The 72,089-nt window shown below is 35.4% G+C and overlaps 4 protein-coding genes across 4 annotated transcripts; 1 reads left to right on the top strand and 3 right to left on the bottom strand.

Moving 5' to 3' along the window:
• Positions 1-25,204: 25,204 nt before the first annotated feature.
• On the bottom strand, positions 25,205-30,991 carry LOC120073081 (cell division cycle protein 48 homolog). Its single transcript, XM_039025691.2, has 9 exons — positions 30,754-30,991; positions 30,413-30,578; positions 28,892-29,120; positions 27,194-27,960; positions 26,872-27,093; positions 26,716-26,787; positions 26,331-26,612; positions 25,847-26,206; positions 25,205-25,756 (listed from the first exon to the last, which is right to left on the bottom strand). The coding sequence occupies exons 1-9, from the start codon at positions 30,780-30,782 to the stop codon at positions 25,460-25,462; spliced, it is 2,424 nt and encodes an 807-aa protein (XP_038881619.2). The 5' UTR covers positions 30,783-30,991; the 3' UTR covers positions 25,205-25,459.
• A 13,292-nt stretch (positions 30,992-44,283) lies between these two features.
• TAF8 (TBP-associated factor 8) lies at positions 44,284-46,194 on the bottom strand. The gene is made up of 2 exons (XM_039026149.2): positions 44,445-46,194; positions 44,284-44,338 (listed from the first exon to the last, which is right to left on the bottom strand). Exon 1 carries the CDS (start codon positions 45,558-45,560, stop codon positions 44,481-44,483), a length of 1,080 nt encoding a protein of 359 aa, XP_038882077.1. The 5' UTR covers positions 45,561-46,194; the 3' UTR covers positions 44,284-44,338; positions 44,445-44,480.
• A 1,227-nt stretch (positions 46,195-47,421) lies between these two features.
• On the top strand, positions 47,422-49,230 carry LOC120072785 (thylakoid lumen 15.0 kDa protein). The gene is made up of 6 exons (XM_039025280.2): positions 47,422-47,864; positions 48,065-48,168; positions 48,260-48,350; positions 48,579-48,647; positions 48,717-48,826; positions 48,949-49,230. Exons 1-6 carry the CDS (start codon positions 47,645-47,647, stop codon positions 49,039-49,041), a joined length of 687 nt encoding a protein of 228 aa, XP_038881208.1. The 5' UTR covers positions 47,422-47,644; the 3' UTR covers positions 49,042-49,230.
• On the bottom strand, positions 49,231-49,793 carry LOC120072786 (protein SMALL AUXIN UP-REGULATED RNA 16-like). Its single transcript, XM_039025281.2, has one exon. It carries the CDS (start codon positions 49,687-49,689, stop codon positions 49,312-49,314), a length of 378 nt encoding a protein of 125 aa, XP_038881209.1. The 5' UTR covers positions 49,690-49,793; the 3' UTR covers positions 49,231-49,311.
• Between the last annotated feature and the right edge of the window lie 22,296 nt (positions 49,794-72,089).

Genomic DNA, 72,089 nt, shown 5'->3' with positions numbered 1-72,089 from the left:
GACCTAAGATCATTTTTCTAATGAGATTAGAAATTTTGAATTTAATCTTTTAATCAGTTTAATGGGATTAAATTGATTCTTAATTAAAAGATTAACATTGTTACAAATGTATCTAATACATTCTAACATTTGTGAAAATTACAGCACGCTTTCTTAACTTAAATACAAAGGGAATCGAGTGACATACCTTTGAAGAACCCTTCTTCACATATTCCCTCGATCTACACTGGTCAAGCATCCCAGCAAAGTCTAAAGATCACGAACGCAACGAACAACCAGTGAATTCTTCGAACTACTAGATCCCTGAACGACAACCCTCGACACTACCACTCGGTTACCTTGGTATTCTCGGAGTGAAAATCCAAGAGGTGTGGGCTTTGTGTGAATTTGGTAGAGGAAAGGAGGATGTATACGATCAAGTTAAGCGATCAAGCTTGAAGATAGCTCCGAAGCAAAGACTCTTGCTCTGAAACCGTCTGTGAAGTCAGGTCTACGGTTGCTCCTTAACCAAAACCAAACTTCATGTCGACGGTCACCCTACCATACCGAACGCTTCCCGTCCACTTTCCTGAGTCTGGTCTTCAAAGCCTTGTGTTCATTCTCAGCCCTTCAGTCAGGGAATTCGCGTTCGACTCTTGCCACAAGGAATGAGCTCAGCTGGGCGAAGCTCCTAATGGAAAGAGTACTCTCATTAAAGCAGGGTGACATATTACCGTTGACCTCAGACCTCACACCTGATTTCCTCTTCCCGATCCCCCGAAAAAAGGCAGATGCTCCTGTAGGTAGGAGCAACTTCACTTCCGGTGTTCGACGTAAGTGAGAGAAAGTGTTAGTCTATCACATAGACACTGGGTACTTGATCGTCTTGTAACGAGGAGCAATTGTCTTGCAAACTCGCTTGGTCACCTCTCAAAAGGGCTATCATATAGCTTGCTTTCACTCGATCAATTGATATGCGATAATGCGATTCTTCAAAAAATGAAAACTCTTTTCATTTTATTCTTCAGTTATTAAAACTGAAAATAACCTCCCACTTGCACGGTTAATGGAGAAAATAAAATAACCAACTAACAATTTTCTCATAATTGTTTTAATTATAAATAAATATAATACCTTATTTATCATATTATATTTATAACGTATAGTTTTAATATCACATCATATGTAATATTTAAACCATAGTTCTTTTATCCTTTATTTAATATAAATCATATTTATATTAATTTCTCCAATTAATGTATCTAACACATCAAATCAATTATATCACATATAATTGAACCAATTTAATTATATCATATATAATCAAATTCCCTCTTGTTAATTTGAACACTTCAAACTAACCCAAAAACTGATTCTCAACTTGAATCCATTGAGCTACTAAAGGGACCTTATGGACCTGTAGCTTGAAGCTCCAACAATACGTGAATAACGGACTAAACTCTGTAATCATGATATCCACCATACGTTGAATGTGGGCACTCCACTAAAGATCGATAGCTGCACTATTCTCACTATAGATATATTTCTGTGTCCATTGGATATAACTAATCAATAGTACGATAACCCTTCACAGATCGCTCGTAAGTACAGTTGGGCCAATTTACCGTTTTGCCCCTGTAGTTACATCTAACTCCCTAAGTACCACTGATTTCTCTAATGAGCAATATATCATAGTTCTACTAGGAGTGAACACTTACTACATTGTTCAAGTCTCGGAATCAACCCTTAAGGGAGTAATCTATCTATTTACCCCTACTTCAGGGAAGGAGTGAATTCCGTCTTGTGTAGCTGAGTTTCCAGCTCCCAATCAGACGAATCCCCAAAGTGGTAGGTTTGAGTCGGGGATCTGGCCACTCGCACCCATGCAAATCAAATGACCGCTCTCATAGGCAGGAGTTCCCAATTCACTCAGGATTAAGGTCATGTTACCTATGGTTATCCTAGTGAAATGAAATCTCTGTCATGAACATCATTATATAACGAGACTAAACATTTCATGGTCCAGCCTTATACAAATTCCTTTGTATAGGATACCTCCACTCACATGTCTCCACAAGAATGATCAGGATCATACCACCTGTAGCACTTTACAACACTTGTAACATCTACAAAGCGGGTCGTATCCGTAGTGTCAACAGGATAAGGTTTCCCTCGTTTATCCATATACTATAGACCATTTAGGTTATCACTTAAGACATGATCCATTTCTAAGTCTCCACATACATGCTTAAGTTATAACGATAACCATGGATCTTAGTTTATTAGTTTGTGGTTAATGCAACCAAAATATCTCATATTTCATAGAAAATAGTGAAAAAAATATCATATTATTATATCACAAATGTTTGTTCATACACGTGTTTGCAAACTACATGACCCCACAAGATTTAGGGATCAACCCCAATATAAGGGACCTTTTTTCTAAGGCTGGTATTTAAGTTGACGGAAACATAACACTCCTAGCTAGGAACTTACCTAGAAAGGTGAATTAGATAGATTACAAGTATGCAATGTTTGATTAAAGTTTGTTAAAGTGTTTAATAGACCTTAATAAAAATTGTTTAACTATCCAAAGAAAAGTGTTGTTTTTGGAAAAATTAAAAATTCACTTAGTTAAAATCAGTAGCTGGATTTTCCTAAGTTAATTAATCCTAGGTAAAACACTCAGTGGAAAGAAAACGGGGTATATAATACTTCATTTTTCCTCTTCACTTTTTCCTTAAAAGTTCACACCGTGAGATCTATACTCAGTATCGAGGCAACTTGAGTGTTCCCCTACGGATGACATTTGTATAGATCAATATGAAAGTGAATGGGGAGAATATTTATAGTAAGTGGAAGTGGGACGTGTGATAACATATCCCTCGATCTCTCTCATTCGTTTGAGGTAAAGTTCCATGCACGGCCTCGTGGCACCTTGGGTGTCCCCCGACGGATGATATTTTTGCCTGACTCTTTATTCAAACTCCAGTAATTGACAAGAGAAAATTTAATTATATATGATATAATCGGTGTGATGTATGAGATACATCAAGTGGAGGTTTAATGTAAATATGATTTACATTAAGTACCAAAAAATAGAAAAAGAACTATGGTTTGTATGTTTCATGAGATGAAATATTAAAACTATAGTTTATAAATATAATATGGTAATTATCATATATATTTATAATAATATTAATTATTTGACAACCATTGAGTGTGAGGTTTTTGGTGGTTTATGGTAACCGTGAGATAAAAGGAAAAAAATTTCTTAAATTTAGGAGAGTTACTTGATTCGGAAAGAAACTCACGGAATGCTATCAAGTAAAATAGTTTCCCTAAACGATAGCTGATAGAGAGACTAAACGATCATGAAGTGTCACTATAAGATAGTTCACTCAGTTGATTGTAGCTAAATGATCACAGGGCGTTTTCTATACGATAGGCTACGTTCTTCTACACGATTGAGCATTCGTCTATACAATAGACACTTCTCATCTCCCACTTGCTCAATCGTCTCCACGATTATTGTTCCTTCAGTATCTTCCTTTAACCAAGTCCATACAGAGCCCGCACTTCTGGATTCTTATACCGAGAATACTAAGGTAACCATTGTGGTGGTGTCTTCACTCAACTCATTTGAGTTCGAGGTTTTGAAGGGCATTCGTTGTGTGTTCGCGTTGTTCGTGTGGTGGTTGTCGTTGATCGTGCTGTGTTGCAGCCGTTGTGTTTGAGCATTTGTGGATTGTTATCTTGGAGACTGAACGAGCGTTTGTGATCGAGGGATTTCGAAGAATGAGTCTTCAAAGGTATGTATACTTTATCCCTGGATCTCATCTGTAAGCATGTTGTAATTTTGTATTGTGCATGACTTGTTAGTTTCCGTTTCTTGACTGTAATTGTGTATGTTCAATATTGAATGAAATTTGGAACAATCATTCCGCTACTCATGGAAATCCTCATATCTGATTTCCTTTAATTGGTATCTGAGCCAGGTTGTTCTGATATTCCATTTCTGTTTTAACTTCTTTTACAGTTGTGGTGGATTTTTCTGTATTGTGTTTAAGTGTTAAATGCATTTGTAGATGGTGTTGATGAATGTTTACGGGTTTAATTGCCTCTGTTTAAAGCTTTCTTTCAATTACAAAGTGTTAATTTGTAAGGGCCCCTGTGTTTTGGGGCATAATTAACAAGCAATCGAATCTATAATTCAAAGTGATTGAGTTTGTTGAGTCGTTTGTGATGAAGTTTTGAAGCATGGAGATGCGATTCTTAGCGAGGAAGAAGACCAAGTGTTGGTCGTATCGTGTAGCCTCAAGTAAATGATCGTTGGGATTTGGCTAAACGATCGTGCAGATTTTTCTACGCGATTGTGTAGTATTTACTAAACGATCATTTAGCTAATGTTAAACAATGGGGTAAAGTGTTTGCTCTATCGCATAGTGTTGGTTGCCCGATCGCGTGGACGTTGGAGGTAAACGATCGAGTGGGAGCATTCAATGCTCATCGTTTAATAAAAGGCGCACGCACTAAACGATCGTATAGTTAGCATGCCTCATCGCATAGTCTTCAACATTTGTTATGAAGTAGGGATTGTCAGTCATTATCAGTCCAATCTAGGATTAGATCACTAGACGGCGATCAAAACGATCCTCAAGTATCTTCGGAGAATGAGGGACTACATGCTCGTGTATGGAGATAAGGATTTGATTCTTACAGGATACACAAACTTTGACTTTTAAGCTAATCGAGATTCTCATAAATCGACATCAAGGTCAGTGTTCACTCTAAATGGAGGGGTTGTAGTGTGGCGAAGCATCAAGTAAGGATGCATCGCAGACTTCATAATGGAAGCCGAATATGTAGCCGCTTGTGAAGCAGCTAAGGAGGCTGTTTGGCTGAGGAAATTCCTTACAGATTTGGAAGTTATTCCAAATATGAATTTGTCGATCACTCTTTATTGTGATAATAGCGGGGCTATGAAAATTTTGAAGGAACCTCGAAGTCATCATAAAGGCAAGCATATCGAATAGAAATATCATTTGATCAGGGAGATTATGCATCGCGGTGATGTGATAGTCAAGAAGATCGCGTCGAAGTACAATGTTGCTGATCCGTTTACAAAGGTTCTCACGACTAAAGTGTTCGAGGGTCATCTGGAGAGTCTGGGTCTACGGGACATGCGACATCTTGTATAGGGCAAGTGGGAGATGATACTGGAGTATAGAGTATGCCCTAGTTTATTGTATATTGTACTTGTATTTTTCATGTATTGTACATTAGTCTCTCAAGACATTAGAACAAGTGGGAGATTGTTGGGATTGTGTCCTAATTCTCCCAGAGTCTCGTAGTTTGTAAACATTGTACACATTGTTATGAATAAAATAAGAGTTATTTTATTTTGTATTTACTCATATCCAATAAACAACACTCCATGGTTATTGCATGAAAACTTAAGCATGTATTTGAGATATACAAGTGAATCATGTCTTAAGTGATAACCCAAAAAGGTCTGTAGTATAAGGATTGAGGAGGGATACCTGATCCTAGTGACACTACGGATACGACCCACTTTGTAGAGGTTTACAAGTGTTGTGAACTACATGTGGAGACATGCGAGCGGGGGTGTCCTATACAAAGAGTTTGTATAAGACCGGACCACAAGATGATTTGTCTCTTTATATAACGTCGTTAATACTTGAGACTTACATCTCACTTAAACGACCATAGGTGACATGACCTTAATCCTGAGTGTTTTGGGAACTCCTGCCTTTGAGGGTGATCCTTTGATTAGTATGGGTGAGAGTGGCTAGATTGCCAACTCAGTAAGCCTACCTTTTTGAGGATTTGTCTGATTGGGGAGCTGGGAACTCAGTTACACAAGATGGAATTCACTCTTTCCCCAAAGCAGGGGTAATTAGATAGATTACTCTCTTAAGTGCTGATTCCGGGTCTTCAACATAGTAGCCACAACTTCTTTTTGGAAGAGAGAACTCAGTCATAGTAGGACTATGAATTATGTTCACTAGAAGAATCAATGGTACTTAAGGAGTTAGATGTAACTACAGGGGCAAAATGGTTAATTGGTCCAGTTGTACTTACAAGCGATATATGAAGGGTTATCGCATTGTTGATTGATTGATATGGACACAAAATATATCTGTAGTAAGTAGAGTGCAACTATTAGTCTTTAGTAGAGTGTCCAACAGTTAACGGATGGTGGATCTCGTGACTAAAGAGTTTAGTCAGTTATTCATGTACTGTTGGAGCTTCAAGCTACAGGTCCATAAGGTCCCCTTGGTAGCTCAATGAATTCAAGTTGAGAATCAGTTCTTGGAGTTGGTTTGAAATGTTCAAATTGACAAGAGAAAATTCAATTATATATGATATAATTGATGTGATGTATGAGATACATCAAGTGGAGGTTTAATGTAAATAGGATTTACATTAAGTACCATAAAATAGAAAAAGAATTATGGTTTATATGTTTCATGAGATGAAATATTAAAACTATATGTTATAAATATTATATGGTAAGTTAGTTATCATATATATTTATAATTAATTATTTGATAATTATCTCTTTTTCTCTAATAACCAATTAAGTGGGAGGTTATTGGTGGTTTTATGGTAACCATGAGATAAAAGAAAAAAGGTTTTCTTAAATTTAGGAGAGTTACTTGATTCAGAAAGAAACTCACGGAATGCTATCAAGTAAAATAGTTTCCCTCAACGATAGCTGATAGAGAGACTAAACGATCGTGAAGTGTCACTATAAGATAGTTCACTCAGCTGATTGTAGCTAAACGATCACAGAGCGTTGTCTATACGATAGGCTACGTTCTTCTACACGATTGAACATTCGTCTATACGATAGACACTTCTCATCTCCCACTTGCGCAATCGTCTCCACGATTGTTGTTCCTTCAGTATCTTCCTCTAACCAAGTCCATACAGAGCCCACACTTCTGGATTCTTACACCGAGAATACCAAGGTAACCATTATGGTGGTGTCCTCACTCAACTCATTTGAGTTCGAGGCCATTCGTTGTGTGTTCGCGTTGTTCGTGTGGTGGTTGTTGTTGATCGTGCTATGTTGCAGCCGTTGTGTTTGAGCATTTGTGGATTGTTATCTTGGAGACTGAACGAGCGTTTGTGATCGAGGGATTTCGAAGAATGAGTCTTCAAAGGTATGTATACTTTATCCCTGGATCTCATCTGTAAGCATGTTGTAATTTTGTATTGTGCATGACTTGTTAGTTTCCGTTTCTTGACTGTAATTGTGTATGATCAATATTGAATTAAATTTGGAACGATCATTCCACTGCTCATGGAAATCCTCATGTCTAATTTCCTTCATGGCGCTCTCAAACACATCTTCAATGCTCGTATGCAAGAGGGGACATCTTGCTCAACGAGCTACAAACCTTCTAGTCCTTGACAAAAACCAAGGAACAGAAAGGTGAAGCAAATGTTTCTTCATCCTCTAAGAAGTTCCACAATGGTTAACCTCTGGGAAAAAGTCTATACCTTCTTTTTCCGACACCAAAAAGTGGAAGAAGAAGAAAAGTGGAAAGGGGAAAGCTAACCCACCAGATGCTGCCCAAAAGGGCAAGAAAGCTAAGGTTGCAAAGAGAATTTGTTTCCATTGCAACCAGAAGGGACATTGGAAGAGGAACTATCCCAAATACTTGGCGGAAAAGAAGAAGGTCAAGCAAGGTAAATATGATTTACTTGTTTTGGAAACCTGCTTAGTAGAGAATGATGATTCTGTTGGGGTTGATGCCCTAAATCTTATAAGGTCCTATAGTTTGTAAGCATTTGTATGAACAAACATTTTGTGATTTATAATATATGATATTTTATTCACTTCAGTCTATGAAATATGAGATATTTTAGTTTCATTAACCACAAACCAATAAACTAAGATCCATGGTTATTGTTGTAACTTAAACATGTATATGGGGACATACAAGTGGATCGTGTTTTAAGTGATAACCTAAATGGTCTGTAGTATATGGATAAGGAAGGTTACCTTATCCTGGTGACACTACGGGTGTGACCCGCTTTGTAGGTGTTACAAATGTTGTAAAGTGCTACAAATGATCTGATCCTGATCATTCATGTATTAGACATGCGAGCAAGGATATTCTATACAAAGAAGTTTGTATAAGACCGGACCACGAAATGTTCAGTCTCGTTATATAACATCGTTCATAATAGAGACTTTCATATCACTAGGATGACCATAGGTAACATGACCTTAATCCTGAGTAAGTTGTGAACTCCTGCCTATGAGGGTGGTTCCTTGATTTTCATGGGTGAGAGTGGCCAGATCGCTGACTCAACAAGCCTACCACTCTGGGGATTCATCTGATTAGGGAATTGGGAACTCCTACAAAAGATGGAATTCATTTCTTCTCTGAAGCAGGGGTAAGTAGATAAATTGCTCCCTTAAGGGCTGATTCCGAGGCTTGCACAATGTAGCGCCATACCTTCTCTTGGCCCAACAAGGGTTTAGTCATAGTGGGACTATGATCTATTGTTCATTAGAAAGATCAGTGGTACTTAAGAAGTTGGATGTAACTATAAAGGCAAAACGATAATTTGGCCCAGTTGTACTTATGAGCGATTTGTGAAGGGTCATTTTACAGTTGATTGGTTATATCGAATGGACATAGAAATATATCTGTAGTGCAAAGTGTGCAACGGTCGGTCTTTAGTGAAGTGCCCGGAAGTTATCGGATGGTGGATATCGTGATTAAAGAGTTTAGTCAGTTATTCACGTACCATTAGAGCTTTAAGCTACAGGTCCATAAGGTCCCCTTGGTAGCTCAATGGATTCAAGTTGAGAATTAGTTTTTGGGTTAGTTTGAAATGTTCAAATTAACAAGAGGAAACTTGATTATATAATTAAATTAATTAAATTATATATGATATATTTGATACATTATTTGTTTGGAGGAATTAATATAAATATGATTTATATTAAATGCCATAAAATTGAAAAAGAACTATGGTTTATATGTTACATATGATGCAATATTAAAAATATAGGTTATAAATATAATATGATAATTAGTTATTGTATTTATTTATAATTTATTAATTATATGATAATTGATATTTCTTTTTCTCAATAACCGACCTTAGTGGGTGGTTATACACGGTTTTATAGCAACTGTGGGATAAAAGGAAATTGGATTTCAAAATCTCAGAAGGACGTGCGACTTACATTATTCACTATCGAGTGACTAAACGATCACATCGAGTTTACTATAAGTAAACTTTTCTAAACGACCGAGTATCGAGTCTATACGATAGACTTCCATTTGCTACATGATACTGTTATCGCCTACTTGATTATTTCCTCTTTCACTTCCTCCTTTCCTCAATCCAAAATAAGCCAGAACCCACAACTCCTAGATTCTCACACCAAGAATACCAAGGTAATCTTGTGGTGGTGTCTAGTTCTGTTCGAGGATCGAGTTTACTCGTTGCTAGTGTTCGAGGGAGTTCGAGTTCGAGTTGATCGTTGCGTTCGAGTTTGATCGAGGGAAATACGTGATGAAAGGGTTCTTCAAAGGTATTATTTCTCTCATCCTTTGTATTTAATTCAAAGCATGTTGTAATTTATTGATTAATGTATAATCTATTTAGTATGATTGTAAATATTTGAGTTCTTTGACAATGGAGTTTGGAACGATCCGCTTCCGCTCAAAGGTCCTCTATATTTCGAGTTCCTTCAGATTTGGCCTGGATAATTGATTCGGGTGTCACTAACCACGTTTGTTCTTCATTTCAGGGAGTTAATTTCCGGTGGAAACTGGAAGCTGGGGAGATGACAATGCGGGTTAGAACTGAACACGTCGTCTCGGCTGTGGCAATGGGAGGTCTCCTATTAACTTTACAGAATAAATATATTTTGCTAAAAAAAATGTATATGTAGTTCCTGGTTTGAAGAGGAACTTAATTTCTGTAAAGTGTTTATTAGAATAAAGTTATTGCATATATTTATCTGTAAATAAAGTGTTTATTTCAAATAATGATATTTGTTTTGCTGAACTAGAAAACAATCTTTATGTGCTAAGACCGTTAGCAACTAAAGCCCTCCATAACACTAAAATGTTAAAAACTATGGTAACTCAACATAAAAGACTTAGAATTTTTCCTAAAGAAAAAGTCCAACTTTAGCACCTGAGATTAAGACACATCAATCTCAATAGGATTGAGAGGTTGGTAAAGAATGGACTTCTAAGCGAGTTAGAAGAAAATTCTTTACTTGTGTGTGAGTCATGCCTTGAAGGAAAAATGACTAAAAGACCTTTTACGAGAAAAAAGTCACAGCACCAAAGAACCCTTAGAGCTAGTACATTCAGACCTTTGTGGTTTGATGAATGTAAAAGCAAGATGAGGATTTGAATGTTTCATCACCTTTACTGATGATTATTCAAGATATGGGTATGTTTATTTGATGCAACATAAGTATGAATCTTTTGAAAAGTTCAAAGAATTTAAGGATGAAGTAGAAAATACATTAAATAGAACAATTAAAACATTTTGATCTGATTAAGGTGGAGAATTTTTAGATCTAACATTCCAGAACTATTTGATAGAGCATGGAATTGTATCCCAACTTTCAGTGCCTAGTATACCTCAACGGAATGGTGTATCAAAGAGGAGAAATCGAACCTTGTTGGACATGGTTTGGTCTATAATGAGTTACGTCAGGCTTTCGCCCATTGCGAAAAATTCCCCACACGCTTCCTTACCTGATTCGTTTCGGGGTTTTGCAATACAAACTGCAACGTACATTTTGAAATGTGTTCCATCCAAAAGTGTTACCAAAACACCTTTCGAATTATAGAATAGTCGTAAAGCTAGTTACGTCATTTCAGAATTTGGAGTTGCCCAGTACACGTGCTTGAGGCAAATCCTAAGAAACTGGAACCTCATTCAAAACTGTGCCTATTTGTAGGCTACCTCAAAGGAACGAGAGGTAGTTACTTCTTCGACCCCAAAGAAAATAAAGTGTTTGTGTCGACAAATGCTACTTTTCTGGAAGAAGACCACATGGAGATGATTTTCCGTAGAGTTGTGGTGCTAGGGCACAGCGCCTCAGCGTTCCAAGACGGAAACTTTACGAGATTCACGAGCAGTTCATGATGTCTGGTGGTTTAACGATCGGTTTATGAGCGATTTGAGTTTTAGGCGGTCTGATTCATGTGGTTCAAAATTCGGTTCACCTGTTTTGAATCCATTCAGCTATTATTTTATGTAATAGTTAGTTTTTTCATAAATTAAATTAATATAAAGGTTATATTAATTTAATTAGTGGTTTAGAAGTGCAATCTCGATCCATAAATTGTTCTTTAAATTATGCATTTGATGTACGGTTTAATTTTATTGTTTTATATGTCACAATGTATGTCATATAGTAAAATCCCATCATAAGTTATACATTAATCATGCATCATGAATATTATAAATGTTATACTACAGTTGCATGATTTATTTTATAGTATGCTCATGCATCATATATAAATGTTATAATATATGTTTGCATGCATAATAACATTGTCATGTATCATTTATATTATAAGAGTTATAATATATAGTTGGATGTATGTATGAATGTTATTATTTTTATTTCATGACTTTAGTATATAATACTACTTTAAATAATTTTATAGATGTTATAATTTTACTAAGTATGTCAATAAATGCAATGTATGATTTTTATTTGTTTCATTTATTTTATAACAATTATAACTAAATGCAATTAGACATTAAAAATTCATAATTGCATGCAAATTTAGGGTGAAATCATTTTTTAAATAGTTTAAAATATGATTCACATAGACCTAAGTTCACAACATTTCTAATGAGATTAGAAATTAGTTTAATCTTTTTAATCAGTTTAATAGGATTAAAGTGGTTTTAATAAAAGATTAAAATTGTAGCACATGTATGTATAAAGGACCTTTACCTAATGTCAATTTTGTCTAGGCTGGGGTATTTAAGCTGACGGAAACAGAACATCTCTACCTGAGAATTGACCTGGAAGGTGAATTAGATAGATTTTCTGCAAGCATCCAATTGTTGATTAAAGTTTGTTAGAATGTTTAATAAACGTTAATCAAAATTGTTTTACTATCCAAAGTAAGAGTTACTTTTGGGCAAATTTAAACAATCATTGAATAAAAATAATTAGCCATTTTTTCTAAGTTAAAATAACCATAGGTAAAACACTCAGTGGGAGAAAAATGGGGTATATGATACTTTATTTTTCCTTTTCACGTTTCTCTTTCATAGTTCACACCGTGAGATCTATACCTTACCTCGAGGCACCTTTGCTTGCGTCCCCCTATGGGTGGTGTTTGTGTACCAAGGTAAATGGAGAGAGTGTTTATAGTAAGTGGGAGTGAAACGTGTGTTAACACATCCCATGGTCTCTCATATTACTTTGTAGTAAATTTTCATCATCAGCCTCGAGGCACCTTTGCTTGTGTCCCCCTACAGATGACATTTTCATGACTATTTACTCAAACTCTAGAAATGGATGGGGTTGCTTTAGTTTTTGCCCCAATCAATTTTTCCCTACAGTTGACTCATTGGGGTGGAAGTCTAGAATCTAAAATGAAAGGTTACACTTACAAGAAAAATGTTAAGCTAGTTAACAATTTCTAGATCGAACTGTTGGGGTTGATGCCCTAAATCTCATAGGGTCTTATAGTTTGTAAACATTATCGAACAAACTCATTGAGTATTTAATAAAATATATGATATTTCATTGCGTATTTAATAAAATATATGATATTTTATTCATTATCTATAAAATATATGATACTTTAGTTGCATTGACCACAAACCAATAAACTAACATCCAAGGTTATCTTTGTAACTTAAACATGTATATAGGGACATACGGGTGGATCATGTTTAAGTGATAACCTAAATGGTCTGTAGTAGATAGATAAGGTTGGGTACCTTATCCTAGTGACACTACAAGTATGACCCGCTTTGTAGGTGTTACAATTGTTAAAAGTGCTACAAATGATCTAATCTTAATCATTCATATATAGACATGTGAGCGGGGATATTCTATACAAAGGAGTTTGTATAAGACCGAACCATGAAATGTTTGGTCTCATTATATAATGTCGTTCACAATAGAGACTTAAATTTCACCAAGATGATCATAGGTAACATGACCTGAATCCTGAGTGAGTTGTGAACTCCTGCTTATGAGAGCGGTCCTTTGATTTGTATGGGTGAGAGTAGCTAGATCGTCGACTCAACAAACCTACCATTTTGGGGATTCATTTGATTGGGGAGCTGTGAACACAACTATACAAGATGGAATTCACTTCTTTCCCGAGGCAGGGGTAAGTAGATAAATTGCTCCTTTAAGGGCAGATTCCAGGTCTTGAACAATGTGGCACCACACACTCTCCTGGCCCGAGAGGGGTTTAATCATAGTTGGGCTATGACCTATTGTTCATTAGAGGGGTCAATGGTATTTAAGGAGTTGGATATAACTATAGGGGCAAAACAGTAATTTGACCTAGTTGTACTTACAAGCAATTTGTGAAGGATCATCGTACTGTTGATTGGTTATATTCAATGGACACAGAAATATATTTGTAGTGCGAAGAGTGCAGCTATCAATCTTTAGTGGAGTGCCCGACAGTTAACGGATGGTGAATAATGTAATTAAAGATTTTAATTAATTATTCATGTACCGTTAGAGCTTCAAGCTACAAGTCCATGAGGTCCCCTTGATAGTTCAATAGGATTAATTGAGAATCAGTTTTTGGATTAATTTGAATTGTTCAAATTAATAGAGGATTTAATTATATATGATATAACTAAGTTGATTCAATTATATGTGATATAATTGTTATAACGTATTTGATACATTATAGCTTAATGAGAGGAAATAAATATTTGAATGAGATTCAAATATAGTTTCTATGAAAGAGATTCATAGTTGTTAAATTTAATATAAATATGATTTATATTAAATATCACATAATAGAGAAAAGAAACTATAGTTTACATTGTATGTGATACAATATTAAAACTATAGGTTATATGTTATATTTGATATAACATATAATTTAATATATATAATATGATAAGTTAGATATCATATTATGTATATATTAATTATTATTTTAATAATAAGAAAGGGAGTTACAACTCTCTTCCCCTTCTTTTCTCTCCACCCACGTAAGTGGTAGGTGGTTATTTTTTGCAAGTAGAAAAAAATTCTTCTTCTTCTTCTTGTGAAGTCGGTTGATCGATTGAGATAGTGACTAAATGATAGAAGAATTCTGTGTGTTTGAGTTTTTTAGAGAGTTCTCAATCTTTCTTCTTTATCATTAAGTTTTCCCTAAAATCCAAAATAGTCAGAGCCCACCACCCCTGGGTTCTCACCCTGAGAATACCGAGGAAACATTTGTGGTCATGTTCGTTCTTGTTTGAGGTTATTCTTGAAGAAAGTCTTAGAGGTTCTTGGTGTTATTTGAGGGAAATCGTGAAGAAAAGTCTTCAAAGGTGAGGTTTTTGAAACCTTTTCATTAGCATGCTGTAATTTATAATTAAATGCATATGATAAAACCTTTTCATTAGCATGTTGTAATTTATAATTAAATGCATATCTTGTTTCATGTTTACTATAAAATTTATATTCAATAAAAAATGGAATTTAATCGATCTACTTCTGCTCAAGGTTCTCTCCCCACAGAGTTCCTTCATGAACAATGGTGACTAATATTTATAGGAACAAGGAGACGTTCCGTATATTGGTTGAGATGGTCTTATTTCAGTGAAGGGGTACCTGATCACCATATGGTTGCTTTTACCCTGACTCACTGAAACATCATTGCATAATAAATGTCATATATGGTGCATTAAATTATTTTGTTAAATTTGATTGATTTTTCAAACTGGGTAATGCATTGATTACTAATATTAATAAATTGTATGTTTCAACATTTTTTTCAATATAACTTACGCAACGTTAAACATGCTCACCACCGATAGATTAACTGGCGATAATTACATCACTTGAAAGACACTATTAATATAGTTCTGATCATTGATGATTTGAGATTTGTCCTGGTGGAGGAATGTCCTCCAGTCCTAGCTCAAAATGCTGCTCGAAATGTTTAGGAGGCATACGAACGCTAAGTAAGGGCAAATGAAAAGGCTCGAGCATATATCTTGGAAAGCCTTTCTGAAGTCTTAACCAAAAAGCATGAGCCTATGCTCACTACCCATGAGATCATGGAGTCCCTGCAAGGAATGTTCGAACAACCGTCCGCACAACTCAGACATGATGCTCTTATTCATCTTCAATGCACATATGCAAGAACAGCATTTGTTTGAGAACATGTTCTCAACATGATGGTCCACTTTAACATAACTGAGATGAATGGGTCTATCATTGATAAGGTCAGTCAGGTTAGGTTCATCCTGAAAACTTTACCTGAAAGTGTCCTACAACTTCGTAGCAATGTTGTTATGAACAGGATTGACTACAACCTGACCACCTTGATCAACGAGCTTCAGACTTTGCAATCCTTCATGAAAGTCAAGGAACATGAGGGTGAGGCAAATGTTGCCTCTTCCTCTAAAAAGTTCTTCAGAGGTTCAACCTCTGGAACTAAGTATATGTCTTCCTCTTTTAACACCAAAAAATGGAAGAAGAATAAAGGTATAAAGGAGAAAGTTAACCCACTAACTACTACCCAAAAGGGCAAGAAGGCTAAGGCTACAAAGGAAATTTATTTCCATTGCAACTAGGAGAGATATTGGAAGAGGAATTGTCCCAAGTACTTAGCAGAAAAGAAGAAGGTCAGGTAAGGTAAATACGATTTACTTGTGTTAGAGACTTGTTTAGTGGAGAATGATGATTCGATTTGGATAATAGATTCAAGTGCCATTAACCACGTTTGTTCTTCATTTAAGGGAATTAGTTCCTAACGGCAACTGGAGGCTAGAGAGATGACAATGTGTGTAGGAATTAGGCACATCGTCTCAACTACGGTAGTGGGAAAACTTCGACTTTGTTTATAGAAATCATATATTTTATTAGATAATGTATATGTGGTTCCAAGTTTGAAAAGGAACCTTATTTATGTACAAAGTTTGCTTGAACAGAAATACTCTTTAAATTTTATTGTAAATAAAGTGTTTGTTTACAAGAATGGAGTACATGTTTATTCTGTAAATCTCAAAGATAATCCTTATGTGCTAAGACTGTTAGCAACTAAAGCTCTCCTCAATATTGAATTGTTTAAGACTGCGGTAACTCAGAATAAAAGACAGAAAATTTCTCCCAAAGAAGATGCCTATCTTTGGCACCTAAGATTAGGACACGTAAATCTCAATAGAATTGAGAGATTGATCAAGAATGGACTTCTAAATGAGTCAGAAGAAAATTATTTACCTGTATGTGAGTCATGCCTTGAAGATAAAATAACTAAAAGATCTTTTATTGGAAAAGGTCACAGGGCTAAAGAACCCTTAGAACTTGTACATTTAAACCTCTGTGGTCCGATGAATGTTAAGACAAGAGGAGGGTTTGAATATTTTATCACTTTTATTGATGATTATTCTAGATATGAGTATGTTTATTTAATGCAACATAAGTCTGAAGCCCTTGAAAAGTTCAAGGAATACAAGGCTCAAATTGAAAATGCATTAAATAAAACAATTAAAATATTTCAATATGATCGAGATGAAGAGTATATGGATCTAAAATTCTAAGACTATTTGATAGAACATGAAATTGTATCCCAACTCTTAGCACCTGGTACATCTCATCAGAATGGTGTATCAGAAAGGAGAAATTGAACCTCATTGAACATGGTTCGGTCTATGATGAGTTATGTTTCCTTACTTGACTCGTTTTGGGCTATGTCATACAGACTACAGCTTACATTTTGAATTGCGTTCCATCCAAAAGTATTACTGAAACACCTTTGGAATTATGGAATGGTCGTAAAGGTAGTTTACGCCATTTCAGAATTTGGAGTTGCCAACACACGTGCTTGAGATAAATCCTAAGAAATTGGAACCTCGTTTAAAACTGTGGCTAATTGTAGGTTACCCTAAAGGAATGAGGGGTGGTTACTTCTATGATCCTAAAGATAATAAAGTGTTTGTGTCAACAAATGCTACCTTTTTAGAAGAGAACCACATAAGGAAGCATAAGCTCCGCAGTAAGATAGTGTTAAATGAACTTTCCAGTGAAACTATTGAATCTTCAACAAAAGTTGTTGAAGAACCCTATACCTCAACAAAAGTTGTTGAAGTTGGTTTATCTAGTAGATCACATCTACCTCAAACGTGAGGAAGCCTTGATGTAGTGGGAGGGTTTCGAATCTACCTATTTTTTACATGGGTTTAATAGAAACCCTAGTTATCATAGTTGATGCACATATTAAAGATCCATTGTCTTACAAGAAGGCAATGGAGGATGTTGACAAAGATGAATAGATTAAAGTTATGGATCTCGAAATGGAGTACCGAAGGCAATGAGAATATTATGTTAATTAAATGATAAGTGAAATTATGATTTAATATAGGGAATTACGGAGAAGATAAGAGAGAAAAAAAAGAGATTAAAAGATTAATTAATTAATTCTAGCTGAAATGTACTTAATCATTACTAGGTGAGGTGGTGGTTGATATTCATACATGGGAGGCAGTCGGAAGTATAAAAAAAGAAGATGAATTTCAGAAGCTTGGTTTTGGAAAATGATTTGAGAAAATTAAGAAAGATTGGTGCCATTTGAAAGCTGGGAGAGTCTAGTTTTTGTGGTTGAGTTGCTGGAGAAAGATCTCAAAGGAAAAAGGTCGAAAAGTGAAGAAATTTGCAAAAGGGCCAGGTTCTCGGATTAATTAGGGCTAGTGGTAAAGATTGGAAGCTCTAGGCCAAACCGCAAGAAATTTAAGGCTGAAATTTTAAGGTAATAAAATTAACTCAATTGTAAATAATTTTGTAGAAGGAAGTTTCTTGAAAAGAGTTCTAGAGTTTGAGTTATGAATTTTTTTAAGTTGAAACAAGAATTCGGTGTGTAAACAGGAAGCTAAGCATCTCACCGAGGGAGCGAGAGCGAGACAAGAATTGTGAAAATCTCACTCAAGATGATAATCTCGCTAGTTTTTGTGCTGAATCTCGCTGTGTTGATATAAGTCTCGCTAATGTGATGTTTGATCTCGCTCATAAGGATGATCTTGCTCATGAGGAAGGTCTCGCTCATGATGACAATCTCGTTAGTATTGATGATCTTGTTGATGAAGGTTTCACTAGTAAACAAACTATTTGAAGCATCTTGATGGGAATTCTAAGGAATCAAATAAGGAATTATGTCGTTTCAGGCCAAGAGGAGCTAAGAGAAGCCTACAAACCGTTAAGAGCCCAGAGAGTTGTGAGTGACTAAAATAACTTAATGTTTTCAATGTTTATGCATAGAAGACCATGTGATTTCAATAATGTTTGATCATAAGTTTATACGTTTTCAAGCAACCAAGTTTTTATGAATTGCATAACATTTCTTCTCCAGCATGTATATGTTTTATACATGCCAAGGTTATATGTTAATTCATTACAAAAGCTAAGTTGCTATGATGAGGCATGCGTTTTTCAGATAAAGGCTATGATTGAATAATTCTTAATGTAAATGTTTTACTTTTAAAACTTGATTTGATTCTAGAGAAGAGCCTGATACTAAAGGAATCGAAGGCCGAAGTATGGGTCTCTTATGCCATATACCAGCAAAGAGAGACCGAAGTATGGATCTCTTGGCCAGATACAGACGTTGGGAGCTAGAGCGATGTATGCTCGTTCTCAACTAAGATTTAATGATGTTTAATGAGTTATCTTCTCAGAAGCTTGATGTTAAGATCATGTTTATGTTTTAAAGGAAGTTGCTTGAAATGTTTCCCAGTATATTTACATGTTTTATAATAATGTGAAGCATGGCATAATATGATTTCTATAGTCACTCACTGAGCAACTAGCTCATAGTTTCCTATGTTTTCCTTTCTCAGGTAGCGGTCAGATTCCTCAAGGTTGATCCTGCTGCTGCTTGCCAGTGAAAGGCCTGGCTAGTTTAAAGAATTTAGGTTAATGTTCTATATTGATGTACACATGTTTTGAAGGAATCAGGGTTTTTGTTAGTAAAGTTTGGGTTCAGATGTAAATATTTTGTCTGTAGATATTGTGTCATGGTTGTTAAGCATGTGATCATATAAAATTATGTAGAGCTTTCGGGATGTGAGCTAATTGCATAAGTTAATAATGTTTATCAAGTTGGCACTTCAGGAGTGAAGTAAAAAGGTAAAGGTGGAAGTGTTGGCGACAGAGCTAGTATTGTTATTGTCACATCTTATTCCAGGTTAAGAGGGTAATCTGGGAGGGGGTGTGACAATATATATGGAGCAACCTGAGGGATTCATAACCCAAAGTCAAGAGCAAAAAGTTTGCAGGCTTAATTCATCCATTTATGGATTGAAACAAGCTTCTCGATCTTGGAATATAAGATTTGATACTGCGATCAAATCTTATGGCTTTGATTAGAATGTTGAAGAGCCTTGTGTTTACAAGAGAATCATCAACAGTTCAGTAGTTTTTCTTTTGTTGTATATAGACGATATCCTACCCATTGAGAATGATGCAGGTCTATAAATTAAAAATTGGCTAGCGACCCAATTCCAAATGAAATAGTAGGGAGAGCCGCAATTTATTTTGAGCATTCAGATTTTTAGAGATTGAAAGAACAAAATGTTGGCCTTATCTCAGGCATCGTACATTGACAAGATGCTTGTCAAGTTTTCGATGCAGAACTCCAAAAGAAGCTTGCTCCCTTTCAGGTATGGAGTTATTTTGTCTAAGGAACAATGTCTAAGACACCTCAAGAGGTTGAGAAAATGAGATGGATCCTCTATGCATCGACTGTTGGTAGCCTGATGTATGTGATGTTATGTACTAGACCTGACATCTGCTATGCAACGGAATAGTCAGTAAATATCAGTTTAATCAAGAATTTGATCAATGGACCGTCGTTAAGAACATCTTCAAGTATATTTGGAGAACAAGGGACTACATGCTTGTGTGTGGTTCTAAGAATTTGATCCTTATAGGATACATGGATTTTGATTTCCAAATTAATAAGGATTCTAGGAAATCCACTTCATGATCAGTGTTCATTTTTAACGGAAGGGTTGTAGTTTGGAGAAGTACCAAGCAGGGGTGCATAGCTGACTCCACTGTGGAGGTTGAGTATGTAGTAGTTTGTGAAGCTACTAAGGAAGTTGTGTGGCTCAGGAAGTTTTTGACTGATCTGGAAGTGGTTCCAGACATGTCTAAGCTCATCACCTTTTATTGTGATAATAGTGGTTTTGTGGCTAATTCCCGAGGGCCTAGGAGTCACAAATGCAAGAAGACATAGAGCGGAAGTATCATCTCATTCGAGAGGTTTTGCATCTAGGAGTTGTAATCGTTATGCAGATAGCTTTGGTGCATAACGTTGGTGATCCATTTACAAAGGCCCTCACGGCTAAAGTGCTTGAGGGTCATCTATAGAGTATGGGTCTACGGGATATGCCACATCTAGTCTAAGGCAAATGGAAGATTTTGTACTGGGCGTGTTTTATGCCCTAGTTTCTTGTTTTGTGTACTTTTATATTGTACACCCCACTAGCTTTAGGATAAGTAGATGATTGTTGGGGTTGATGCCCTAAATCTCATGGGTCATGTAGATTTATTTAATAAAATCTGAGGTACTTTATTTGGCATTTAGTAGCATTAACCCACAAAACCAATAAACAAACATCCAAGGTTATCTTCTGTAACTTAAACATGTATGTAGAGACATACAGATGGATCTTGTTTAAGTGATAACCTAAATAGTCTGTAGTAGATGGATAAGGCTGGGTACCTTATGTTGGTGACACTACGAATACGGCCCGCTTTGTAGTTGTTACAATTGTTGTAAAGTGCTACAGATAATCTGGTCTTGGTCATTCATGTAGAGACATGTGAGCAGGGGTGTTCTATACAAAGAGGCTTGTATAAGACCGGACCATGAAATGAATAGTCTCATTATATAACGCCGTTAATAATATGGACTTACATTTCACCAGGATGACCATAAGTGACATGATCTGAATCCTAAGTGAGGGGTGAACTCATGCCTATGAAGGTGGTCCTTTGATTTGTATGGGTGAGAGTGGTCAGATCTTCAATTCAATAGCCTACCATTTTGGGGATTCGTCTGATTGGGGAGTTGGGAACACAGCTACAAAAGACAAAATTCACTCATTCCTTAATGTCAAGGTAAGTAGATAGATTGCTCCCTTAAGGATTGATTTCGAGGCTTGAACAATGTGGTGTCACACCCTCTCTTGGCCTGAGAAAGGTTTGGTCATAGTTTGACTATGATTTATTGTTCATTAGAGAGATCAATGATACTTAAGGAGTTAGATGTAACTACAAAGGCAAAACGATAATTTTGGCCTAGTTGTACTTACAAGCAATTTGTGAAGAGTCATCGCACTGTTGACTAGTTATATCCAATAGACACAGAAAGATATTTGTAGTGCAAAGAATGCAGGTGTCGGTCTTTAGTGGAGTAACTGACAATTAATGGATGTTAGATAATTTAATTAAAGAAGTTTAATTAGTTATCCATATACCATTGGAGCTTCAATCTACGATCCATTAGGTCCTCTCTGTAGCTCACCTGGGATTATTGAGAATTAATTTTGGATTAATTTGAATTGTTCAAAGTAATTGAGAGAATTAATTATATATAATATAATTAGTTTAAATTAATTATATTTAGTATAATTAATATAATGTATTTGATACATTATAATGTAAAGTTTATTTTGAGAGGAATTAAATATTTGAATACGATTCAAGTACTAATTATATGAATTGGATTCAAATAATTAAATTTAGTATAAATGTGATTTATATTAAATACCACAGATAATTGAGAGAATTCAAACTATAGTTATATTGTATTTGATACAATATAAAAACTATAGGTTATGTGATATATTTGATATAACATATAATTTAATATATACTATATTATAAGGTAGTTATCATATATTAAATATTTTATTAAATTATTTTTTAATTTTATTAAGGAGGGTGTTATAACTCCCTCCCCTTGTTTTCTCTCGTGATGAACGTGTGGTATAGGGAGTTATTATTTATCTATTTATTTTGGTTTTCTTCATCTTCTTCACTAAAGATGACAGGGTGTTTTTTCGTAGGGTGAAATCTTTTTCAGAAAAAACATAAATTCTCCTAAGAAAAATTCCCCTCTACAAAATCTTCCTCCCTCCCCAAAAATCAACAGAGCCCACACCTTCTATTTCATTCTCTATCCAAAGGAGAATACAGAAGGTTCAACTTGTGGTGCTGTTCCTTTTGCTTGTTCTTCGATGCTTGGTTCAATAGCTCGAGCCAGAAGATAAGAGGATTTTCGTAAAGAATTATTGGCTTCAAGGATAAGTGTGACTGAACCCTAATTTATTATCTGATCTTTTGCTTAACATGCTGTGAATTTGTTTTAGAATACATACTTAGGATTCTATATTTTTATGATTTCTGTGAAATTTTCGATTGGGATCGATCCCCACTTCCGCATTGAATTTCACCGTTTCCTTCAAAAATCAAGTAGATTTCTTTTTTATTGACTAGAAAAAAATGCGTTATCAATTGAAAATTTTGTTCTCCTAGGCAAAATAATATTTGTTTTTCCAAAGCATTCAACCAGGTTTGCAAAACCTGATATCGTATTGAATTTTGCTCCTAGTATTGTCAGTAAAAAAATATACTTGTAAGTATGATATGTGTAGTTGCACGGTCTGTCAGACATAGATTTTCTTTACTCATTTTTTTAGTCACCCAAGATATGAAAATGATCCAGGTTTCTTCATTAAAAAAATAATTACAATAAAAAAAAAAAAAACCAACACTTGGAATATACACAATTTAATATTAACTGAGGAAAAAAAATATATGAAAACAAAAAAAATATATTAATCAAGATATGACACATGATCAATGGATACTAAGTAGAACATCTAATTGATATCTATTATCATAACATTAATATCTTCCACCTCTGTGGAGACAATTGAAAATAAAATATGGAATTTCGTAAACTATATCTCTTTACATATAAATACATAATTCTAGGATAAGAACCTTAGATTACTTCTATAGCATAGGAATTAATCAATAAAATAGCTAGAGTTGGCAATAAATTCATTTTTTTTTTTTTTGTCATCCTTATTTTATGTTTCTTAGTTTCCATTATAACATGCAAACAATCCTGAGTATTGAAAAATAGATTTCACATTAAGATTATTGTTTGTCAAATTCACTATGAGAAATATTCAAGTTTAATTAAATAAACTCATGTTATCAGTAAAAAAAAGAAAATACATTTGAAGAGTCTTTTGCTATGGCTACTTTAGGAATATTGTAAATATCTGATATGATAAATAATACAAAGTTTTTAAGCAAAAAAAACATAAACAACAAAGAGAGAAATATTATTTTGCTAAGGGACCCATTAAAATCAATGTATTTTGATAATTGGATCATTGTCTTAAAAGTTGGGGTTAGTCTAATCAAATAGGCACCAAATTTACCAACTTCAAGGGACATGAATCCCAAAATTCCTACATTTAGTAACTCGGTCTCATTGACACACTAATCATAAAGTTGACTCGTTCCCCAACTCACCAACAATTCCAAATGAATCCCAAACATCCCACAGTTAACCTTAACTTTCCAATCTTATTTGCTCCCCAACCATGGGTGACACTATGTATGTTTCAATTATTTCCATTGTGACCCCCCAAGTTTTAGTAATTTTGAATCTTCTCCCCCCTTCTTCTTTTTCTTTTGGTCCCTACCCTTGTCACTCTCACTCCCTTCCACTTTGACAAAGGAGACATGTCTTTTTAAACATTGTCCTAAAAGTGTTCTTGTTGTTTGTAATTCTTTCTTCAATATTGTTCTCAACTCATATTTTGTATAGTATTATTGGGTGAGATAGAACCAGCTTTGTATGTGTGGTCTATATACTTAAAAAAAAATGTTTGACATAAAACACTCTCAAAATGTTTTGTTTTTGTCTTATATTATTTTAAAATGAGTTGTCTCTTTATACTCATTAAAAGGTACAAATATATGTACAAATCGAAAAAGAAAATTAAAATAAGTACAAACATATCTCATTGTATCCAACTCATTATATTTCTACGAATAACAACACAACATCTCTACCTTTTGATTCCTTTTTTCTTCTTTTGACATAACCTTTTGATTTATGAGTATGTGGAGACACAAAATTAGTTAAATCTTTTTCCCCCTTTTGAAAAAGAAATGTTTATTTGAAAATTGAGATAGAAGCAGATACGAATACAAAGAGACGGCAATATACCAATTTAAAAAAAAACAATTAAGATACTAAAATAAAATACTAAAAGTAACATCTAAGGTGTTGAAGTAAAATAATCCATAAAATGCAATAGAAAAGTTACTCATATATCAGAAAAGAAAAACAATATTACAAAAAAAAAATATGAAGATAAATGAATAACTTCGTTAAATTGTTGAAAATATTCTAATGGTTTATATTTTGATGGACTTTGTCGAGACTCAAATATGAAGATGATTAGAGATTATAGAGTTTTGAGTTTTTATTTTTATTTTTTTTTTTTCCTTTTTAGTTTTGGACTTAAGTAGTGAACCTTTTAAATTGACGGTCTAATTTTAGACTGAGAAAGATTAAATAAATTGTTTATCTTTTTTCGGTACATCAAATCGTGTCAGATACATATCTAAAAAGTATCTTAAATATCAATATCTGATACGTGTTTGATAGAGATTCTTTGCCTCACATAAAGATTGTACCATGAAAAAATTATACCTTCAAGAAATTATAAATTCAATTGAGGGGAACTTTTGGAGAGAGAGAGAAAAGCTCACTAGAGTCAACTAGTTGAGAATGAGATTTCAATAGATTATAACAAGACACAACATTGGTTTATAACATTATGACGAATTTGGGAGAAAGGGCCTATTATTTGCAAACCAACTTGGGCAGCATCTCTGAGAGAATATTCATATTCACAACTCCTAAGAAGAAAATGGAGAGAAGAAATTCAGTAGTGAGCCAAACAGCAATCTTATGGTGTTCTAAAGTAGTATTCATTTTTAAAGCAGTAACAGGAAATGACCAACTGATCAAGTCTACATTATAGGCAAGTATCACTAACCAAGGGAGCCACCCTGAAGCCATATTTGGGACCAAACAGCCCTCCAACTGTAGGCTCCTTCTCCCCACACAGATCTTTATATGAAAAAAGGACACAAATTTGCAGTATTAGAAGAAATGTTCTAAACATACATGACACATGGAAACCTCTAGTTGTAAAGATCGTCATCATCAGCCCCACCACCAGCAGAAGATGCAAACGGGTCGGCCGCTGCAGTTCCAGAAGAAGGGTTATCTGAGAACCTGAATTCAGAACCAAACCCTCTTGACTGCTGCAGCGTTTGAGCAAATGCCTGGTATTTACGAATATCGGCATCGCTCACACTTCTGCGAGCAAACTTCATTGACTCCTCAAAATGAGCAGCTTTAATCTCCGCTACCTCATCCTCTACATCCTCTTCCATAGCCTCAGGATTATCTCTTCTCCTCCTCTCCCTCTCAATATCCTGCAACAAAGATTTTTTATCGTGAGTTTTTCTAATACGTGCAAAACTAAAAATTTTTAACACTTCCGAGATCAAAGTGCAGGATTTTACTTTCTCAATGTTCTCTCTGATAGCATATTTGCAAGCACGCTGGCAGATTTCTGTAATATCAGCACCACTAAAACCTTGAGTGTATTTAGCAAGGGCTCTAAGGTCTACATCTTTCGATACCGGAGACTTCCTCAAGCAAGCCTTGAAAATTTGGTGACGAGAATCCTCGTCAGGAAGAGGAATATAAATCAATTGATCTAGACGTCCTGGACGAAGAAGTGCAGGATCTATAATATCTGGTCTGTTGGTTGCCCCAATTATGAAGACAGTTTTCTTTGCTGACATTCCGTCCATTTCAGTCAAAAGTTGGTTCAAAACTCGATCAGCAGCACCTCCAGCATCTCCCACGCTGCTGCCTCTCTGCAGATAATTTAAAACAAAAATAAAGACAATAAAACATTTGCCAGGATGAATTTAATTACATATTAAGGATTGCTTACACAAGAATAATATTGGAGCGTTACACAAGGATGAGAATACAAACCTGAGTGGCAATAGAGTCAAGCTCATCAAAGAACAGAACACAAGGTGCAGACTGACGGGCCTTATCAAAAATTTCACGAACATTGGCCTCACTTTCTCCAAACCACATTGTAAGCAATTCAGGACCCTTGACACTGATGAAGTTCGCCTGGCACTCATTTGCAATAGCTTTGGCCAGAAGAGTTTTTCCACATCCAGGAGGGCCATAGAAAAGAACTCCCTTAGAGGGTGACATTCCAAACTTCTCGAACTTCTCAGGATGTTCCACTGGATATTGTACAGTCTGATTGAGAAACAGAATAAAATCAGATCGCGAACGAATTAAGAACTAAATAAACACAATCTCCTCCAAATGAAGGTGATCATTCCTCAGTAGCATCAATTACCTCTTGAAGTTCCCTCTTGACATTCTCAAGACCTCCAATGTCTTCCCAACTGACATTAGGCACTTCAACAACCTGGAGCAGAGCAATTTAGTTAAAGTGCACTAGAAAGAAAACTACAGTTAACGCCATTTGATCCAAGATAACACAACCACTTACGGTTTCACGTAGAGCAGATGGATTACTAGTTCCAAGGGCAGTTTGGAAGTGCTCATTTGTGACTGCCATTGAGTTAAGAATCTCAGCATCGATTGTTTCATCTTCCAAATCAATGACATCCATTTTCTCTCTAATGCATTGAAGTGCAGCCTCAGTACAAAGAGCTGCCAAGTCAGCTCCAACATACCCATGTGTATCCTTGGCAATTCTTTCTAAGTCAACCTGTGATATCCAACATAGGAAAACCAGTGTACTTCATTGATAATGCAGCAACCAACAAACAAAGGCAATTAGGAATAAATATAGACAATAGAAATCTTACATCTTCAGCAAGCTTCATGTTCTTAGTATGGATACGAAGAACCTCAAGACGCCCAACTTCATCAGGAACTCCAATATCTATTTCCCTGTCAAATCTTCCAAATCGTCTCAAAGCTGGATCGATGCTGTTTGGACGATTTGTAGCTCCAATGACAATGACATGGGCACGAGATTTTAACCCATCCATTAGTGTCAAGAGCTGAGAAACAATCCTTCTCTCAACTTCCCCATGAGTTTTCTCTCGCTTAGGAGCAATTGAATCAATCTCGTCAATAAAGATAATAGATGGTGCATTCTTTTCTGCCTCCTCAAAAGCTTTCCTGAGGTTGCTTTCACTCTCTCCAGCTAACTTTGACATAATTTCTGGCCCATTGATACAGAAAAAGAAAGCCCCAGTTTCATTAGCTACAGCTCTGGCGATCAAAGTCTTTCCAGATCCAGGGGGTCCATAAAGCAGAATTCCCTTCGGTGGTTTTACTCCAATGGATTTAAAAAGTTGTGGATGTCTCAGAGGAAGTTCCACCAATTCACGAATTTGTGCCATTTGTTTTCTAACACCACCAACGTCATCATAACCAACTTCATCTAATCTATCTTCATCCTCTCTTTTCACAGGCTCCCCATCACAGAAGATTTCAGTATCAGGGGCAACCACACAATATTCAGGAGGATCAGTTTCAATGACCTTGAACTCCACACTTCTCATTCCTCCCCTCACAAGGAAGAGATCACCCTTCCTTACTGGGCGATAGGCTTCCAAAAAGTACGCTGCAAGACATGAACAGTGTAAGAATTATGAAATATGCAAATTCACAAAATGTATAAAATGAATTGAAATTGACCCAATGTTTAACATATGAGATTATTAACCTTCGTAGCAGATAAATGTAAAGAGATGTACCAAAAACACACAAATATATATGTATTATTAGTTGGAACTTAGGAAGGCACATTAGAAGTTTCGAAGATCAAGGACGACCATCCTACAGCTGCTGCTAAAAAGTGTCCTCTTTGACATCCATTACTCGTGTGTAGATCCAACTCACTGGATACCAGATCCAGTACTGTTATGTAGTTGAACTTGTTCTATTAAGAAATTCAAATAGAAGAGAAAAAACACATTTGAATGTAAACAAAGGATTAGAGAAGACAAAATTGATTTCATATTTAAAATGTATAAAGAAACTTGTTCAAAATTTTAAAAAAATAGTGATGAACAAATTTCCAAGATTTTCTTTTTTAGAACTAAAAAGTGTCCTGAAAATTTATGGCATGCCAACGATAAAAATAAAAAGAAGCATGGAGTAACTGCTGTACAGAACTTATAGGAACACACATTAAAAAATAATAATTAAAAAAAGTAAATAAAGAAAAAAAAAGGAAAGGAAAAGAAGAAACATCAGAGGACTTGCAATATCAAATATCACAGGTCACAACCAAGATGTTTCCATCCAAATATCTGAACAAGCCAGATGAAAGAAAACCTACGGGACACGCATTAGTTCTAATTTCTAAACGGTAAACTATATATATATCACTCCTGGTCAACATACATGATACATCAATGACCAAATTGGGAAAGGAGAAGGATTAACTGAACGTCTTAACTCATTGCCAGAAATGGTATCGTTGTAGATTAGTCATACAAGAAGCAAGAGACAAATCAAGGGAAGGAAATAGATCAGGGATAGAATCTCACGTTTCAAGTATGCATCAAAAAGATTCCCGGTGACACCTTCAATAGTGTCATCTACTGGAAGAATGTGTACTCGCTTGCCATATTTAACATCAGCACATTGATGCACGGAAACAACATCTCCAAGTCTGACACGAAGGTTGCTTCTTACAACCTTGTTCATTCTTATTTTTGGCTCATCACATGTGTCATCAGCAAGAGCAATGCAGATCGTATCCTTCCTTTTCTTCCCCTGAACTCCACAAAGAAGGCAAGCATCACAGTTACAAACAAAATATGGCAAGTAATTCAAGAATGACCTCAAGCTGTGAGTATGAGAAAGCTGCATTCTTTTTCTAAGAAGAAATTCATCAAAATCAAACTGGACGAGAGGAAGGGAGGGAGGGAGGGGGGACTTGCGCCTCACTCAAAACAGGCCTATGCCTTGCATTTTAAAAATTGACCCACAAGAAAAAGACGAACCCTAAATTTTCACATCAATGATCAAAGAGAGGCCCTGAATGGGTCCAAAATTTCCTTCCTCCGTCTCCATGCAAAGTTCTTCTCTAGTCTGTGTTTAGAATCTGATTTTTTATTAATGGCAAAATTTTTCCTAAGGAGAAAGAAAGAATTCAGGTTTTCTTATATTGAAAAATATCTTTTTTTTCCAATTTAACGTTATTGGCTGTTACTGCTACTTTAACACAATCATTAAGTTACACTCAATCTAAAGAATTGATGGTGCAAATGGCCAGTGTAAATCCAGTAATTCAGCCCTAGGGGGAAAATCACTCTTGTTATCCAAACAAATCAGAGCAACATCTAGCAAGTAAAATTTCTGAATTGCCCCCCACATAGATACATAATAAAATTAACAGAGTCAGTTGCATTAAAATTGCATCCATCCTGTTATCTGGTTCAATAGGCATATATTCTACTGAGTAAGTGGAGAGAGAGCTAGAGTGGTTAAGATTAAAAGGGCATTTGGGGTAAGTGTTTGGGATTCATAGGTATGGTTTTTGTAATTGAAGCTTTATTTGCTATGTGAGTTTACTTAATACATGTTGTTAGCTCACGTGTTCAAATAATAAAATTACACAGGCTTTTGAAACTCGTCTTCTAAGTTTCCCATAACTCTCATAAATCTCAAACTCAGGGGTCAGAAATGAAATACGAGCTACGTAAAGTACCTCTTTCATTTTTTCAGTACAACCACAAGCTACCATGTAAATCCGACACACAATTAAACTTCCCAAACCTGTCAAGCAATTGCCGCCTAGACGAACTAATAACGACATCTAATCCACGCATAAAAACTTACCCAATTCACCAATCCTAAATACCGACTGGAACCACCAATTAGTTTAAAATTCAAATAAAATAATTCGTGCTATCCAAAAAGGGAAGAACAAACCTCCCCGATCCTACACAATTTTACAACATCACTTAGGGCAAAAACATTTTAAAAAACCTAGCTCAATGAACAATAAATAAGTCAAAGAAATGATAACAAAAACAAAAACAAAACCGAGAATAACATCAGACCTTGATCAAGATCGTGTCGCCACGGAAAAGTTGAAGCTTCTCCATAGTGTCAGGGTGAAGCGCAACGACAGAGTTGTCATCATTGATGGCCTCATCGACAATAAGCCGGTTGGCAGCTTTCTTGCGCTCTAGAATCGCGGTACTAAAATCCCTCTTCGGACCCTTACTGGAGAAAGACAAAAAAAAAAAAAAAAAAAAAAAAAACTCATTGAAAACAGAATCAAACAACAAGGAAAAACAATCAGAAGGGAAAACATTCATCGCAAAAAAAAAACCAGGAAACGGAAAAGGGTAAAGAAGAATTAGAAATGGGGATCTGGGAAATTGGGGATAGGGCTTACGCGTCGGAGGTTTCAGCTTGATTCGCCATGGCGCTGGCCGAGCAGAAGACGAAAGGAGACTGAGTTGTTTGCAGAGAGAGAGCAACAAAATCAAAGGGAAATGGCGATAAAACGTATCTGGAGAGATCTGAGCATAGAGAAGTTGGGGATATGATATTTAAGCCATGGGTCGCTCCTTTTCTTGTTAAGAAAGAAAAGATTTATTGTTCTTTTTCTTTTTTCTTTTTTTTTCCCTCTTAATTACTTTATTTTTACTTCTTACTCAGTTCTAGAATATTTCATTAGCTAGATTACAAATCTCGATAGAACCCTTCGAATTTTTGTTTTCAATTTAATAAAATTCAGTCCTATACACTGCTTCCACGATTAATTTCTAAAGTTTGTTAGTCTAATTTTGGAAAACCTAAATTTTTTAAAACTAAAAACAACCCATTGGTCTTTTATTTTTTGTTTTTAAAAATTATGTCTATTTTTTTATTTCCTTATCATATTCTGTATCAATCTTAAGAAGAAACATGGCATTCTTAATCAAATTCTAAAAATAAAAATAAAAAATTTTTAAAACTACATTTTTTAGTTTTTCAAATTTTGACAATTTAAAAAAAAATGAGTAAAAAATAGAAATCAAAGTAAGAGATGTAATGATAAATTATGTGTTTATATACTTAATTTTCAAAAACTAAAAACTAAAAATGAAATAATTACTAGTGATAGTAAAGTAATAATTGTTTTTATAAATTGATTAAGAAATCAAATACTTGTATATGAAACATGAAAAACCATAAATAAGAATTTGTAAACAAAAATAAACACAGTTTTCATAAACACGGATAGTTTCTCAACTTTCAAATGTTTGTCTATCTGAATTTTACAAAAAAATAAAAATAAAAAGTTTGTCTAATAATTCATTGAGCTTTAAAATGTCTAATGAGAAACATGGGTAGTTTCTCAACTTTAATGTTGGCCTACCATAACTTTACAAAAAAAATAAAAATAAAAAATTTGTCTAATAAGTCATTGAGCTTTAAAATGTCTGCCATTCTTAAATTTTTAAATTTTGTCTTTTTCTAAAAATTAAACTTTTAGTTTTGTCCCATAAATCCTTTTAAAATTCACCAACCAAAAATTAAAAAATTTATGTCCCGTTTGGTAATCACTTCGTTTTCTATTTTTTGTTTTAAAAAATTAAGTCTATTTCCTCTCTATTTTTTACAATAATTTGTATATTTATTAAGTATAATGTTTGAATTCTTAGTCAAATCCCACGAACAAAAATAAATTTTTAAAAACTACTTTTTTAATTTTAAAAAATGAACTTGTTTTTTAAATTAATAGTAAAAAGAAAATAACAATAGAATAAATTAAGAGGTGAAAGTAGTTTCTATAATCTTAATTTTTAAAAACAAAAAATCAAAAATCAAATGGCTACCAACCGGATCTAGGGTTCCAATTGAATATAATAATCAATTTTATAACATATATAAATTAATTTTAAATTTTTTTTGAATTTGTTAGATTTTCATCTTGTACAAAATTGGTCTTATTCTTCCCAAAAAAAAAATTATTAGATACAAAATTCGATGTTAAGGAATTTATTATATATTTGTTTAAATTTTAGAGATTTTTTAGACACACAATTGAAAATATATCTATTAAACACTTGAAAGTTCAACAGTGGTGAGGATCTCCATGTTCAAATTAGCATCTTTTACTTTTTAAAACTTCTTCATATTTTATTCTCATCTTTTTAATATGTTATTTACTTTAAATCACAATTAAAACAAAATGTATGTTTTATTCAATAAAAGAAGTAATGTGGTATGAAACATGTAAATAATTTATTTTAATAATGTTTTCAGATTATTAACGATATTTTTAAACAACTTTTTAATAGATACATTTTAACTTAATGATTATTAGTTCATAAGATAATGATTGAAACAAAATCTATATTGTAATTTATAAAGTAGTTTTAAAATGTTTTATAAAAAGGAATCATAAATATACATATAAAAAAGTACATAGGATTATATTAATAATCTAACACAAATAAGCCAATCCAAGAATTTTCTGTTCATACAAAATTGGTTTATTTTAAAATTAGAATTAGGATATAAATTAATTTATAGAATATTAAATTCAAATCTTTAAGTCCTCTTAAAATACGTACCAGTCAATGTTTGAAAGTAATAAAAACTATTAATTCGAATTCTTATTTTTATAATTCAAAACCATTACAAAAAGGTCAAAATTCACATTGTGAAATTTAAAAAGTCACAAGTATATAATAATAATAAAGCTACAAAAGTATAAAGAAGGTATACGGGATAAGAAAGAATCAAATTTTACATATTAGTTTTTATTTTCTCTAACTTTCGTGATTTTAATTGCATTTCACGATCAATTTATGATAAAAACACCCTTGAAATCGACTTTCATTTAGATTTTAAATGGAAAGTATATATGATTATGAATCATTCTTCTAAATTGATTTTAATTGATAGATAATATTGACTTAGAGCTATAATTATAAATAAAGTCAACTTATTATTATTATTATTATTTATCTTATTGGTGAGATCTAAAATGTTCATCATGGGAGAGCCCATCCTTTCATGCAAGGATTAGTCTTGATAGAGTTTGAAGATTATTTTTGTAATTGTTACATGCTCAAAATTTTACTATTTTAGTTTGAATTCTCACAAACTATGGTCTTTTTAGAGTATAGAATGAAGTAGGGGTGTTAAAAAAAATCGAAGACCTAAAAAAATCGAGCAACCCAATCCAACCCAACCCACCTAGTTTGAGTTGGTTCTAAAAAAAATTGGTTTGGTTTGGTTTTTTTTAATAAACCCGAGTAGGTCAGTTCGGTTCGCGGGTTCATAGGGTAGAAAATCGGGTCGAATCGACTCAAATTTTTAATAAACCCAAGGCCCAACCCATTTTTTAAGGGTTTCATTTCACCACGTCACTTCACATTTGCCTTTGGGTTGTTGGCTTTCACTCTTTCAGCATCAGAACAGACGCCCAGCGAAGCTACCTTCGTCTCCACCGGACACGTTGTCGTTGGGGATTCGTGAAGAACGAAACGTCTTCCATCGTCTCCTTTTCGCTCGGTGCTTAGTCTTCTTCTCCGCTCCGTCTCCATCTTCTTCCATCGTCTCCATCTCCATCTTCCATCGATAAGCAAGCCCACGTTCGTCTTCGCTCCGTCTTTTTCTCTTCAATGTTTGTGTTTCATATTTCCAAATCCCATCGTCTCCTCTCTAGAATCCATCTCTTCACGTTACGTCGTTGCTTCACACTGTTTCTTTGCCTTCACATTGTCATAGTTACTACCTCATTGGTTAGCCACTAAACTCTCTCTCTCTCTCTCTCTCTCTCTCTCTCTCTATATATATATATATATATATATATATATATATATTTTATTTATTTATTTATTTATTTCTCACTGGTTCATGGTTCACCTATGCTCACGATTTTTTTTTTTATTTTTCTTTATTAGTTAATATTGTAGATAGAAAATAGTGAGTTAATTGACAATAAATCACCACCTATAAATATTTCCGATGCATGTTCTAAACCATCGGAAATGACAGTATGTTGGGTTTTATGTCCTAAAAACTCGCAGTTTGTAAAATGATAAACATTTTCTATTATCAATATACTTGTTATTGATCTCATAAATTGTATGAAAGTCTAAATCCAATAAACTAAGACCCATGACTATTGTATGAGTACTTGAACTTTATGTGGAGACATAAGAGTGGATCGGGTTCAAGTAAATAGTCAAAATGATCTATGGTACATGAATGAGGTTGGGTACCTTATTCTGGTAACACTATTGGATGCGGCCTACTCTGTAATTGTTACAAAGAGTTGTAAAGTGCTACATACGATGTGATCTTAATTCGTACATGTTATGACATGAGAAGTGAGGGCATCCTATGCAATGAGTTTGCATAAGATCGGAACCAAGAAATAAGTCACTCTTACTTTATAACGTTGTTTACTGTTTAAGACTAACTATTTCACCTAGATGACCTAGGTAAGTTGATCTTAATCCTGAGCTAACTATGAACTCCTGTTTATTCGGGATTGCCCTTAGATTTGCATAGTTGAGGGTTGGCTCAACAGTGCTGGCTCAATAAGACTCCCATTTCAAGGGTAAGACCAGACAGATAGATGAGGACATAAGGTGCAAGATGGAATTCACGCCTACCCGATTTAGGGATAGGAGAAAGGTTGTTCTCTCAAGTACTGAATCCAGGTTTTGAACAAGGGGCCCCACCCTTTCACTGGGCTGAGCAAGTTTGGTTTGGTGATTGGATTACAAACCAGTTGTTCATTAGAGGATCAGTAGGGACTTGAAGAATAAGACGTAATCTCGAAGGTAAAACAGATGTTTGACCCAACCGTTATTACTAACAACCTGTGAAGGGTCGACTTGCTGATTATGGTTAAATCATGTAGACATAATATATCTACAGTGAGGGGAGTGCAACTATGGGCTTTAGTGGAGTGACCCATTAGTTAATGAATGGGGATTAATTTGATCTAATGAGTTTAGCCAATTAATCTCGGATCGTTGGAGCCCATAATATGTAGGTCCGCGAGGTCCCCCTACTAGCTCGTAACGAGTCGCTCTAGAATAGCGTGATAAGTTAATTTGAAACGTTCAAATTAGAATTAATGGAATTAGTGATTATATGAGATATAATTATGTTTAATTTTAGAATTAAACGGAATAAGAGAATTTATATATTTAAATATGATTTAAATATATAAAGATGGATATGTATTAAAATTAATTTAATATTTGATATTAAATTAATTAAGTTTTATTTAATAATTAATTTATGAAATTAATTAAATTTTCATTTATAAAATCAAATTTTAATTTTTAGATAAAATTGAAAATTGGAAAACAAAACACACTTAAATGGAAAAATGGGTTTTTCCATTATCCATCTTTGAAGTAGCTCACATATGAAGCAACTTTTTGCCTTTGTCTTCTCCAAGCATGAGTTGCAACTCATGCAGCTCTTCTCTTTGCATGTTGATCTGCAATATAATGAAGAGATTGAAGTGAAAATCAGGCATGCAATCTACATAATTTTGAGAGAAAATTCGGTTTGAAGAATGGTTCTTCAACGAGGTTGCTGCAGTGAGCTTTTCTCCTTCATCTCTTGATTCAAGTTTGTTTTGAGTCCTACAACTCAATCTAGAGTAACAAAAGAATAGTGGGGAAGATCTTGAGGTGATCTACAACAAGATATGGAGAAGATTGCAGCTAGAGAATGAGCTTTGAAGAAGTTCTACAAGAGGTATTTCTTGAAACCAATTTTTTCTGCAAAATCATACTTTATATAATGCCAAAATTAGTGAATTTGAGTGCTTAGATTATCCTTGTACTTCCGTTGCAATTGATACAATCCTACACAGTCATTGGCAAGAGAAAACCAACCAGACCATTGTCCTCAGTGTGGGATCACTTTATAAAGATGGAAAGATCTAACACCGAAGATATAAGATGCAAATGTAACTATTGTGATAAAGATTATGCTTGTAATACTTCTTTATGTGAAACTAGTACCTTATGAAAGCATTTGCGAAAACAATGCAAAAACTATCTATTTAGAGAGCAACCTAAAGGGCAAACCATACTAAAGTTTCAACCAAATGAAACTGATGTTAAAAGTACTATGAATATGAATTTTTTGTCTACTGCCTTTAGTCAACAAAGAGTTAGAAATGCATGTGCTAAGATGCTAGTATTATCTGAGATACCATTTAGATTTGTAGAGACAAAGGGGTTTAGAGAATTTTGTGATGTTGCATGTCTTAAGTTTGATATTCCTTCAAGAATCACAATTGCTATGGATATTTATCAGTTGTATGTAAATAAAATAAAATAAAAAATTGTTGAAATCAACTTTAATCAAAAGTGGTCAAAGAGTGAGCCTAACAACAAATAATTGACTTTCTTACAAAATATCAATTACATGGTTCTTACAACACAATTTTTTGATTATGAATGGAATTTACAGAAAAGAATATTGATTTTTTGTCAAGTGCCTAATCATAAAATATAGACAATTGGTAAAGTAATTGAATGTTGTTTATTGGATTGGGGTATTGACAAAGTTTTTTCAATTATTGTTGATAATGCAACTTCAAATGATTCAACAATCTCATATATGAAGAGAAAACTAAAGATATGGAAGTCTCTTGTTTTGGATGGTGTGAAATGTTGTGCTCATATTATGAACTTGATTGTCAATGATGGATTGAAATAATTGCATGATTTGATAGCTAGTGTGCGAAATGTTGTAAGATATGTTAGATCTTCTCCTAAGCGATTGGAATTTTTTTTAGAGTGTGTTGGACATGAAGAGATTGAATCTAAAGCCCTTGTTTATCTGGATGTGTCTACAAGATGGAATTCAACATATTTGATGCTTGATCATGCTTTAAAATTTGAAAAGGCTTTTCAATGCTTAAAAGAAGAGGAGGAAGATTTTGTACATTACTTTACTAAAGATGAGAACGAAAAGAAAAGAAAGGGGCCGCCGACCTTAACCAATTGGAACCATGTTAGAACATTTGTCAAATTTTTTAAGATGTTTTATGATCTTACGTTGAAGGTTAGTGGTTCAACTTATGTCACTTATAATAAGTTTTTTTCATGAACTTTGTGGGATTCAATGAGGTTTAATAGGTTGGAGCCAAAACTAAATAGTGTGATATATAATATAGCTTCCAATATGAGAATGAAATTTGATAAGTATTGGGGATCTCTTGACAAGATGAACAAAGTGTTGTTTCTAGCTATTGTGCTTGATCCACAATATAAGTTGGATTATGTGTCCTTTTGTTTCATAAGTATCTATGGGGATGAAGTTACTACAACAATGACTGATGAGGTGAAAGTTAGTTTGATGCAAGTGTATAAGTTTTATAAGACAATGGATTCGAATGGTCATGCTTTTGAACAACCATGTCACATAGTTGTAATAAATAAGGATTGTGATGACATGGAAATGGATTTACGGTTGGAATACAAACGAAGAAGAAAAGAGAAAAAATTGAATGAAATAAGAAATGGTGTAGAGAGATATTTTTCAGAACCTAATAAGAATCTAACCGAAAATTTTGATATTTTGAATTAGTGGAAATTAAATGCTCCCAAATACAGAGTTTTATCACAAGTTACTCGAGATGTCTTAGTCGTGCCAGTGTCACCAGTTGTTTTCGAATCAACATTTAGTACATGAGGTAGAATATTTGACTATTTTAGAAGTTATTTTAAGTCCTAAGTGAAGGAACTCTTATCAAAGAGTACCTATGAGCGGAAACAAGATCGTTCCAAATTCATTGTGATAGAATACCGCATTACAATCAAAACAAGTTATGCATCTACTAACAAATTACGGCATGCTTCTAATAATAAATAACAAAGGAACCAAGAGACATACATCTTGAAGACCTTTTCTTCTTTGTATCTCTCGCTCTCGTCGGGCTTGACACTCACGCAGTCGCTGTGATCGCCAAGTCTATCGTCCACCAAAACTCGTTGTCGCTCACCACCGAACTGTCTTCTACACGAATAGGCGGCAAGGAGGACACAACCACTCAGTAACCTCGATATTCTTAGAGTGAGAATCCAAGAGGTGTGGGCTCTGTTGGATTTGGTAGAGGGGAGGAGGAAACTACGATCGTTTATAATGACCAAGCAAGTGGGAGAAATTTGATGTCTATCATATAGACGGGTGCTTGATCGTTTAGAAAATGGTGCACGATCGTTTAGTAAAACGAGGTTGATCGTTTAGACGATCATATAGGTGAAATCGCTCGTGCGCGTGATCGCTTAGTAAAAGCTAGACGATCGAAAGTTGCACGTGTACATGATCATTTAGTAAAACTTGAGCTATCGTGTATGCTCTCGTTAGCTAGACGATGGGCAGTGTACTAATCGTGAAGCAATTATCCGATCTCTTTACAAAATGAAAACTATTTTCATTTTATCCTTCAGTTATGAAAACTGAATGCAACCTCCCACTATCTCATTCGGTTATGGAGAAAAAGCCACCAACAATTATCTCATAATTGTTTAATTAGAAATAAATATAATCATATTATATTTATGACCAAGCAAGTGGGAGAAATTTGATGTCTATCATATAGACGGGTGCTTGATCGTTTAGAAAATGGTGCACGATCGTTTAGTAAAACGAGGTTGATCGTTTAGACGATCATATAGGTGAAATCGCTCGTGCGCGTGATCGCTTAGTAAAAGCTAGACGATCGAAAGTTGCACGTGTACATGATCATTTAGTAAAACTTAAGCTATCATGTATGCTCTCGTTAGCTAGACGATGGGCAGTGTACTAATCGTGAAGCAATTATCCGATCTCTTTACAAAATGAAAACTATTTTCATTTTATCCTTCAGTTATGAAAACTGAATGCAACCTCCCACTATCTCATTCGGTTATGGAGAAAAAGCCACCAACAATTATCTCATAATTGTTTAATTAGAAATAAATATAATCATATTATATATATAACCAATAGTTTTAATATCACACCATATGCAACATACCATAGTCATTTTCTCCTCCACAAGATATAAATCATATTTATATCCTTTTCCTCCAATTAATGTATCTCATACATTATGTCAATTATATCATATATAATTGAGTAGTTTAATCATATCATATATAATCAAACTCTCTCTTGTCAATTTGAACACTTCAAACTGACCCAAAAACTGATTTTCAACTTGAATCCATTAAGCTACCAATGGGATCTTATGGACCTGTGGCTTGAAGTTCCAATGGTACGTGAATAGCTAACTAAACTCTTTAGCCACAAGATCCACTATCCGTTAACTGTCAAGCATTCCACTAAAGATCGACAGCTACACTCTTCTCACCACAGATATATTTATGTGTTCATCGGATATAACCAATCAACAGTACGATAATCCTTCACAGATGCTCGTAAGTACAGCCGGGCTAATTTACCGTTTTGCCCTTGTAGTTACATATAACTCCTTAAGTACCACTGATTCCTCTAATGAACAATACAACATGATCCCATTATGTGTCGACACCTCTCGGGCCATGAGAAGATGCGTGGCGCCACATCGTTCAAGCCCTAAAATCAACCTTTAAGGGAGCAATCTATCTATTTACCCCTGCTTCGGGAAATGAGTGAGTTCCATCTTGTGTAACTGAGTTCCCAACTCCCAAATCAGACGAATCCCCAAAGTGGTAGGTTTGAGTCGGCAATCTGGCCACTCGCACCCATGCAAACCAAAGGACCGCCCTCAAAGACAGGAGTTCCTAACTCACTCAGAATTGAGGTCATGTTACCTATGGTCATCCTAATGAAGTGAAGTCTATGTCATGAACAGTGTTATATAACGAGACTATAACACTTCATGGTCCGGTCTTATACAAACTCCTTTGTATAGGGCACCCTCGCTCGCATGTCTCCACATGAATGATCAGAATCAGACCATCTGTAGCAAGTCACAACACTTGTAACTATTCTACAAAGCGGGTCGCCTCCGTAACATCACCAGGATAAGATTTTCCTCCTATATCCATATACTACAGACTATTTTGGTTATCACTTAAGACATAATCCACCTGTATGTCACCACATACATGCTTAAGTTACAACAACAACCAGAGATCTTAGTTTATTGGTTTGTGGTAAAGAAAATAAAACATCCAATGTTTCATAGACTACAGTAAAGAAAATATCATATATTATTACATCACAAGCATTTGTTCAAAACAATGTTTACAAATTACAGGACCCAAGGAGAGTTTAGGGCAGCATCCCCCACACTAAGACGGTGGAGGCTTTAATATGTACATAAAATTGACTACGTGTGAAGCTGATGTTATTAGATCTTACTCCACAAACTGAAGAATTGAAAACTTGTGATCAAGTTTTATCAGGTAGTGTTATCTTTTATATATTTACTCTATATTGATATATTGAAATTGTGATAATATTCTTATATAATTTATTTTTTAAATCTTGTTTAGTGTTCAAGGAGTAAGTTTTATCAGATCATAAATGGATCGTTCAAGTCTATTGGTTGCTATTAAAAAATTCTATGGATTGCTCTTTTCAGTTGATTTTGTGGATACTACAGTCGTATTTAACAAGGGTTAGTTTGGGTTAGAAAAATACACAAACCGAAGTGTATAGGGTTGGACCTAAAATATCCCTAAACTCAACCCAACCCAACCCACGAACACCCCTAGAATGAAGTAAAAAGGTGAATCCTTAACACATTCAATGAATAAAATGCTTATTACCATTTGATTTTTAGTTCAATGGATAAAGTAATAACCATAATTTTTATCTTTACTAAGTAAACGTGTAATCTTAACCAAATGTAAAAGTCAAGGGCTATTTTTTAAGGTTTCAAAACTTGATTTGACCTTTGAAAATATTCTTAAAAAGAAAAATATAAAGAAACTAATAAGAAGAATTATAATGTTTTGTTGGCTTTTATGTTGCTCTTGTGAAGATGTTGATTAAGAGAATGTGATTGTGAAGCAATGATTGATTTCTCTTAGTGTGAAGATGATGGTATGCATCAGATAGATGACAAATTCATGGTCAAGCACACTTTGCCAGTTGCATACAAGTTTTCTTAAGCTAGATACAAGTACAAATCTAACTTTGTGTCTTGGTAAGAGGGTCAAATGCGAAAAATCTAGAGTAAACTAACACAAGATGGTCCACTGATTTGTTTGCAGTGGCTTACTAATTAACGGTATGCATCGTTATGTACACTAAACTACTTAGCACGCTTGCAAGAGAAAGTAGGAGTTCAGATAAAAGGGAAGAGGATACATGGATGAATGAATCATGTGTTAGATTATATGCATTGATTTCTTAGTTACAACAACAAGACTATGTAAGTATAGTAGAGATGAGGTGGAGATGGTAAAGATGCCTGCTAGAACCTAAGTGTATATGTACGATGCGTTTATAGTTTGTTCTCTAATTCATGCACAACATCTCTCAACGTAAATGCCACAATTATCTTATCTCTAATATGCATTTGTCAAAATAAACAGACAAACGACATGAATAACTTTTTCTCTAAAATTACTCAATGCCCTAGCTTGATGAGTTCCACAAATACCTACTCTCTCAAGTAACTAAGTGCTTTTACTTCAATCAACTGATCAAGTAGATTTAAGAAATATACTTTAAGCACATATCAACCAAGTAAACTTCAGACACACAAACAACTTAAAGTGAAACTTAAGGTTACAAGCAAACGTGTTTAATTGTCATCTGCAGGCACGTATAAGCCATAGAAATATCAATGAGAATATCCCTAAAATCAAAGTACATTTCTCATTGGTTTTTAAGACAAAAATCAATCACTATAATCACCAGGCAAGCTCATCTCCACCGACAAGAAAACTAAAATTAGTTACATATCATCGGCCTGAAGTCATAAGAATTCAGAATCAAAATATTGCATACTTGAATCTTGGGAAGATGACGCATAGGGTTTGCACACCAAGGCCAAACTTAAACTTCCCAACAGTCAGCTCGGCATCATTCAGTATGATCGACAAGCTTGACCGCAACAGCAGTGTATCGTTATGATGGTCCCAGTTCGAGAAACATTTCTATAAGCTTATTTTGTCTCAAGTTGTCTAGGTAAAGCTTGGTGTTTGCCCTACAAAGACACAAGTTCATTCCAGCAGGGTAAAGGATCTAGATAGCAAAGCATTAGCAAAATGGAGGGGGCAGCTTGATGAATGGAGGAAGAGAAATGCGAATTGTAAAAGCTGTGAACAATTAAAACAGAAAAATTTGTAAAACAGAACTTTTTCCATATACATGTACTATTTGCGACGTGTTATTTCTTGCTTGCACTTGCATGGGGACCTTCTGAAAGTTGTGTATCAAATGCTTTCCTCATCCAATATTCAATAATTCAATCAATAATCTCTTTCCAGACAACAATGAGACATCAATGATCAATTTCCAGACAACAATTAGAATGGTCCTATGACTAGATGTGGAAGAAGAATGCATATATACACACACATATACAGATACATTTTTGATAAAAAACGGCTTCATCGAATAAATGAAATATCCAAAGCTATATACAAAAGAGACCCTATCAAAAGGAATATAAAAGATGCTTCCAATTTGCAAACACAAAATATTTAAGCATTACAGTAAGAAGAAAAATAATAATATACACGCATATGTGAGAAGCGAGATCTTACTGACTTCGACAACCAAAGCTCATTTCAGCCATTTTTTTCTGAACAAATGTGCTAAGGATTCAGTTTCCACCTATTTAAACTCCCCATGCATTTACAAAGTACATTCATTACCTCATCTTTCTTCTTTCATGATGCAGGTCTGAGGCGGTTTACTTTCTTTCTTCACCTGCAGCCTAACAATTTACTCTAAAAGACAAACCAAACCATTCAAAAACGGTCACTAGGTTTCCTAGAGCAAAAGATATTTGGCGAATCTAAGTCACAAAAAGCTCAAATCAATCTGAACGCACTAAAATAGAGAAATGAATATCTTATCATGTCTTTGCCATGAAGAAAACAAGGAAGAATATGGCCTTTAACTTCAAGCAGGGAATCAGATCCGACGACAAGAAGATATGACCAATCCAGAATTTGTGAAGAATGGAAACTTACCAGTACTTACCTTGCAAAAACAAACCCAGTGGATTCTTGGTTTCCTTAAGATTGAGTTGACCAACCTCTTCTTCCACTTATTTCATGCTGCAAGTGCAAAGAAGGAATTTGTGTTTAACTAGAAAAGCGTTCTAAGCATCTGCATAAAGTTAGTCAAAGAATTCTACCCCAAAAGTCAGTCTCACATATAAAGGTGATTGAGTGGTCACGTAGGTTGAGTAACTGCTAATATGAACGTTCATTTTTGTTTCACGTATCATTGACCATTTTAGAAAAAAGTATTTACAACCTGTTCAAATCATTGTCCATATTCCAACCAACAGAATCATATTTAATCCTACAAATAAAAGGAAGAATGGAGTTCTAAGGAACAATGGAGTTCTGCTCAAAGGGAGATTAAAATCCACCTGGTTTGATCCGCACGCCAGAGCCCAATAAAAGGAGTGATCATCTACATATCCTGAGCAAATTTAGTTCATAAAGCACAAATAACATGATCAAGCCAATTTATTCATTTGCATAAAACGTTATGGGCTTCCTTTCTTGTCAGCAGTATGACAGTATTCGAGTATCAAGAAAAGTGGCAGTACAAATGTCTAAATTATTAAAAAAACAAAGAAGTATTGCTGGACGGCACTCTTATCTTAATTAACAAAGCAAGGGGGCATACCTCTTACACCTGCATTAGAACTTGATTGATACTCCCAGAGGGAAGTTCACAAATCAAGGAGCAAAAGCTTCAATATCACAACTTAACAACAGAACAAACAGTTCAAATCACAATGTGAGAGATGAAAAGAGACGTGAAACCTTCTCAATAAATTTTTCACAAGCATTTGCGTCTCTGAAAAATTCCTGAGTGGAAATACAAGGAACTCAATGTAAATTACAAGAATGGCCGTACTACAAGGAAGATATGTTGTAAACTAAAGCAACAATTGCACCAGCTAATACCAAATACCTAGATTAAATTATGAACGCCAGTCAATATATTTATTCACAACTGATTGAGTTCTTGCGGATTCTCCACAGACTGTCTAAGAATGTATTCAGCTCTTCGTTTCTTATCATCCCTTTCATCGTCCCGTCCAACAAAGGACACTGTCCTACCCATTCCTTTCTTTTGAATGTTCAAATCCAAAGAATCACCAAGAAGCTTCTTCCCAGTTTTAAACTTAAACTGAACAGCAGACCTAACAATGGGAATAGCCTTCTTCTCACCGTCTTCGTCATCATAAAAACCACTCCCTTTAACAGCTTCTATGGCTGGAGCAAATGCCTCTAACACAGAACTGCTATCATCAAACATATTATCTGAATGTTTAAGAGGAGATTTGACCACAGAAACAGCATTTTCCCTCGGTTGCAATTCTGTATCATGGGATGTGTTACTATCCAAACTAAGTACTTCTTCCTCTAGATTGCCAGTATTAACTACTAATCGCTGCTGCAGACTTAACAATGACTTCTCTGCCTTTCTCCTCTGCCTTGCTTGCTCAATCTTGTCAGTGCGAGGGTCTGTCATCCTCTTATTCCACACCGGCGTATAAATGTAAGTGTGGGGATCAGGAAAAGCAGGTAGCCAATTGGGTATATGCTTGCTAGGAGGTGTTTCCCTCATTTGAATGAAACTTGGCAGTACCTTGCAGCTCTTAATAATAGGAAACCGCGGTACTGGCTGAGCAAATGGAATTTCTTGCACCGAATTCACATACTCAAAAATTTCTTGAATTATACGTGAACCTGCAAGACAACGGCTAACCTCACCATCTTGATGAGACCCTGGTGCTTCTAAATCTTTAAGTCCTCTAACAATGTCAAACACATTACACTCAGTTCTACCAGCTAAGTTAGAATAGAAACTCGTCATCTTTCCCAAATCACTAAGATATACTATTACAATTTCCGCAAGCGTGTCCATAGCAGACTCCTTCGATCCCTGAAATCCCAAACTCTGGCATATCTGTGCTGCTGCAATCTTCGACACCTCTCGTCCGAAATCATCAGCTCCAGTTTTCCTAATATGATCCACCTGGTTTTCATTCTCTCTCGTAATGTTCCCACCTCCATGGCTCATATTCAAATCCTCGTGTCATTTAGGTCTTACTGGGACTGCGAGATTCACCCCATTATTAACCGCCATAATCAACCATCTTCCAACCAAACCTCATCTGTGATGTGGAGCAACTCTCATTCTATTCTATTCTATTCATAATAAATTGAAGAACATCCCAATAGTTTCTTTAAAGTACGCGGGAAAACAATATTTCCTCCCACTGAAACCCGTAATTGCAGAAACAGGTCCGTCAGAAATTTCAAATAAAATTAGCTCCAAACAGAACCTGTAAGCCTCAAGAAGCTCCAAAATTTGCCACGAAATGCAGGAACTCCCCCGAGATTTTCGATACGTGATATGAAATCTACAATCGATACAGAGAATTCGAAACCGAGGATACACCAGGATGAAGAAACGAGATTGAAACCCTAAGAAGAAGATCGTTAGGGTTTACAGAAAGGTCAGCGACATGGAGGGAATCCAAGAATTCAAACACAAATGGTGAAAGAACATTGATGGAGAAAAATGGATAAACCTCGGTAAGACCCTTGCAGATAGAGATCGAAGAGGAAGGAAATTTTTGTGGAAAAAAATGGGGGAAAAAAAAGCATGAAAAAACGAGATCGATGAATGACCGAGATGCGGTGATGCGTTTATTTATAGGGCGTCAAAGCAATTGTTATATTTTTTTATATCTTTTACGGAGTTTGTCCGAATTATTTTGATTTTGGGCCTTTTTCAAAGGCCCACTAAGCTTCTCCAGTCCAACCGTTAAAAGGACTTTGTTGGGTCAACTAGCAAATTACAAATTTAGCCTTTAAAATGAAAGTTTCATAATACTAAATATAAAATTATTTCAAATAGTAAAACGGTTGAAAATATTTATAAGATACAACAAAATTACACTAATAGACTTCTATCAATGTCTATCAATGTTACTAATAGTTTTAAAATTTTGTTATGTTTTGTAAATATTATGGTTCAATTTTCTATACTTAAAAACAATCTATATATATTTATATATTAAAAAATTTGAACCTATTAAATACTTTTTAAAGTATAGATAATATTTTAGATCTTAAAGTTGGTTCTTGTTTCGATCTTAACTTTCTTCTAACAGACTAATAAATTTTTAAACGTTTATAGACAAAAAGGAAATGCTACAAATTTTAAGAGTATTTTTTAAGTAAATGATTGAGTAATTAACATGTAAATTAAGAAATAATTGTACTAATCACCCATTTGACAATAACCAAACAAAATATGATCAATACTTTTAAAATTTACGTTTTATGACTTTTTACTTGCATTATCATGGAATAATATTACTAAATCAACCTATTGTGTATGTGTTCCGATACTCTATGACTCACTTTACTCACTCTAGTTGCTTGTTGATTTTTTTCATGAGTTTTTTTGTATGGATGATCCACTCGCATATGATTTTATATTTTTTTTATTTGTCCATCTACAAACGTATGAAATGTAACATTATACTTGCGTCATAATGTATTTTCAGCTTTTTAAGTGACATCACGGTCTGGATGTACTTTTTCAGTCCAACAGTGATTTGTCCTTTGACCTGGTGATATGGTCCAATGCGATATCATTTTTTTCATAATTTTTTCTATTCAATACCGTCTCGTAGTAGGAAAGCTCGTCTCAGTCCAATGCATTTTTCAAAGTATTCTCCCAATTTTAAAATAAAAGCATGATGAATGAATTAAAATAGTTGAAATTTCAATTCAACGTCCCGATGTTTATCAATTTTTTCACTCACAATCGCCTCGTGTTGGGTAGGCCATCACAGCTTGATGCCTTTTTCACAGCCCTATCTCAATTTAAAAATAAAATAGCGATTAATAAATGAAATAGAAGTTGCAATTAAACAGAGTCGATTTTGTAATTTCACACTAACCAAGCAATATATATAGAGAGAAGGAGCCGCCGTACAAAAGACGTTGCAAATTAATGCCATGCCCGATTTCCCTATCCATTAGATCATCCAGAACCGTCTCTTCCCTCCAATCTCGCTTTCTAGAACACTAATTCCATCCAAAATCAATGGCACAAACACAGCAACGACAATCCAGAAGAATTCAATAATGGCGTTTATGCATCTTCATCATCACCTTCCATCTCCATCTCTCTCATTTTTCAGACCTTCACCGCCGGTTTTCAGATCATCATTTCGCTTCTCTCCGCCATCATTTTCATTTCCCTCCCAAAAATGTACTGATTTCAGCAACTGGCTTCTTCATTTCCCTAAAAAATCTCTGAGTTTCGCGTTCTCTGGGGCTCTAGCGCTCGGCATAGCTCTCTCCGGTAATCATTCTTGCCAATTATCATCGTTTATATGGAAAATTAATGTTCAATTCGGTTAGAATGTTTCGAGCTTGAATGTTTAGGTTATAAAATTGGATATAGATACTCGTTTGTTTATCGGAGGATTTGACTCTACCTTACTATAGAAATTTCATACTTTAATGAAATGCGAACAGTAATTCAGTGAGCGTGCCTCGTAGGAGTTGGATTTGCTGATGCCAAAGTTGGGGTTAACAAACCAGAATTGCTTCCCAAGGAGTTCACTTCTGTCATTGATGTCGCTGGGTTTCTATCTGATGGCCAGGTGTGGTTGATTGGCTTCCTTCTCTGATATAATTTTGGGTAGTTGATTCATGATCAAACGGCCATTGCTGATTTTGATTTTCTGTGAACAGGAAATTAGACTCAAACAAGAAATTGCTAATATTGAGAAGGATACTGGATATAAATTGCGAGTTTTGGCCCAAAATTATCCTTTGACACCAGGTTTGTTCTGTGTTTTATCGTCTGTCTTTCAGAAACTTGTATAATATTCTTTTGTTCTACGTATTATTATTATCTATTGCGTGATCTAACTAGAACATCGAATGTGTAACTTTGATTTATTGATACTTCACGACGTGAAAGTTTCTCACACACACACATGTCAAGCTTATTCAGTTAGATAACCACTAATCTAATCAGCAGAAACAATCAATTTAATGATTTTTACAGGGCTGGCAATCAAAGATTTTTGGAAAGTGGATGATAGAACAATCGTGTTTGTTGCCGATCCTACATTTGGTATGAACAGCGTTAGTATACTTTTCTTCACCTATGCCTGTGATGGCATTGATTGATATCTTCATACAGGTAACATATTGAACTTCAATGTCGGAGCGACGGTCGATTTAGACATTCCAAGGAGCTTTTGGAGCCGTTTGGCTGGAAAGTATGGAAACATATTTTATTGGAAAGAGAAGGTAACATCTCCAATCGATACTTCTGTATAACAGTTACTGTTGTGAGCTTTTGCTATGGGCACTGGTCAGTAAAATATGGTCATGATCATCATCTCATATGATCACTCTGGTGACTTAAACAGGGTGAAGATGCATCTATTGAATCAGCTGTCATGGCAATATCTAATTGCTTGAGAGAACCCGTCGGCCCAAATAACTGTTCTGAGATAAAGTAACAGCTTACAGCGTCGAAGAATTTTGTACGTATTATAAACTAGATTTGGATATTCTGATAGTGATACATAATATATAGCCTTCTCTTGTTGCAACCTGCACGTCTTAAATGTTTTCCTCATTCAAGAACGTAGTGTATGTCTATTACTCGAAAAAAAAAATGGCAATAGTGACAAGAAGTTATAAACGAATTTGATAATTGTGTAGACATTTGTATTTCAACTGTGCAGAAACGAAGAAGAAAAAAAGAAGGAGGTGCATTTTGTAGTTGCCTAATAGCTAGTGATGATATGAACACTAGATGCAATCCACTCCCCACTTTTTTGTTTTCTTCTTTCTTCGACAATCTTCTGTAGTTCCTCAGGCGGACAAGGGACTGTTAGAGCTCCCTTTTGTTGGAATCCATATTCTTCCTTTGCCAGCTCCAATAGCCTTAAGAATTCAGGGTTAGACAAGAACTCCAAATTAATGACAAACCTCTTTCTCTCATCACCATCAACTGCAAATACCACAAAATGGCCTTCTTCCACGTCTTTTGGTACTGTAAGTGCTGCTTCGAATTCTTCGTCAAAACTTTCGGGTTTAGATTCTTTAGATAGCAGTGGAGAGAGGCTCTTTTGGAGCAGAGCGATGAATAACTTTAGCATCATCAGGACGAATTGTTGAAACCTGTGTTAATATTTTCCTTTTGTTCCCACTATTTCGAGTGGTAAACAAATACTTATGTGAACTCGAGGATTCGGATAGAGCCAAATGAGAGCTGGGACGGATCTTATATCAAGTTAGGGACGTACATCAGAAATTGCACCGAAGCTTCTGGGAGGGCCATGTCTGAACCATTCCATGTGGGTAGCATCAACATACCATTTAATGCTGACTAGGTCAGATAACTTTTCTGTCTCAGAAAAATGATAGTCAGCGTTAGGTTCTTAAACAGAAACTAGACAATTTAGGATGAGATTTGATAACTTAGATGCTGGTCTTTTATCTGTGGGGAAAAAAAAAGGAAAATCCGTAACTTCCAAAATTTCAACCCAAAAAGACATGTTACTTGACACAGTAAAGTTGTAAATTATTGTTCCTGATAACTATATGATTTCTGTTTTTTAGTTTCTGAAAATCAGGGAAGTCTTTTGGGTGAAACTAAAAACAAAATCAAGTAGGCTTATGTTTAAAGTGGATAATATCATATTGTTATGCAGGTATGTAGAGTGTCTTCGTTCCTAAGAGTGCGTGACTAGATAATATAGAGTTCCATCTCACAATCAATCAACAATGAGATAAGCAATCCATCTATCTTAGAAAATTGTGGGGTCCCTTGAATGTGGGATCCTCAACAAGTGTCGGGAGATCAGAGAAATCTTATGATGGGATGAGATTCGTCATAAGGAAAATCTAGAACAAAAAAAAAAGAGTAATTTTTCAAAATTTGTTAGGGGTCTTTTGGGTGAAGAAACTAAAATAAAGTCACGTAAACTTATATTTAAAGTGGATAATATCATACTATTATAGACATACTTGGACGGTCTTCATTCCTAATATAGTGTTATTAGAAAACATGAAGCTCCATTTCACAACTAACCGACAATGAGAGAAGTAGTCCATCTACTTATAAAGATTATGGGGTTTTTTGATTTTTCTAATGTGGGATCTTCAACAATTATGAGAAGTTCGGATAAATCTTATGAGATCAAAATGATGAGGATCTTAGAACGGAAATGGGAATCAGATGCTGGAGCTTGGTTTTTCCATTGCAATCACTGCATTTAATGCAGTGTGGAGGAGATTTAGAAGAGTCCAACATTTTGAACGACCGACACCCTTCTGTTGACCAAGAAATTTTCTTACAATATCGGTGCCTTACTCTTAGTCTTACAGTCTTCAAGTCGTAGGTTTAACGCAGGGTGTTGAATATTGGACTACCGACGCCTAGTCCCGTAAGGAAGGTACCATTGCCAAAGTACAGTTTTTAGAAAGAAAGAAATTCCAGGACTTCCATGAATTTTCTTTTAAATTCAGAACTGGGAAAATATTGTGTGTTTTTTTCTTCCACCTTGAACTTAATAGAGTGTGTGTATCAATTTTCATCCAATCTTTTGATTTCATCAAATTGTACTTTATAGTGCTGCAATTTTTACCTTTTTACCTTAAACTTGAATCAGTGTAACTTTCATTTGACAATTTGTGAATCAAAATATTTGCTTGTGCATTTAAGGAATGTAAAAACATGTGTTTAATATTGATGGGGCTCCAAAAATACTGACATTTGTTCAAATTTGTGAGTTTTGAGTGATTTTTTTTTTCCATTGTTATCTTCAGCATTATCCCAGGTTTGATTGTTGTAACTAAAGTGAGATATTCGTACTTTAGTTTTTGTTATGGTGAGTACAATCCAGAGAAAATAGATATGTTTAGGATGATAGAGAAATAAGCATGCAAGGAAAGAAACTAGAATTAATAAGTATTCTAATTATATTTAATTTAAGTTTAAAAGCATGATTGAAAATAAATTTCAAAGGAAAGGGTTTTAAGGACACAATACCTTTGTTGAAATTCAGCAATTTCGGTTTTTCTTCACGAATTGAATCTTCAGATTGATAGAGTACCACCACAATGATCTTCCTTACTATCCTCTAACTTGGATTGAGAGGTGGAATCTCAGAGTCAACTCAATTAGGTGGAGAGGAAGAGAAGGGTTTGAGAGCTTCTAGAGTTTCGACTTGCATGAAGATTAAATCTGATCAATTCATATGTATTTAAGTAGGTTTATCATGCAAGTACTTCAATTTTCAGCATATTGACATCTCAAGAAGCTGATTATAAGTGGTCTAGGTGTTTATTAAGGGATTAATCCACTAACTTGCTTTTTTTTTTTTTCTTTTACAAATTTTTATTTTCATTTTTTCAAATTAGTCATTTTTTCAAATTAATTCTAATTTACACTAAAATTAAATTTAATGAAAAAAGAAATTTCAATTTCAATTTCAAAAATTGAAAAAAAAAAATTTATTTAAATAATTAATTAAACAAATTTAATTAATTAATTAATTAATAATTTAATATCAAATATTAAATTAATTAAACACCTAATTTATACATGAATCCTATTCATGTTAATTAATATTTGAATCAATATTTAAAAATTCTTCGATTTCGTTCAATTTTAACAAAATTAAACGTTTTTAATTATATCAAATATAATCAGTCAAAACCCTAATTGAATTTGAACACTTCAATTTCAAAACTCTAATTTTGAATTTGAACATTTCAAATCCGTGCAATTTACTAATCAAGATATAATTTTACGAGCTAGTAGAGAGATCTTATGGACCTACATATCATAACGATTTGAGATTAATTGTCTAAACTTTTTAGACCGAGTTAATTAATATTCGTTAACTATCGAGACACACCACTATAGCTTGATAGTTGCACTCTCCTCACTGTAGATACATTCCTGTCCACTTTAACAATAATCAATAAGTCGATCATTCACAAGTTGTTCATATTTACAGCTAGGTTAAAATTACCGTTTTACCCCTGTAAATACATCTTGCTCCTTAAGCTCCAACTGAACCTCTATTTAAACAAACCATGACCCTCTCGATCATGAGAGGGCGGGGTTCGATTGTTCAAAACCAGGAATCAGTACTTAAGAGAACAACCTGTCTGCTAACCATAAATTGGGTAGGAGTGAATTCCATCTTGTAGGACTATGCCCCCATCTATCTATCTGGTCTTATCCTCAAAATGGGAGGCTTATTGAGTAGTGTTGTTGGACTACTCTCACTTATGCAGATCAAAGGATAATCCTAAATAAACAAGAGTTCATAGTTAGCTTAGGATTAAGATTGAGTTACCCTAGGTCATCAAATTTGAAATAGTCAATTTTAATAGTAAACGGTCGTTATAAAGAAAAGTGACTATTTCGAGGTCCGGTCTTATGCAAACATCCTTTACATAGGATGCCCTCACTCGCATGTCTCTACATGAATGATTTTGGGATCACATTATTTGTATCAGTATACAAAGTGTGCCGTATCCAATAGTATTACCAGGATGAGGTACCCAATCTCATCCATATACTTATAAACCATTTTGGCTATATACTAAAACTTGATCAACTTTTATGTCTCTACATTAAGTTAAAGTATTCATATTATAGTCATGAATTTGTTTGTCAGATTTTTATAACAGAATGCAATATCAATAACTATTTATTGAATGATATACTCAATAATACTTTTATTGATAAACAGAATATGTTTATAACATTTACGAACTGTGAGTTTTACATTCCCAAGAATCTCCCACTTGGACTAATACTTCAAAGAGTTACAAATATACACAAATATATAATGTTCACAAAAACAGAGAGAAAATACAATAAACTAGGGCATCTATATACCCTTGACATCTTCGTGAATGGATCAACAAGATTATCTTCTAAGGCCATCTTCATGACTATCATGTCTCCTCGGTGTACTTTCTCCCTAATGAGATGGTACTTTCTTTCGATGTGTTTTCCACGTTTGTGGCTTCTCGGTTCCTTTGAATTGGCAACTGCTCCACTGTTATCACAATACAAGTTGATAGGTAGATGTATATTTGGAACTACTTCCAAATCTATCAGGAACTTGTGTAGCAACACTGCTTCACATGCAGCTACATATTCAACTTCTATCATGAAGTCAGTGATACAACTCTGTTTGATGCTTCTCCATACTATAGTTTCTCTGTTAAGAGTAAAAACTGATCTTGAAGTAGATTTCCTAGAATGTACATCAATCTGAAAATCAGAATTAGTGTATTCTGTAAGGATCAAATCCTTAGGCCTATACATGAGCATATAATCCCTCATTTTCCGAAGATATTTGAGGATGTTCTTGAAAGCAGTCCAATAGCTGTGTCCAGGGTTAGACTGGAACCTATTGACAATTCCAACTACAAAGCATATGTGAGGATGTGTACACAACATAACATACATCAGACTCTCAACTGCTGATGCATATGGAATTCTTTTCATTTTCTCTACTTCTTGAGGTGTCTTATGACATTGTTCCTTTGATAAATGAATTCCATGTCTAAAAGGTAACATATCCTTTTTGGAATTTTGTATATTATACCTTGGCAACATCTTGTCAATATAAGATGCTTGAGATAGCGCTAGGGTTATGTTCTTGCGATTTCAAACAATTTGGATCCCAAGAACGTACTGAGCATATCCTAAATCTTTCATTTAGAAATGGGATGCTAGTCATCTCTTTACGTCAGCAAGGAAACATGTCTCATTCCCAACAAGCAAGATATCATCAACATAAAGAACCAAGAAAGCTACCATTTTATTGACTATCCTCTTGTAAACACAAAGTTCATCAATATTTTGTTCAAAGCTATAAGAGTTGATCGCAGTGTCAAACCTTATATTTCAGGATCTAGATGTTTGTTTTAATCCATAAATGGACTTTTTAAGCTTACAAACTTTTTGCTTTTGACCCTGTTCAGTGAACCCTTCTGGTTGAGACATGAAAATACTTTTACCAAGACAACCATTCAAAAAGGTTGTCTTGACATCCATTTGTCATATTCCATAGTCATAATATGCAACAATAGACAAAAGTATTCTTATAGATTTTATCATGGCAATAGAAGAGAAGGTTTCTTCATAATCTCCCCCTTCCCCCTCTCTTTGGGTAAAACCTCGAGTCTGGCTTTATAGGTTTGCACCTTGCCAGTTTGGTTTCGTTTTCTCTTGTAGATCCATTTGCAACCAATAAGTTTAACCCCATCTGGTTGATCTACAAGTGCTTAAGGATTTCCATGAGCAACGGAATGATTATTCCAAATTCCATTTGTATTTGAACAAACACAATTACAATCAACAAACGGAAACTAACTGGTCATGTAACATATGAAATTACAACATGCTTTTAATAAGATCAAGGGATAGAATTATACATACCTTTGAAGACTCATCTTCGACACCCTTGATCACGAACGCTCATTCACAGCAAGATGACAATCACGAATGCTCGAACACTTCGACCACACCACAACATGATCACAGCGACCACGAACTTGACAATCTCCAAGATCACGAACACAGCGAACAATCTCCAAAAACCTCGACTATGTCGAGTTGAGTACGACACCACTACAATGGCTATCTTGATATTCTCGGTGTGAGAATCCAGAAGTGTGGGCTCAATGTGGACTTGGTTAGAGGACGAGACCGGAGAAAGAACAATCGTGTAAACGATCGAGCAAGTGGGAGATGACAAGTCTATCGTATAGACGATGACCAATCGTTTAGAAGAAGCTCCGCGATCGTTTAGCTTTCGGCCAGCTGAATGACTATCATGTAGTGTCACTCCACGATCGTATAGTCTCTTCTTATTGTTTAGTGAATCTCATTCAATTGACAGCCACCGTGAGTAACTTGCCGAGAATAGTAACTTTCTCAAATCTACTAAATTTAGGAAAACATTTTTCCTTTTTATCTTACAGTTACCATGAAACTACCTATAACCTCTCACTCAATTGGTTATTAAAGAAAAAAAGATAATTATCCAATAATTAATATTATTATAAATATATATGATAACTAACTTACCATATTATATTTATAATCTATAGTTTTAATATTTCATCTCATGAAACATATAAACCATAGTTCTTTTTCTATTTCAGGGTACTTAATATAAATCTCATTTACATTAATGCTCCACTTGATGTATTTCATACATCACACCAATCATAACATACATTATCGAATTTTCTCTTGTCAATTTGAACATTTCAAATCAACACCAAGAACTGATTCTCAACTTGAATCTATTGAGCTACCAAGGGGACCTTATGGACCTGTAGAAGCTCCAACGGTACGTGAATAACTGACTAAACTCTTTAGTTACGGGATCCACCATCCATTAACTGCTAGGCACTCCACTAAAGACCGACAGCTGAAATCTCCTTACTACAGATATATTATGTGTCCATATCAACCAATCAACAGTGCGATAACCCTTCACATAGTGCTTGTAAGTACAACTGGGCCAATAACTGTTATGCCCCTGTACATCTAACTCCTTAAGTACCGCCAATTCTTCTAATGAACATAAGTCATAGTCCTACTATGACTGAGTCCTTTCTTCCAAAGAGAAGTTGTGGCCACTATGTTCAAGCCCCGGAATCAACCCTTAAGGGAGCAATCTATCTACTTACCCCTGCTTCGGGAAATGAGTGAATTCCATTTTGTGTAACTGAGTTCCCAGCTCCCAAATCAGACAAGTCCCCAAAAAGGTAGGCATGTTGAGTTGGCAATTTGACCACACTCACCCATACTAATCAAAGGACCACCCTCAAAGACAGGAGTTCCCAAACACTCAAGATTGAGGTCATGTCACCTATGATTGTTTAGGTGAGATGTAAGTCTCCAGTATCAACGACGTTATATACAGAGACGAATCATCTCGTGGTCCAGTCTTATACAAACTGTTTGTATAGGACATCCCGCTCGCATGTCTCCACATAAATGGTCAGGATCTACCATCTGTAGGTTCACAATACTTGCAAACCTCTACAAAACAGGCCGTATCCGTAGTGTCACCAGGATCAGGTATCCCTCCTTAATCCTTATACTATAGACCTATTTAGGTTATCACTTAAGGCATGGTTCACTTGTATATCTCATATACATGCTTAAGTTTATATACAATAACCATGGAGCTTTGTTTATTGGATATGAGTAAATGCCAAATAAAATAACTCTTATCTTATTCATAACAATGTGTATAGATTACAGACTACGAGACTCCGGAAGAATTAGGACACTAATCCCAACACCCACTACGTCGAGGCATTCTCAAATCTTGAGAAGAATGTGATGAGGCAAAAACTATTGTTGATGGACCAGTTTGATCAACAACTTTTGTAGATCTAGATCTATTTGTAGTTTCTCCAGTCATTTCACTTAATACTAATTTACTGCGAGGTTGATGACTCCTAATATGATCTGTTTCTAAGAATGTAGCGTTTGTTGATACAAATACTTTATTTTCTTGAGGATCATAAAATAGTCCACCTTTTGTTTCTTTAGGGTATCCTACAAATAAGCATAATTTTGAATGTCGTTCCAATTTTTTAGGGTTTTGCACCAACACGTGTGTCGGGCATCCCCAGATTCTGAAGTGACGTAAACTACCTTTATGTCCATAACTCATATGGTGTTTCAGAAACACTTTTTGAGGGAACCATGTTCAAAATATATATAGCAGTCTGTACTACATACCTCCAAAAGGATTGAGGTAACTGAGTATAACTCATCATCAGACGAACATGTCCAACAAGATTCGATTTCTCCTTTCTGCAACACCATTCCGTTGTGGTATTTCAGGTCCTATGAACTGGGATTAAATTCCACGATCTACTAAATAGTTCTAGAATTGTAAATCCATATACTCACCACCTTGATCTAATCAAAGAGTTTTGATTCTTTTACCTAATAAATTTTCAACTTCTGTCTTAAATTCTTTGAACTTTTCAAGAGTTTCAGACTTGTGACTCATTAAGTAAATATAGTCATATCTCGAATAATCATCAACAAAATTGACAAATATTTATATCCTTCTCGAGCTTTCACATTCATCGGACCATAAAGATCTGAATGGATGAGTTCTAAAGGTTTTTTTGGCTCTAAGACATTTTCCTGTAAAAGATCTTTTGGTCATTTTGCTTTCAAGACATGATTCACATGAAGATAATGAACTATCTTCTAACTGATTAGATGACCGTTTTTTACCAATCTCTCAATCCTGTTGAGATTTATGTGACCAGTCTTAGGTGCCAAAGATAGGCATTGGGAGAAATCTTTCATTTTTTATTTTGAGTTTCTACCGTTTTAAACATCTCTATATTTAAAATGGCTTTTGCATCAGTCGGTTTTAACATAACACCTCTTGAACTAATGACCCCTTCATTGACATCAAAAGTTATTTTGTACATATTTTCTAGTAAACAAGAAACGGAGATTAAGTTCCTTTTCATTTTAGGTACATAATATACATTTTCAAGCAAAATGTAAGAATCTTCGAAATATAACTTGACGTCTCCCACTGCTTTTGCTGAAATGACTTCATTTGTTCCCACCTTGAAAGTTATTTCATTTTTTGAAAGCTGAGTCCAAGAACTAGTTTCCTGAAGAAAAGTGCAATAATGGTTAGCGACGCATGAATCTAATATCCAGGTTAAGTGAGAACTTTCCATTAAATATGTTTCAATTACAAGTAAATCTAATTTAACTTGTTTTACCTTTTCAGCGTTCTTCAGCAAAATACTGCAGGAAATTGCGTTTCCAATGTCCGTCTTCATTGCAGTAGAAACATTTTCCTTTTGGTGCTTTATTCTTGCTGTTCTTAGCAGAGGTTTTCTTCTTCCCTTTTCTTTTCTTCTTCATCTGGACATTCTTATCCTTCGAAAAGGAAACAAACTTCTTTTTCTCTGAAGGTTTCATTCCAGAGGAAGATCCCTTCAGAGATTTCTTTTGTGAAATAACATTTGCTTCACTTTCCTTATCATTCATCAAGGATTGATAAGTTTGCAGTTCATTCAGAAGAGTGGTCAAATTGTAATCAATCTTATTCATTACTACATTAGTACGAAATGTCAGAAAGCTTTCCGAAAGAGATTCCATTATCATACTAACTTGACTCCTTTCATCTATGACAACGCCATGAGCTTCCGCAATGTTGAAATGGACCATCATGTCCAGGACATGTTATCTAACAGAGGTCCCTTCTTTCATGCATGAGTTATAGACGTATTTAATAGCTTCATGTCGTACCAAGGAAGACGGTTGCCCGGGCATCTCTTGCAACGACGCCATGATCTCACGTACAGTGACCATGGCTTCATGCTTCTTATAGAGCACATCAGATATGCTCGCTAAGATATAGGCTCATGCCTTCTCGTTAGCCCAAACCCATTTGTCATAGACTTCCTGAACATTTTGGTTAGTGTTTGAACTGGGAAGAAGAGGACATTCCTCTGTCAAAACAAACCTTAAATCATCAACGACTAGTATTGTATTTATATTTGACTTCTAATTTGAGTACCCTTCTTCGTTGAATTTATTGAAAGCTAGTAGTTGTATAATCGAGTTCGACATTGCTGGAAATTAAACAAATTCTATTAAACTTATGCATCTAAACCCAAATTTAGGAAAAGTAATGAAGTACCCATATTTCTTTATTCATTTGCAACGATACTTTAGTGAGTCTGAATAGATGCTACCGAGGGGCAGTCAAAGAATTTCTTCACTGAAGTAAGACAATCTTGACCAAATACTACATCCAGAATAACTCTTATCCCTATAGTCATTTAGTTACTATTTTCGGTCAAGAACTTACTAACACTTAGTAAGTCTTGTAAGTGTGACCCTCCATTTTCAGACTTCATAAAACGGTATGAATATGCCCCCGAAATGGAAGACAATATTCAAGATGGAACTATGAAACCCTATTCATTTATGAAGTTTGGGTTATTCCAAACCCTATGATACAAACCTATGAGGGGATCTTCATGGTTAACGACTAGCTAATGTCACTTAAAAACGATAGCAGGTGCAACATAGGAATCTCACGGTTTAAACTAATGGAGGAGACCGTGACACATTTCCTTCACCTACTTACTATGAACTACTTCCCCCATTCACCTTGCTATTGACCTATGCAAACACTTTTCGAATGGAGCTGTCACAGTAAAGCGACACGAATTCGACCATTGATATCATGGTGTGAACTCTTGGGGACATGAGAGCTAAAAATGATATATCATATATATTGTTAATCTCCTACTGAAGTGTTCTAAGTATTTGGGTCTTGTCACTTAGATATATTTCAGCTAAAAAAACACCCTAAGTCTATGTGGTTTTTCCAAACATAACTTTTATATTTGGATTTAACCTACGATGCCTAGATGATAAAACCATTTTATTACCTCACACCGCTCACGCAAGCTCATAAAACCGGTTAAAAACGCTCCACATTTTGACCATAATCCCCAGGTAGCAAGTGTTACATATGAAAGATCGCTTACCGAAGAGTTCCATGAGCACGTTCGGATCGCTCCGATTTCACAGTGATCGAAATACATATTATACATTCAAAACATATAGTTATGCAAACAAACACTAATTATCGGCATGCTATGAACAACAAAATAACAAGGGAAAGAGTGCCATAGCAGTTGAAGACGTTCTTCAAACTTCAGCACTCATAATAGTGGAAAACCTCCACGTGATCTACCAACGCCCAGTGAAAGTGTCGACTGTAGCAGCACGAACAACCGCGAACAAAAACGTCGTGGGGACGACACCACCAGAAAAGAGCCCCGGGTATTCTCGGGGTGAGAACCCAAAGTGTGGTCTTTGGTAAGTTTGGTAGAGGAAAGAGGAATACCAGATCGTGTAGGCGATAAGCAAGTGGGAGGGAAAAAGGCGCTATCGCATAGCACGTTGCTTATCGTTTAAGAGACACTACACGATCGTGTAGGTTTTATTGAACGATCGTTTAGGAAATGGTATACGATCATTTAGCAAAATCGGCAAACTATACGATCGTTTAGAGAAGCTATGTGATCATGTAGGCGACAGTGTGTGATCGTTTGGCGCGAGGTGGACGATCGTTTAGGCGGAGAGCATTATTGTATAGGCTCTCAATTATTTTAAGCGATCGTTTAGGAAACACCAGCGCGCTCTCTCTATCTCTTTTTTTTTTTTTGGAACGACGATTGAACGATTCAAAAAATGAAAACAATTTTCATTTTAATTCATCGGTTACAATAACCGACGCTGCCCCACTAACCCACGTTCGAACGTGAATTTTTAGGTTAATTATCATATAATTAATCAACTAATTAATAATAAATATAATCATATTATATTTTTATCCTATAGTTTGATATCACATATTTACTATAGTATTTTCTCCCTTACTTGATATAAATCATATTTAATCCAATTTTTTCCAAAATAATGTATCGCATACATTTAGCCAATTATATCATATATAATTAACCAGTCATTTTATATCATATATAATCGAACTTTCTCTTGTCAATTTGAATATTTCAAATTAACCCAAACACTGGTTCTCGACTTTATCCAAGGTACCCAGGGGACCTAATGGATCTGTGGCTCGATTCTCCAACAGTCCGTGAATAGTTGACTAAACTTTTTAGTCCCGAGATCCACCATCCGTTAACTGTCACGCATTCCATTAAAGACCAAACAGCTGAACTCTTCTTACCACAGATATATGTCTATGTCCATCGGATATAACCAATCATGAGTACGATGACACTTCACAGATGCTCATAAGTACAGCTGGGTCAAATTACCATTTTGCACCTATAGTTACATCTCACTCTTTAAGTACCACTGATTCCTCTAATGAACAATACAACATAGTTCAACTATATGTGAACACCTCTCGGGCCAAGAGAAGATGTGTGGCGCCACATCGTTCAAGCCCCAGAATCAGCCCTTAAGGGTGCTATCTATCTACTTACCCCTGCCTCGGGGAAAGAGTGAATTTCATCTTGTGTAGTTGAGTTCCCAGCTCCCAAATTAGACGAATCCTCAAAATGGTAGGTTTGAATCGGCGACCTGACCACTCGCACCCATACAAATCAAAGGACCGCCATCAATGGCAGGAGTTCCCAACTCACTCAGGATTAAGGTCATGTTACCTATGGTCATCCTAGTGAAGTGAAGTCTCTGTCATGAACGATGTTATATAACGAGACGTTAACACTTCATTAACGTCTTTCCCAAATCTTTCATTTAGAATTGGGTCGCTAGCCAGTTCTTAACTGCAGTCAATAGACCTACATCATTCCCAATGAGTAGGATATCATCTACATACAACACTAAAAAGACTATTGAAACGTTGATGATCTTCTTGTAGACACAAGGTTCATCAACGTTTTGGTCAAAGCCATACGACTTGATCGCAGTATCAAACCGTATGTTCCAAGATCGAGACGCCCGTTTCAGTCCATAAATGGACCGATTCAGTTTTACAAACCTTTTGCTCTTGACCTTGGCCTATGAATCCCTCGGGTTGCACCATGTAAATGGTTTCCTCAAGATTTCCATTCAGAAAGGTCGTCTTGACGTCCATTTGCCAGATCTCATAATTATAATAAGCTGCAATGGACAAGAGGATGCGGATCGACTTTAACATAGCAACAGGCGAGAAAGTTTCCTCATAGTCGACTCCCTCTACCTGGGTATAACCCTTTGCCACAAGTCGAACCTTGAAGGTCTGTACCTTCCCATCAGCACCCCGTTTGCGCTTGTAGATCCATTTACAAACTATAAGACGAACCCCATCAGGCTGATCTGCAAGCTCCCATACTGAGTTGAAGTACATCGACTCCATCTCGAGATCCATGGCCTTGACCCATTCATCCCGGTCAACATCCTTCATCTTCTTATAAGACAACGAATCCTCAACGTCACCATCTGCTACTATAGCAAGGATTTCTGTGAAACTCAGATAGCGAACGGGTGGATTCGCAACCCTCCCACTACGTCGACGTTCCTTCAACTCTTAAGGTGGAACCGACCTACTAGATGAACTCCCATAAACAACTCTTGCTGATGTAGTAGGCTCTTCAACAACTATTGTTGAAGTTTTAGTAGTTTCATTGGAAAACTTATGCAACACGACTTTGCTTCGTGGACTGTGCTCCCTTATATGATCCTCCTCCAGGAAAGTAGCGTTTGTTGAAACAAACAACCTATTTTCCGTCGGATCATAAAAATAACCTCCTCGTGTATCTTTGGGGTAGCATATAAAGAGGCATAACCTCGACCATGGTTCCAACTTCTTGAGATTAGCCTCAAGCACATGTGCAGGGCAACCCCAAATGCGGAAGTGACGTAAACTAGCTTTACGCCCATTCCACAACTCCAGAGGTGTTCTTGCAACACTCTTGGAGGGAACACAGTTGAGTATATATACCGCAGTCTCCACTGCGAAACCCCAAAACGAGTCCGGTAAGGAAGCGTTACTCATCATCGAGCGAACCATGTCTAACAAGGTCCTATTTCTCCTTTCCGCTACACCATTTTGCTGAGGTGTACCCGACGCTGAGAGTTGGAAAACGATTCTATGTTCTATCAAATAGTCTTGGAATGCTAAGTCCAAAAACTCTCCACCTCGATCCAATTGAAGTGTTTTAATCCGTCTATCCAATGTGTTTTCAACTTCAGCCTTGAACTCTTTGAACTTTTCAAAGGATTCAGACTTTCGTTGCATAAGATACACATACCTGTACCTGGAGTAATCATCAGTGAAACTTATAAAATACTTATAGCCACCTCGGGTTCGTACATTCATAGGACCACAAAGGTCAGAATGTACTAACTCAAGAAGCTCCTTGGCTCTATGACCTTTTCCAGTAAAAGGTCGTTTAGTCATCTTACCCTCAAGGCAAGATTCGCACACTGGTAAAAAAATTTCTTCTAACTCACTTAGAAGTCCATTCTTCACCAATCTCTCAATCCTATTGAGATTGATGTGTCCTAAACGAAGATGCCAAAGTTGGGCATTTTCTTTTGAAGAAATTTGTTGACATTTTGATTGAGTTACGACAGTCTTGAATAATTCAGTATTATGGAGGGAATTAATGGCTAACGGCCTTAGCACATATAAATTCGATTCCAGATTTGTTGTGCAAATAAAAACACCATCTTTATGAATAAATGCTTTATCCACATTAAACGAGATAGTATATTTACATTGCAATAAACACTTTACAGAAATAAGGTTCCTTTTTAGTTCGGGAACAATATATACATCATGTAAAATAAGAAACCTATTCTGTAAAGCTAATTGGAGTTCTCCCATTGCAACAACTGAGATGACGTGCCTAGTGCCTACTCGCATCGTCATCTCACCAGCCTCCAACTGTCGCCAATTTCTAATCCCCTAAAAAGAAGAACAAACATGGTTAGTGGCGTCTGAATCAATTATCCAGGCAAAATCATCATTCTCCACTAAACAAGTTTTAAGAACAAGTAAATCACATTTACCTTTATCCACCTTTGCCTTAGCCTTGGCTGCTTTCTTCTCTTTCAGATACCGAGGACAGTTCCTCTTTCAGTGTCCATCTTGGTTGCAGTGGAAACATTTTCTCTTAGCAACCTATGGACGCCTCCTTGGGGCAACAGGCGGTGGGTTAGTAGGTGCCTTCCCTTTTCCCTTACCACTTTTCTTCTTCTTCTTCCCCTTTGCAGAGTTAGAAGCAAAAGGTGCAGACTTCGTTCCTGAGGTCGAACCTCTATGGAACGTCCTGGAGGATGAAGCAACATTTGCCTCACCCTTCTGCCTTTCCTTACTTTTCAATAAAGATTGGTATGTATGTAACTCGTTGAGGAGAGTTGTAAGGTTATATTTCACTTTGTTAAGAATCACATTACTAACAAAGTGCAGGAACCTCTCCGGTAAAGAATGCTGGATGATGCTAACCTGGCTTCCCTCATCGATGGTAGACCCATTCAACTCTGCCACATTAAAGTGGACCATTATGTTTAGCACATGTTTACGAATAGAGGTGCCTTCTTTCATTTTGGAATTGAATATGTATTTAAGAGCCTCATGCATAAGCTGTTCAGACGATTGTCCAAACATCCCTCGCAGGGACTCCATGATCTCACGCGCTGAAACCATAGGCTCATGTTTCTTGACCAAGACTTCAGAAAGACTTGCCAAGATGTAGGCTCGAGCCTTCTCATTCGCCCTTGTCCATCGCTCGTATGCCTCCCGAACATTTCGAACGGTATTTAGAGCTAGAATAAGAGGACAAGCCTCCGTGAGAGCGAACATGAGATCCTCGATGATTAGGATCGTCGTGATCATGTGTTTCCATGTTGCGAAATTATCGCCAGTAAGTTTTTTGGCGCTTAGCAATCCTAACTTGGCTGTTGCCATTTTGAAAATATTGCTGAAAATACGAACAAAACTTTATTAGATTTTGCTAAACCACTTTTAAACCAATCAGTTTTGCAAAACAGTTTCAAGTACCCAAGTTATAGACTTCTATTTTGCAATGATGCCCTAGTGAGGTAAGATAAACGCCACCAGTGGGGTGATCAGTTGCCCTTTCGCTGGGATGAGACATTCTCAACCATTAGGCAGAACGAACTCTTGGAATTGAACTTAACAGCCACCATTTTTCGGTCTAGAATCGTTAACCTTTATCTATTCTGCATAAATGTAACCCCTCGCTTTCGGTGTCAGAGTCTCGCCCCAATGAGCCCATCGTAGGGAAGAAGCAAATTATGACAAGAGACTAAGTTACCTTATCCTCTTACAAGAGACTAAGTTACCTTATCCTCTTACAAGAGATCAAATAAAGAAACACGCAAAACTGCCATCCTTTAGGGGGACAGTCCCAGGGTGCCTCGAGGCGATGTGCAGTAACTTTATTTAACCTAATGAGGGAGACTGAGGGATATGCTGTCGCACTTCCCGCTCCCACTTACTATAAACACTCTCTCCATCCACCTTGATATTGACCTACACAAACACCATCCGTTGGGGGGACACACCAAAGGTGTCGCGAGGCCGAGGGTAGATCTCACGGTGCGGACTATTTAGGAGAAACATGAAAGGTTTAAGTGAAGCATCTTATGCCCCAAGTACCTCCCACTGAATGTTCTACCTAGGGATTCATTAACCTAGATAATCAGTCTAAGTCATCTTTTTAAACTCTGCTCATAAACAACGTTTGTCTATGAAATATGAACAAGTTCAAGTTGTCAGATTTAAACACTTTAATGGACTGTTCTTAACTTGTATGCATGTATCAAATCTATCTAATTCATCTTTCCAGGTAAGTTCCTAGGTAGGGGTGTTACGTTTCCGTCAACTTAAATACCCTAGCCTAGATAGAACCCGCCTTAGACAAAAGGTCCCTTATAGATAGATTTGCTACACTTTAATCTTTTATTAGCCAATTTAATCCTATTAAACTGATTAAAAGATTAAAGCCTTAGGGATGCTAATCGTATTAGAACCGTGATCTTAGGTTTATGTGATCCAAGTTTTAAACACTTTAAACCATGAATTAAACCTAAGTGAGCATGCATGTCTTTCTTATTTCTTTAAGTTCTAATTTCTCTTTAACTTTTAAAAAGAAAAAACTAAAAACATTGCGCACAACGAGACGTTTATAACATTTATAAAGTAACCTATCTGTCATGCTTAATGTAATTTCTGGTCATTATTATATATAACTTTTATATAACACGTAACAACCAAGCAAACATGCTATCATTCACCCTTATACTATAACAATTATAATATAAAGATGATGCATGTCAATGCTTTTTATGCATGCATAAATATAACTCTTATATTATATGATGCATGAGCATGCTCTTACATAATTAAATCATGCTTCTCTAAATTATAACAATTACAATAAAGAGATGATGCATGACTATTGCATAACCTAAGGTGGGATTTACTATATGTGCATACCATATGACATATAAAAAACATACATCGCATGTAATAAATAAAGGATTAATGGACCAGGATGAGCCTTTACAAAAAATAGGAATGAAAAAACCTATCTATTATATTTTTCATTGAACAAATCGGTTCACAGGCGAACCAGGTCTTGAACCGCCAGGAGATCTTCATCGTGTAGCAAACTCTAGTAGGTAGACTACCGTTCAGCGCGCATTATACGATAGGAGCATAAATTAAACGATCATGTAGATGACGACGAGGTTGCGAAGCTTGATCGTCTATGCGATCGTGTAGCGCGATGACAGGTAAATGATTTACCGTGTGTTACTAAGCGATCGTATAGTCAGTTAGTAAGCAATGAAGCTTTCTGACCTAAACGATCGTCTAGCGCGCGTGCTTTAAACGATACGGAAGCATCTCATCATCTACACGATACATGCAACTAGGTAAACAATTTACCTTGCATTACTAAGCGATCGTTTAGTCAGTTACTAAGTGATGAAGCTTGCTGACCTAAACAATCATCTAGCGTGCGCATTAAACGATATTCAGCGATCGCATACCCGATCGTTAAAATGATACGATCAACTCTTGATCGCATACCCCATCGTTTAATCGATGCGTTCAACAGCGATAGCGTACTTCTTCATCTTTACGATGCGATCAATCCTAGATCGCCTCCTTCTTCAAAGAATAGTAACGCTTGCCCAGATCTTCATCACCGAACGACTCAAAAACTTCAAACAAACTTTGAATACAGACTCGATCACGATTCTTAATGCCCAAAAATATAGAGGCCTTTACAAACAATCGCAAATGTAAAAGGATCTAAATCAAACGAAGGCTAATCATCCCGAAAACATCCATTAATCCCGCACATCCACAACAAATTTAACAATTAACAGCGTAGAAATGCACCCACCATGAATGTAAATGTCATTTCGTTGCAATAGATGAAATCGGAGTATCAGAACCTGGCTCTGATACCAATTAAAGGATCTCTTACCGAAGAGTTCCATGAGCACGTTCGGATTGCTCCGATCTCACAGTGACTAAAATACATATTATACATTCAAAACATACAGTTATGCAAACAAACACTAATTATTATGCAAACAAACACTAATTATCGGCATGCTATGAACAACAAAATAACAAGGGAAAGAGTGCCATACCAGTTGAAGAGTTCTCCAAACTTCAGCACTCACAGCAGCGGAAAACCTCCACGCGATCTACCAACGCCCAGCGGAAGCGTCGACTGCAGCAGCACGAACAACCGCGAACACAAACGCCGTGGGGATGACACCACCAGAAAAGAACCCCGGGTATTCTTGGAGTGAGAACTCAAAGCGTGGTCTTTGGTGAATTTGGTAGAGGAAGGAGGAATACCAGATCATGTAGGCGATAACAGGTGGGAGAAAAAAGGCGCTATCGCATAGCACGCTGCTTATCGTTTAGGAGACACTACATGATCGTGTAGGTTTTACTGAACGATCGTTTAGGAAATAGTATACGATCGTTTAGCAAAATCAGCACATCATACAATTGTTTAGAGAAGCTATGCGATTGTGTAGGCGATAGTGTGCGATCGTTTATGCGCAAGGTGGATGATCGTTTAGGCGGAGAGCGCTATCGTATAGGCTCTCGATTCTTTTAAGCGATCGTTTAGGAAACACCAGCGCACTCTCTCTATCTCCTTTTTTTTTTTGGAATGATGATTGAACGATTAAAAAAATGGAAACAATTTTCATTTTAATTCATCGGTAACAATAATCGACGTTGCCCCATTAACCCATGTCCGAACGTGAATTTTTAGATTAAATTATCATATAATTAATCAATTAACTAATAATAAATATAATCATATTATATTTTTATCCTATAGTTTGATATCACATATCTACTATAATATTTTATCCTCTTACTTGATATAAATCATATTTATATCTAATTTTCTCTAAAATAATGTATCTCATACATATAGCCAATTATATCATATATAATTAACCAGTCATATTATATCATATATCATTGAACTTCCTTTTGTCAATTTGAACATTTCAAATTAACCCAAATACTGGTTCTCGACTTTATCCAAGCTACCTAGGGGACCTAATGGACCTGTGGCTCGAAGCTCCAACGGTCCGTGAATATCTGACTAAACTCTTTAGTCACGAGATCCACCATCCGTTAACTGTCAGGCATCCACTAAAGACCAACAATTGAACTCTTCTTATCACAGATATATTTCTATGTCCATCAGATATAACTAATCATGAGTACGATGACCCTTCACAGATGCTCGTAAGTACAGTTGGACCAAATTACCGTTTTGCTCCTATAGTTACATCTCACTCCTTAAGTACCACTGGTTCCTCTAATGAACAATACAACATAGTCCAACTATGTGTGAACACTTCTTGGGTCAAGAGAAGGTTTGTGGCGCCACATCGTTCAAGCCCCGGAATCAGCCCTTAAGGGAGCTATCTATCTACTTACCTCTACCTCGGGGAAGGAGTGAATTTCATCTTGTGTAGCTGAGTTCCCAGCTCCCAAATCAGACGAATCCCCAAAATGGTAGATTTGAATCGGTGACTTGGCCACTTGCACCTATACAAATCAAAGGACCGCCCTCAATGGCAGAAGTTCTCAACTCACTCAGGATTGAGGTCATGTTACCTATGGTCATCCTAGTGAAGTGAAGTCTTTGTCATGAACGGTGTTATATAACGAGACGTTAACACTTCGTGGTCAGGTTTTATACAAATTCTTTATATAGGATGCCCCCGCTTGCATGTCCCCAACACGAATTATCAGGATTAGATCATCTGGGACAAGTCACAACACTTGTAACTATTCCACAAAGCGGGCCGAATCCATAGCGTTGCCAGGATTAAGTTTCCCTCCTATATCCATATACTACAGACCATTTTGGTTATCACTCAAGACATGATCCACTTGTATGTCACCTCATACTTGTTTGAGTCACATACAGATAACCAGGAATTTTATGTTTATTGGTTTGTGATAAAGCAAATAAAATAAGTAATTGAGCAAAAATACAAGATGTGAAGTAAATATCATATATTATCAACACAAGCGTTCGTACAAACTATAGGATACGAGACTTTAGGCATCAACCCCAACAACATAAACCTTCAACTTAAATATCTCTAGCTTTAGATAGGATTATGGACCGATTGAGTTTATACCGTATAAGATAACGACCTATTTTAACTATTAAACAAGTTGTTAACCTAAGTGAGCATGCTGCTTATCTTTGTTATGAATTTACTTATAAAATATAGAAATGCTTTGTATTCATAACAAACATCAAAGGCATTCAGACTTTAATATCACACTTATATTAAACTTTAGAAACCTTAACAATGCATGTTGTATATTATAACTAACTTATAACATATGATTATGCGTGTAACATGCTTTCCTATGGTGGGATTTTAAAACTACATGACATACTATATGCACATAAATGTTTAAATTTAAATAAAACATACATCACATGCATAAATATTTAAACAACACTGATATGGTTCAACTCTAGCATCCTAAGCAAGCAAAATTAACTAATTATTACAAATAAAGGTTAAAAATTGCTCTAAAAAGAATATGGATCACTTGACCCGACCTGAATTGGACTCGAATCGCCTGAATCGACTCTCTAAGGCTCAAAAGAGGTTGAACTGGACTAAAATGGGCTGAATCGATCAACAGGTTATCGAACCGATCAAACCAGTTTCTTCTCGCGAACCGGCTCCGTCATGCGTACCTTGTTAGGATGAACAGCGTCGTGACGCTACAAGGGCAGTAGCTCCAATCCAGATTTCTGCTATGGACCTTGCTTGCTTCAATCTTCAATTATAGCCTAATTTCAACTCTATTGACTCTAATAAAATTATAGGCTCTAAAGCACACATATATGCTCATTAATCAAGAGTCAATTACAAATTAAACTTCATAATCAAAGAGAAATTTGATGCCAAAATTGAATTTCAACCATATCAGTCAACCAAACATGCATTCTTAGAAATTCACCCACCAAACTCAAATTAACGTTAATTAAGTGCTTAAATCATGCTCTGATACCAATTGATAGAGTAAATAAGCATGCAACGGAAGAAATCAGAATTAATAAGTACTCTAATTACACTTAATTTGAGTTTAAAAGCAAATTTCAAAGGAGAGGGTTTCAAGAACACAATACCTTTGTTGAAACTCGGCAATTCCAACTTCTCTCCACGAATTGGATCTCCAAATTGATAGAGAACTACCACAATAATCTTCCCTACCATCCTCTAACTTGGATTGAGAGGTGGAATCTCTAAATCAGCTTAATTAGGTGAAGGGGAAGAGAAGGGTTTAAGAGCTTCAGTAGAATTTTTGGAGTTTCAACTTGCATGAAGATTAAATCTGATCAAATCAAATGTATTTATGTAGGTTTATCATGCAAGCACTTCAATCTTCAGCATATTGACACCTTAAGAAGCTGATTATAAATGGGCTAGGTGTTTACTAAGGGATTAATCCAACAAATATTGGATTAATCCACTAACTCTCTCTCTCTTTTTTCTTTTACAAATTTTTAATTTCATTTTTCAAATTAATTTTAATTTACACTAAAATTAAATTTAATGAAAAAAGAAATATGAATTTCAATTTCAAAAATTGAAAAAAAAATGTTTTATTTAAATAATTAATTATACAATTTAATTAATTAATTAATTAATAATTTAATATCAAATATTAAATTAATTAAAAACCTAATTTGTACATGAATCCTATTCATGTTAATTAATATTTAAATCAATATTTAAATATATTAATCTCTCTGATTTCGTTCAATTTTAACATAATTAAACGTTTTTAATTGTATCAAATACAATTAATCAAAACGCTAATTGAATTTGAACACTCCAATTTCAAAACCCTAATTTTGAATTTAAACACTTCAAATATTTTCAATTTACTAATCAAAGATATAATTTTATGAGTTAGTAGAGAGACTTTATGGACCTACAAATCATGTGCTCCAACGATTTGAGATTAACTGGCTAAACTTTTTAGACCGAATTAATCAATATTCGTTAACTACCAAAACACACCATTATAGCTTGATAGTTGCACTCTCCTCATTGTAGATATATTTCTGTCTACTTTAACCATAATCAATAAGTTAAACCTTCACAGGTTGTTCGTATTTACAACTAGGTCAAAATTACTGTTTTACCCTTGTAAATACATCTTGCTCCTTAAGCTCCCACTGAACCTCTATTTGAACAATTGGTTTATAGTCCAACTAATAAACCATGACCCTTTCGATCATGAGAGGGCGGGGTTCCGTTGTACAAGACTAGGAATCAATACTTAAGAGAACAACCTATCTGCTAACCCTAAATTGGGTAGGAGTGAATTCTATCTTGCAGGACTATGTCTCCAACTATCTATTTGGTCTTCTCCCCAAAATGGGAGGCTTATTGAGCAGT

This window comes from Benincasa hispida, chromosome 3, assembly GCF_027475165.1.
Source record: "Benincasa hispida cultivar pf3 chromosome 3, pf3_genome.v1.1, whole genome shotgun sequence".
Taxonomy (NCBI): Eukaryota; Viridiplantae; Streptophyta; class Magnoliopsida; order Cucurbitales; family Cucurbitaceae; genus Benincasa; species Benincasa hispida.
The sequence above is the reverse complement of the archived record's forward strand: the minus strand, read 5'-3'. Positions and strand labels throughout refer to the sequence as shown.

What these genes read in the sequence shown, in the direction of transcription:
- LOC120073081 (XM_039025691.2), bottom strand. Translation starts at nt 30,782, where the DNA reads ATGGCGAATCAAGCTGAAACCTCCGACGC. An exon ending in ACATGAAGCTTGCTGAAGAT is followed by an intron (nt 27,094 to 27,193) that starts GTAAGATTTCTA and finishes TGGATATCACAG; the next exon opens with GTTGACTTAGAAAGAATTGC. An exon ending in TCAAGAGGGAACTTCAAGAG is followed by an intron (nt 26,613 to 26,715) that starts GTAATTGATGCT and finishes TTTCTCAATCAG; the next exon opens with ACTGTACAATATCCAGTGGA.
- LOC120072785 (XM_039025280.2), top strand. Translation starts at nt 47,645, where the DNA reads ATGGCGTTTATGCATCTTCATCATCACCTTCCATCTCCATCTCTCTCA. An exon ending in AAATTATCCTTTGACACCAG is followed by an intron (nt 48,351 to 48,578) that starts GTTTGTTCTGTG and finishes TGATTTTTACAG; the next exon opens with GGCTGGCAATCAAAGATTTT. An exon ending in TATTTTATTGGAAAGAGAAG is followed by an intron (nt 48,827 to 48,948) that starts GTAACATCTCCA and finishes TGACTTAAACAG; the next exon opens with GGTGAAGATGCATCTATTGA.
- LOC120072786 (XM_039025281.2), bottom strand. Translation starts at nt 49,689, where the DNA reads ATGATGCTAAAGTTATTCATCGCTCTGCTCCAAAAGAGCCTCTCTCCA.
- TAF8 (XM_039026149.2), bottom strand. Translation starts at nt 45,560, where the DNA reads ATGAGCCATGGAGGTGGGAACATTACGAGAGAGAATGAAAACCAGGTG.